The 72,089-nt window shown below is 47.5% G+C and overlaps 1 long non-coding RNA gene across 2 annotated transcripts; it reads left to right on the forward strand.

Moving 5' to 3' along the window:
- The first annotated feature begins 23,220 nt into the window (after positions 1 to 23,220).
- Positions 23,221 to 57,768, forward strand: LOC149352428 (uncharacterized). 2 transcript variants are annotated; one of them, XR_016289532.1, is made up of 4 exons: positions 23,221 to 23,380; positions 47,429 to 47,547; positions 48,176 to 48,296; positions 57,677 to 57,768. It is a non-coding gene; the product is annotated as an uncharacterized LOC149352428 (long non-coding RNA). The 2 variants fall into 2 exon arrangements; XR_016289531.1 differs by lacking the exon at positions 57,677 to 57,768 and having other exon boundaries at positions 48,176 to 49,014.
- Positions 57,769 to 72,089: the final 14,321 nt, after the last annotated feature.

Genomic DNA, 72,089 nt, shown 5'->3' on the forward strand with positions numbered 1-72,089 from the left:
TAAAGTATTGCCGATTTTCACGAAATCGGCAAACTATAGATCTGCGCGCACGGAAGAATATGTTTGCTCCGTTGCCTGTGTTTCTTCGACGCAGTCGACGTTGCTGTGAGTTTTCCTATTTAAATATTTCTAAGGAGCGCGGTTACATAGATATTTGTACGCTAATTAAACAGATGAGTAACTAAGCGTCTTTTCGTGTATTTTGCTGATGCCCGCAATACAGGGAGAGCATGGGCACAGGTATCCTTCCCGTTGTATAGTGGAACGCTTGCAGAACCACAGCGCAGTTCTTACCAGGCATTGAGCCTGTACTTCTAAAAAAAGGTTTTTTTACTGGACTAGAGCGACCTATATAATTACGAGGCGCCATTTGTTAAAAAAGTCCTCCAATTAAAGACCTCCAAGGAGCGATAAACCTACGAAAAACGCGAGAACTTCGCCCGCAGACGTTTCAGCCGCGCACGCGGCGCGCAAACCTGCTCTTCGCTCGCGACATATGCTGAATTCCAATGGCAGATCGAGACCGCTCCGTCGGATCGCGTACGGAGCGCGTCGGAGCGCGTAGATTTGCCACCTCCCAGTTTGCGATTGGAATGCCAGTGATCCCTCGGGAGCGCGACGCCAGCGCCGCAGCGGCGACCGCGGAAACTAGGCGCGCCGCCGGAGCGGACGCCCTGCCAGCTTCGTATTCGAGTGCGACAGGAGTTGCGCGAGGCGCGATCTCCGCGTTGACAGACGCCGTCTCGGCGAAACAAAAAGGAGGTAGTACGAAGGCCGTAATGAAAAAACCAAAACCAAAGCGTATGTACAGGATGGTCCACCCTCCGTGAACACGCGAGTATGCGGCCGCGGTCTTCGGAGAGCCGGTGAGCCTGTCCCTACCGTTCACGAAAGAAGTGGCGGACGACGCGCAGGCAAGTCGCTCGCTGCTCGATTTTCCAGCCTTGCGACTGCGAGACGCAAGCCGCTGAACCAATCAGCGAGACAGTCGAGCTTTCGGCAACGACGCCGCCCGCGGACACACCGAGCGACGAACTGCGCTGCCCCCCGGCCAACGTTTCTCCCTGGCTGCCGTAGTCGTCGCTAAGCCTAACTGTTTTTCATCGATGCCGCAGCTGAGGGCGCTTCGGAATTGGCCAGCGCTGTAGTAAAGGTGCTACTCGCGTCACCGTTTTACTGTGTTCCTCGTCTCATAATAAAATAAAGACATGATCGATTTCTGCGACGCCTCCAACAGCGGAGCTAGCAGACAGCAGGCCAGCCGCACTGGGCATCAGGAAGAAATTTGCTTGTATCGCAGTTATCACTTCTACCAGCAACTCGGTATTGGCCAACGATCCTCAAAAATGATTCATTTTTCACATTCCTCTACTCCAGGGCTTGTTATGAACGCGAACAAAGAATATTAGCGCATTTTTCTGACGCCGGCGGCAGGCATATACAGGCCGGCAGCTTCACACTCGCTGTCCGTTTCAGACGAATCTTCACTGCTGGACTCTGAGCTTTCAGTGCCCGAGTCGGAACTGTCACTTCCATGAAGCAAAATTAGTGCCGCACGGGTCGAAGCAAGATCATTGCCGTCCACTGTTGAGTGGAAAGTGCCCGTCTGTCCCGGCTCGCCCGGCTCACCACGTAGCGACGACAGGAACGAAGCGGCTGCTGCCGGTCGCGACAGGAAGTAGACGCGGCCGAAAAGAAAACGTCACGCGAGGTTCCGGTCAAATCCGCCGATTTCGGCAGATCAAGAATCGCTGCTCCACGGAGCGATCCGGGATTTACGCCTGATCCCGATCTGCCATTGGAACATACAACTCGCGCTCCCATTTTACCATTGGAATACGACTGATCCAAACCGAGCAGAAAAACTTGATCCCGATCTGCCATTGGAATTCACCAATAGATATAGCATGGTTACATATTTTCTCCTGGCGTACGCCTCTGGCCCGCGTGGCCGTGGACATCACTCAATCGGCGCGCAGAACTGGTTCTTGTCCCCGCCCTCCACAATAGCCTCCGCCATCGCTGCCGGCCTTCGCCCCGGTTCGAGCACAATTTTGTAAGTATTATCAAAACAAGCCTCTCATTTGGCATGAATCTTCGGGTTTTTGATGCAACATAACCAAATCGTGGGTCGATGGTAGCACACATTATTGCAGCACCTGAGGCGTCGTTTGAAAAAGCTGCCTCGCGGTGTCTCGAATCCGACAGGCGGGCAGAGGATATGAAATGAATGGAATCGAATAAAAAACATGGCCCGTAGTGGCCTTACAGTCATTACACGCCTTCCATTACTGCATACAAACTCGAGCACAAAGCGCGGTTGATTGCTCCGAGGAAACAGTGTTTGTGAAAACATGACTCCATATTTTTTTTTTGCCTCCCAGCTGTCCGCACAGGTCGAAACCTATATTGGCATTAAAAGTAGCACATTGTAAATATATTTTTTTTAAACGCAAGAGAGTGCACCTTTATAAGTTAAAACTCAAGCGACAGTGACTCGAAAGCTTTGCTAGCTTAATTTCTGCGCAAGCAGAATAAGAAAAGCTGGGCCTCGCTTACCTGCAGTACTAAATACAGAAAACTGCACTTAAAGCTCAGCTATTCACCCGTTGTACAAGATTGTTCACCGTTAATGTCACTGATTTTAAATTCTTCCAGCGCATCGACCGTGCACCGCTCCGATTTCACTCCGGCTGTTTTGAAAATCTAGACCGCGATTGCTTCCTTGTCCCTCGTCTACTCTTTTACGCCCCCGAGAAAGAAAAACCGGCTAACAACAAACAAGCGCGAGTTTTTCACGAATTTTTAGAACAAGCGTGATTCCACCGAACTTCCTATAGTAGGGGTACTCTGTAACGCCGTCATATTGAATTACTTGAGGAGACCTTTCTAGATCTTAAAAATGGCATAGGCGTGGGTGTCCCTGTTCGTCGGGAGTCTGAAGTTACGCCTGCAACGAAGGGAGATAATCGGGCGGCGATTAGGATGTCGCCTCCCTACAGTTATAGATATACTACAGATACTTAACGCGATTGGGGTTCTTGCACTCGAAGAAACTTACCGGTTGTTTCAATGTGAAATTGTGTGCGCACCGTGCAGTCTAATGCAAAAACGAAACCACAAGAAAATGCTCGATATAAACGTCTGGGTCTGGGTTGGCACTCAAGCATCTTGGCCAAGTGCCGCTGACTAACGGCCGCATGATAAACGAGTATGTCCTATCATTCCGGTTCGCTCATCGCGGGCGCAAGGGCTATAGCGTAGTTTCGCACAGCGAGGTGTCCTGTTACGTAAAATGCCATAGGCTTGCATGCCCGCCAGCGGCGTCTTTGGAGCTTGTCTATAGGCCCAGTCCAATGTGCAGCAACGCCATACTTTCTAGTTTAATCTGCACAAGCTGAGTTCTTGGTTGCGCATTAAGATTTCTTTATTGCTGTGCACGCCACTTTACCGTTTTTCACGAAAACACTACAAGCAACCAAAACTATCCGTGCCTTTTTAAACAACACGGGACCTGACTACTGCTGGTGAATTAAGTCTCGAGTTCTGTCTCAAACCAGCACACGCCCACAAACTTCATCGTCACTCATTACTACCCATTTCACTCTTATAGCCTCCCCAATTGTGCAACATTCCTCGCGTTAATTTCTTGATTTTTCTCTCTCTCTCTGACCTCGGCGTCTTCACTGGTTGAGAAGTTAAAAGTCATCACTGCCAGTATATTATACCCGTTCTCGATCCTTTCTATAGCATTCTAATCGGCCGCTGAGTCGCTTGAAATATCCTAGCGATGGCGGGTGCATGGTGTCACTTGAGCCAATAAAGAGTGGAAATAATAATCAAAATGAAGTAAAATGCCATTACAGCCTGTATACTGTTCCGGCCAAATGTTCACTGTATATGCTGCGCGTTTAAACAGGTTGGTAGCCAGTATAGCATCCGCACAAACTCTTGCAAGGAGCTGAGCCCCTGCCGCTCGCGTGAGTCGGGCGATTATGAAACCCCGCAGATCATTTTACGCCTGAGTCGCCATTCTCTCGTCTCTAAGGTTTTTCTTCTCCCCTCGACATCGCTAGCAAGCTGGCAGCTACAGCGGCACGGGCGATGCAGCGTCACCGACGTTCGGTCATTAGTGCTCGTCTTTTTATTCTCGTTTTCCACGATTCGCACTTAAAGTAACTCTCCTGTACACTTCTGCAAAGCGACTCGCAAGTGCTGGTGTTTCAGTTTCTATAACGGGACAGACACCGCTCTAATGCAATGAGGGATTGCGAGTGGCTTGAAAGAGAAAAAGAAAATGCAGTGAAGAGCTGGCAGGATTGGTCCTGGGCTGCTTAAAACCGTAAGTACTGATGTTAACCTCGCGAACTTCAAGATATGCCAAGTTCACTTCCCCACTGTGAGCCAGGTAGAGCACGTAGCACTTCGCTTATGACTTCTGAGGAAGAAAGTGAGCCTGTGAGGTCTTTTCAGGTACGACTAACACACGTGTCCTGTCGTTATATTTAACTTCTGGCTTAAAAAGAAGAAACAGGCCTGCTTGCATTCCCGCGAAACCATACCCCGACTGATCTTGTCTAAAATAATACTTCCCTGTAATAAAAGAAAATGACTGGATCTCATGGCTGCAATTTGCGGATATTTGACCTTTCGGACGTGCACAAAAGAGGACCCAAAAATGACCGTGAATCATTGTAAAAATTGTATATTTATTATCTGCTCTCCAAGTTCAGCGCTCTTGAATGTACTCCTGTTTTTATGCAGTGAACGATCATTTTCTGCCAGTGCGGAAAACATAATACAAACATTCTTAGATCTGGATGCCTGTTTCTGCGTTTGCCGTGTTTTGTTTCTCGCCCCTTCATAAGGCCATTTTTGATCTGGGGAAGCAAAAAAAAAAGAGTGTAATGAAATCAGATAGGGGTATAGTTATTATAGGGTTATTACTGTAATCGTCCACTATTTTTGTCAGGCACTTCGGAACAGACATTGCTTGGGCAAGCATGTCTTTGGGGAGAATAAATGTGGTCATATACTGCTGCGTTTTCTGCGCAAATCGTGATGCGGTATCTTTCTAATTCCAAATACAGACCTTGCTTAACAGTTGCACCGAGGGAGACCAATTCTTTCTCACTGTAGTTCTAAAAATAAAGAACATAAAAGTAAAGCTGGTTGTCATTCGTTTTCTGCACGGCTTTTGTTATGCAGTAGTTTCTGGCGGTGGTGAATGCTGTTTTCGACTGGCGGAATTCCTGTTTGGGCAAAATGAATTTAGATTATTATTTCGTAGGAAAAAAGGAGTATACACCACATGCGGCTTTTTCTGAGTGCAACAAGCAGTAAAACAATAGCCTCGTGATTGAGACGCGCAAGGAACGCACCAATTTTGCCTCAACTTGCCTCAAGCCCAAACCTTCCAGAAATCTTGACAAAAGGCCAGGGGGCCCGAATTAACTGCACAAGTTCATCAATGGTCCGACGGTCGGCCTCCAAGATAGCTTGCCAGTTGTTACACTTTTTATTCTCTTCGACTGTATCAGGTGCATAGAAGCTTTGAAATTAAAGTGACTAAAGGTTACACACCAAAAGGTTCCATCGGTGCTGTTTTCAAAGCCACAAAAGAAAACCTTCACTAACCAAGGCTTACGTGTCACTGCACGGAACAGCTTGTTAATGTTGATAAAGACATATAGACATCCAACAAGTAAAGAAGATCAGTAAATGACTTAGTTAACTTGGGTGGAAGAAGGCCAGAAAAAAAGGCGGCATCACTTCAGTAGAGATGCAGTCGTAAAAGCTCGACGATGTCCTTGTCTATAAGCAAGTCATCGAATGACGCACCTCTGCAATTCCGACCTTTTTTTTTTTTCGGGGCAGCGGCTTTAACTACAGGTTGTTTACTCAGGATGAGCATCCAGACGAAAATCTTATTGCCTCTATTGAGGAAAACAGTCCGATAACAGCGCTTCATCTCGTGACGTGTTTGACTTCCCCGTATGGCGTCATTGGCTTCACCGCACAGTTATATGAGGGGGGAGGAAGGAAAGTTTTTATATTTTCGGGCAAACCTGCTGTCCCTGTAGAGATTGCGGGAACTAATCTTGGCCACCCAATGTTGACACACGGCGAATAACGGAAAAGCACTGCGAAAATCCTTCGCACATCAGAGGCGGCACTAAAAATCAGTAAATGGGCAGCCACTAAGGAAACAGTGCTATCCGGGTGGACAACAGTTGATGTTTTGGCCTGGCTCGTTCCTTGCGGTCTGCATTGCCGACTAAAACTAGATGATTGTCAGACATCAAAATCAGGCTCATTACTTATTCATTTTATTTATTTAACAATACTGTCAACCCTCGTACGAGGGTCCTTACAGAGAGGGTATAAAAATTTCATAGAAAAACAGCACTATTCACAAGCATTGAATACATCAGCATGAAACGGTACATCATTCAGTCAAGCATCAAATGGCACTTTCAAGGAGGTGGTGATCCAGAGATCGTTCGAATTCATGCAGATCATTCTGTTCCACAACAGTTATTGGCAAGTCATTCCACATTTCAATTGCATGGGTGAAGAAGGAATGTTTGAAAGTTTCACTACGGGCGTAGTACGGCTGAATTATCCGACTATGATTTGTTCTAGAACTCCGTTTGCCTGGTACTTGTATGTATGTTTCCTTCTGAATATTTATCTGTCATTGGAGCATCTGGAATAATAGCTTCAGCCGATTTTTTTGTCTGCGTGTTTCTAATAAATCCAGGTTACAGGAAGAGAGCATATCTGCAACGGAGTCTCTCCTTCGATATCGGCAGCAAATAAAGCGTACTGCGTACCTCTGAACTTTTTCCAATTCTTTCTTTAAATAATTCTGTTTAGGACTCCATACTACTGACGCATACTCAAGGACTGGCCTCGATTACGATTAGGCCTACGATTAGCTTTCAAGAAACGTTTAAAAGGCTAAAAAAATAACATGGGGTCATTTGCAAGACGGTCCGGATGTCACGGGGGATTTCCATCCTCGTTAAGAAAAGTTGGGCACAGCGTTTCTCAGTCCAGCAGCCAAATTTACCGCTTTGTAGAAAAGTTACATATTACCTTACAACTGATGCTTGACTTTTTGGGCTGTATAACTGAGATCGTAACAAGTAAGAAAGTGCACTGATGGCTTTGAAATAGCATGCGATATCTATAAGTTACTGCTGCCACATAACACATGCTATATGGGCACAGTAAGCAAAGAGAGCAAAGGCACAGTAAGGAACTACGGAAACAATTTTATTCACTCCGTGATCCTTGTAAGCGGCTAAACATGACAACCATTTCGGTCGCATTCACTATTATGGGGAAAGAAAATTTCACTGTCGCAATTTGTAGTGCCAAATCATCAACAAAAATTGCGCATATACTTTGAGAACCTTTCCAGCAATAAGTGCCGTCTTTCTCGGCTCCAAGAGTAGGAGCCAGCATGAAATGCTTAGCAGGACAAGCGTTGCACGGGGGGGGGGGGGGGGGGGGGGGGAGATGTTTTTCCGCAGTTCCGTTTTGGCCCCTTCTTCAGCCGCCTGCGTCGGCCTGCGAACTTGTCCACTACTGTCCATGATCAGCTGAGCGCACCTCTGTTCCACCACCGAAATCGCTTAGGATTCCAGATTCCGAGAACGCTTACGGGGTGTAAAATCTTTCAGCCCCATAAACTGTCTGCCGCGTTACTCCGCTGAGCACGCGGACGGACTAAACGACCTAGCAACGCGCAAAACATGAAACGGGATGAGGGGTGACCCATGAGGGTCCCTAATTCCCTGCGGCGTAGCATTTCAAATTTCGCGAAGTGAGAACAAAGAACCTGTGATATTCCGGGGGACGTTCCCCACGCTTTAAGCCGCCGCTTCTTGCCTCGCTGCTTCGTGTTTCGTTTCGTAGTTCGCTGCCGGTTCGCCCTTTTTTTAGAGCGCAGCTCTTAAGTCCACGGCGGCAACGATTTTCTGGTTCCTAATCCCTGCCCGTCGTCTCCCACCGGTGGGACACCCTTACATTTTCTTAGGTTCGGCGTGACCACCCCGTGAGCGTTCGGCGAAGTCAACTTATTGGAAACGACAACGGATGGCAGTAGCAACCTGGCATGTGTGCTTGTGGCAGGGTCGTCGGAAAAATCTGAGCTGTCGCACGGCTTCATAGAGCTACTCAGTACATTTTAGAGCGCAGCTCTTAGGCACCCGTTTCTGCGCTTCGCGGCGTCGCCGTTGTCCGTCGTAACCAGGAGAGGGTAAAAGCGCAACCTCCTGCCCTCTTTAGCCAGAACAAAAAAAAAAAAAAAAAACAGCGTGGACGGCTCTCGTCGGCGCGCGTCGACAAACGGGGAAGAAGGAACCCTTGGAGAGCGACTAGCCTTTTGTGTGTGGCTTCCCCTCTCTCACCGCTCGCCGATGCGGCGCGCGGGGGGATTGCCGTCGATTGTTCTAGACTGTCTGAGTCGTTTCTACACGGAGAGGGCGCAGCATTGCGTGCGCTAAGAGATGCCCCCCACCTCTTCATTCGCGCGACGGTGGCAGCGCCACGACAGAAAGTTCCAGATGCTCCTCGAAGCCACTCCCGGCCTTTGATCAATGAGGACGCGCGCCCTGCGCGAGGAGACTGCACAGCCGATACTGTGTGTATGTGTACGCCTGCCTTGGCACGAAGAACAGACAGACGTGGAGCGAGCCTATACAAGAAGTGCGTTGACCGCCCGAGCCGTCGTTTAAGCTTCAGTGAACAAATTGTTTTTTGTTTGTTTGCCTCTCTCTCTTGTGGTAGTGCACTTTAAGTGCAATAATTCTTTTCTATTGTAATATCTCTCAAAAGTAATTTTACTATTAGTTGAGTATTTCTTGAAGCAAGAATATGTAAGAAAAATAGAAAGCTGTCTGTAATTGTACATACATGTCTAGCTCGCATTCTTTGCCTTAATCTATCGAAAAGCTGAAACAGATGTTGAGCTGCGCTCAAATTTCGCATTAGGAAATAACTAACCATCGCCAATTTTTTGTCGCGCAGCTGGAATACCACGCTTGCCCAACGCTCCATCTGCGTCGCGTCGACCGGCTTTGTCGCTCAGCACCCGCAGGAGAGGGCGATCGAACACATGAGGGCGAACAAGGGGCATACGTGCCGGCGTCCCTAGAGAGAGAAGTGTGGAGAGATCGTGGATGTTCAGAGAATTGTTCTCTGTCCACAGCTAACCGTACTTTTCAGCGGCAGTCGGAACCTACTGCGAGGGAATGCTGGACAATGGCGCGGGCACCGCAGCGGCACCTCTGCTTTCGCCGAAACATTCCGCGCATGTGGCGGGTACATAATGTTTTTCTCGACCAAGAACACATGCTAGACATAGAAATGTAGCAACAGGTGTTGTGTGGTTACTGGCAAGATGCATCTGAGATGGGAAACTATTTGCACAGTAAGCACTATATATATACACAATTAAAAAAAAAGGCTTTTTCAGTGGGAAGAGCGCTTTTTTTTGGCATAGCATTATCAGCGGTGTAGTACATCAGAAAACAGCGGAGACGTGCAAACTAGCAGGCTGGTTGACTAATATTGTATAGTTAACTTTTAGCTATTACTCTTACTTTCCTTAATTACTGAGCGACGTGTAGCTCACCGTAAGTAATATCCATATCAGTGTTCAGAATTTCGAAAACGCGGTCACCCTTGGAGCTGCGGCTCTACAAATTTTGGCTACATCGCGCCAAAATACATGCGCTTTCGAGAAGCTTACAGGCAAAGAAACCTATCCAGTTCACCTAACTCGTCGAAATAGCCAAAATTTGTTGGGCCTCAGCTAAGAGGGTAACCCCGTTTTGCGTTTTCGAAATTCTGGAAACTGGTATGGATATCACTTGCGGTAGGCTACACGCCTCTCAACAATTAAGAAGCCTAAGAGTAGTAGTTTAAAAGTTAACCATTCAGTATTAGTTAACCAGCCTGCTAGTTAGCACGTCTCAGCTGTTTTCTAACATACTACACCGCTGACATTTCTATGCCGAAAAAAAAGTGCTCTGCTAACTCAAAAAGCCTATTTTTAAAAATTATGTCGTCTTAGATGAAACACACTCTACATACATACCCTTACACATTCTCTTACAAAGTGTAGACTAACACACGCTTAAAACACAAGGGTGTACTGACGTTTCGACTGGGGACCAGTCTTCCTCAGAGTGCTACAAAATTATTTAAGATGGTTGCACCGTCATGCTTGCAGACTGGCTCGCGCGGGCATTGCAACCACCGTCGACATATCGGCCTGCCGTAGCAATGGGGTCGTTGCGCCATACCAGCAGCTGATTTCGTTCACTCAAGACAGGATTGAAAGCAGCACAATCGTGGCGCGCGAATGCGCTAGTCACGTGATTTTTTTTGTGTTTCACGGGCTTTCTTTGGAGCTCGGAAAAAAGATACACGTGAGGCTTGGTTTCGTTTGGTTTACGGGGTTTAACGTCCCAAAGCGACTCAGACTATCAGAGACGCCGTAGTGAAGGGTTCCGGAAATTTCGACCACCTGGGGTTCTTTAACGTGCACTGACATCGCACAGTACACGGGCCGCTAGAATTTCTTCTTAATCGCAGATAAATAGAAGGGGGTTTCTGAAGGTGCTCTACAACTTTGGTATTCACATTTATTGTCTAAAGCCAATATTTACACATTGAGAAAAATTATCCTGATTGCTAATGAATTAATTGCAGAACAAAAAATTGCCTATGATGCGCAAGCCGGTTGGTAGGTGTATGTAAGTGGTTTTCCTGGCCTACCTCAAAGATTTTCTTTTAACCCTTGGCTAAATTTAGCCTGTACACCCTGTATATAAATATAAATATATATATATATATATATATATATACAGGGTGTCCCAGCTAAAAGTAACCAAGCTTTTAAAAAAGACGAAGTGTCCTAGCCCCGTGAGACCAACTGAGGGTTGTTGCCAGTCGCGTGTCCTAGTCTGCGGTATTTTTTTTATTGTGCAAACGTAATTAATTAGCAGAGATTGATTAGCTAACTTTTTAATTATTGCCTTTAGGAAGAAAGTGTCAATGCAGGAATTGTAGATCTTATAGAAAAATAACCGGTTGCGGTGTTTCCAACCAAGTACCACTGATACAGCTTCTTTTATTTGCCTTAAAAAAAGCCCGCGAAATACAAAAAGAACCACGTGATAAAGAAGCAGTTTCAGCGCTCTCAAACGACCGGTCAAGCAACGGCATCTGCTTATGTTTGCAACGCTGCCCCGAACAGGGTTCGGCGTTTTGAGGTGGTGGCGAGATATGCGTCATGAAAAGTAAGCGGGCGCTGCTCGCATGGAGCGCTTTTTAACGCGAAACCTCGCCTCGAGTGATAGGCATGTGGCCGTGCCGCCGAACTTGCACCGTCACGCGCTGAAGGAGCGGTCGCCCTAGCGCCCAAGCGAGAGATGCTGGCGTATATATATATATATATATATATATATATATATATATATATATATATATATATATATATATATATATATATATATATATATATATATATATATATATACATATACCGGGTGTTTTTTTTTTAGAAGGTCCAAAATTTCTAAAGAAAGGTAAATTCGTTTAGATTTATTTTAACCCTGGGGCTATACTGAGGGCTGCGGCGGACACCAGGTAAGAGGCAAACTACTTTAATTAGTTAGCTGATTAACTGAATACGTTAATTAACTTTTATAATTTTTATTTTAGAGGATATGTTGTATTGGCAGAATTGGATAATTGGACAAAGTTGATAGAGAAGAAAAATGCGCATAAAAAAGAAAGATAGCGCAGGCCGCCAGTCCGGGACGCGTGACGCAAAGCGCAGGGCGGAGTGAAATACGTCAGAGGCGCTCCGGCCGCTGCGTTACGGTGTGAAGATGCCTACCAGGGTGAATTTTGCGCGCCTCGTAACATGCGTGAAAAATTTTTAATTAAAATTGTTTTTTGTCGGTTGGACTGTTTAGAGGACGATCTCCAATTCTGCGAATACAACATATCTCCTAAAACAAACATTAGAAAAGTTAATTAACTTATTTAGTCAATCAGCGAACTAATTTAAGCAGTTTTCCTTTTGCCTGGCGCCCGCCGTAGCCTCCAATATAGCTCCAGTGCTAAAATAAATCTAAAGCAATTTACCTTTTTTAAAAAATTTTGGACCTTCTAAAAAGAAACACCCGGTATATATGTATATATATATATATATACATACATACAGGGTGTCCCAGCTAACTTGGACCAAGGTTTATAAAAAAACTAAGCGTTCTTCAGAACTGAAATCACGTGGATGTTGTTGAGGTTTATTTAAAGTTACAGTACCATTTTTCGGTTATTCTATTTGAATAATTAGTCGAGATAAATAAATTAACTTTTTAAATATAGCTTGAAACGTTCAGGCGTCAAAAGGAAAGTTGTGGAGCTCCACAAATATCGTCCAACCCAGGCACTTCCAACGAGATAGACTTAGTGTGGCCGTTTTTATTCGGGAAAAACGAAAGCCCGCGGAGTTTAAAAAATACCACGTGACAGAGCGCTCCGTGCGCCCGGATGCGCCCGGATGCGCCGCGATTGCAGCGCTCTCATCCGTGCTTTGTAAGAAACATCACCCGCTTCGGGCCTTTCATGCTGCCCAAGACAGGGCTTCGCGATGCGCTTGGTTCCAAGATAAGCGCCAGTGGGTTCGGGCGAGAGTTGAAAGAAAGCGCGGCTCCCGTTTCTGCGGCAATAACTGCAGACTCACGTTAGCAGAATGCATGCGGAAGAACAACGATGACAATCTCATGAGTTTGAATTTGGGAGCAAGATCCCAACAACCAAAGACGCATATAACAAGCCTGATAACGTCGTGTGAATTACGCTGAAAAACAGGAGCCGCGCTTTCTTTCCATTGCCGCCCGTACCCACTGGCGCTTACCTTGGAACCAAGCACATCGCGAAGCCCTGTCTTGGGCAGCACGAAAGGCCCGAAGCGGGTGATGTTTCTAACGAAGCACGGATGAGAGCGCTGTAATCGCGGCGCATCCGGGCGCACAGAGCGCGCTGTCACGTGGTATATTTTAAACTCTGCGGGCTTTCGTTTTTCCCGAATAAAGATGGCCACGCTAGGTCTATCTCGTTGGAAGTGCCAGGGTTGGACGATATTTGCGGAGCTCCACAACCTTCCTATTGACGCCTGAACGTTTCAAGCTATATTTAAAAAGTTAATTTATTTATCTCGACTAATTATTTAAATAGGAGGAGCGAAAAAATGGTACTGTAACTTTAGATAAACCTCTATAACATCCACGCGATTTCAGTTCTGAAAAATGCTTAGTTTTTTCATAAATCTTGGTCCAAGTTAGCTGGGACACCCTGTATATATATATATATATATATATATATATATAGCAAACAAGGGAAGGGGATTGAGGAGCTCATTATAAATATGAGAGAAGCCAACAGCCACAGAAACCAAAGGACAGAGGGGATTTTTAATTAATTTATTTATTTTGTGCTGTTGTTCGATTTAGAATATTACTGAATATGTTATCGCTTAAAGCTAATTGATTAGAAAAGCCGAAGAAAAAAACAACCACATGCCGCCGATGGGATCCGAACCCACGACCTCCGAATTACGCGTCCGGTGCTCTACACCGCTGAGCTACGGCAACGGCTCTCAAATCTGCTTTGGGGGGTATTTATGTTTACAACTAACCTAAACTTGAGAGTGTTCATCAGCGCCACCCACGTTTTTAAGCGGCGGACGTAGCACGTCCTGAGTTACCGCTGATGTGACGTAGAACGTCATCGAACGGCGAGGGTGGAAGCTGTGTGAGAACCCTCTTATGCTTCCTATGGCGTCAAGGATGCCAGAACCGAGGCCCTCGCTAAGCAATTAAGCAAACAAGAGAAGGGGAATGAGGGGCTCGTTATAAATATGAGAGAAGCCAACAGCCACAGAAACCAAAGGACAGAGGGGATTTTTAATTTATTTATTTTGTGCTGTTGTTCGATTTAGAATATTACTGAATATGTTATCACTTAAAGCTAATTGATTACAAAAGGAGAAGAAAAAACCCCATGACGCCAATGGGATCCGAACCCACGACCTCCGAATTACGCGTCCGGTGCTCTACCGCTGAGCTACGGCGACGGCTGTCAAATCTTCTGCTTTTGGGGGTATTTATGTTTACAAATAATCTAAACTTGAGAGTGCTTTTCTGCTTTCCTCTCTCTCTCTCTCTCTATATATATATATATATATATATATATATATATATATATATATATATATATACACACACACACACTCAATGCTTCCTGCACTTTCCCGGCGGCTGTTGTCTTGGCTAAGTATCACAGTGCTTGAACAGTGTTGTGCACTCTAATGCTAACTGATGGCAAAGCAACAAGGTGAAGCTGCACTAAGGGATGAGGACAACACACCTGGAATTGCTGCCTGAGGCAGTGGAGGTGTCTGTTCTTTGCTCTCGTCCTTGTTTCATAGCTTTGTTTTAATAGCTCCAGAGGGCTGATGTTTCATCCTGCTGTTTTAAAGTGAGGTTAGGTAAAGTGGACTATTATTTTTCGCCACGAAACTTCTTTCCCATACAACGCATCATTCTAATCAGGTCGCGTAATTTGCTACTTGCGTCAAGTAGTTCAGCAACAATGCTTTGGTGCTTGTGACGTTATTAGAAGTAAAAAAATACCACATTTTCCTGTATACAGCCATACCTCGTTAATATCTACCCTGCATTATGACGACTCGAATTATGGACAGTTTTTCTGAAGATGAAACTTTCTCAAAGCATGTGCTCCTTGTCAACATGGAAACGATGTTTGTGGAATGAACGGGGTGAAAATGAACAAAGCCCATTGGGACCTGCATATTTTTGTCGCATAATATATACTGCACTGCGAACGTCTCCACTGTGGTAACCAGATACCATTACACAGCGCGAGGACTGTTTGAAGTGTTGATTTCAGTAAATAAATCATATAGAAACTGAATGACATGGCTGTTGCACCTTGAAATTACGATCACACTACTTATAGCGTCGTGTGAATTTTTTTGTTAAACAGTGAGCTGCAAGGCACTCCGAATCTCTCCGCTCACACTTTATTATTGACAAAGCATTTCTATTTCTGGTGTCAAAATCATTGGCACAGAAAGGCTCGTCCACTCATTTCCTGGAGCACATTGTTCACTGAACAAACTTAATTAAGCCGCTCGCTTGCAGTGTAGCTTTTTTGTTATAACCTCACAGATGTCTACTTGCAACACTGTTTATTTTATGGAGAGCACACGGCAAGAAGAAAAATACCGACGATTACGTTACTTCCTAATGCGAAATTTGAGCGCAGCAAATAAGCTGTTTCACCTTTTCGATAGTGAGTCAACCCCAGCTGCGGAGTTGGTTTCAGGGACAACGCCGCCGATGCCGACACAAACAATATGATACCCTCGCTTCCGCAGCGCTAAGAACCAGGTCTAGCCGTGGGAAGGTGGTCACGTATTCGTCGACGTGCCGGGGCCTACGTGAAATAACCGGCGCGTCGGCAACTGAAGAGCACCCTATCCGCCACACAAGAACAGGGGGGGGGGGGGGGGGCCTTTCCTCCTCTTTCGGCATGGCGGCGACGGTGTTCTATGCAGTCACGTTATCTTGACTCTCTAGCGGCGTCAGCGGCATCCAGCGGTATCAGTCGGTCGCTGCTAGCGCTGGGGGGATGAAAGGGGGGCGGAGCTGGTTACGAGGCCGACGACAACGCCGACGACGACGCGAAACCCAGGAACGGACGCCAAAGAGCTGCGCTCTAAAAAACTACTCGAGTTCAAAGCATGTCTGGTAGGAGAACTTACCACGTGTTTAAGAGCGTACGTTGTTGGGCTAGTCGGTCAATCATTGTGAATACAAGGGGGGGTACTGCGCACAAAAAGACAAGGACAAGAAGATAACACAACAAGCGCAGACACTCGCGACTAACTTTATTTGAAAACACGATACTCCTTTTATAGTTTCAAACTGTCACATCACACACATGTGGAAACCAAAAACCTCTCTTCATTCTGATACAGTTTGATAGACGGGTCACTTACGCAATCTTTATCCTTCTGTTTGATACAGAACGCCTCCGCCAACTCACGCGCCACCTGGTCATGGCTCCTCCTCAAAACTTTTGTATCTGTCAGCAAAGGCAGGCAAGGGTTATTGCGCGTAGCATCCGGGCATGCGCCACAATGCAGGGGTAAATTCGACCCTGTCCCTGATTTCATGGAAAGCTGGTGCTGTCTTAAGCGCTCATTCAGACATCTGCCTGTCTGGCCGATGTATACCCTACCACAGGTGAGGCAGGGTATACATCGGTTTCCACATGTGTGTGATGTGACAGTTTGAAACTATAAAAGGAGTATCGTGTTTTCAAATAAAGTTAGTCGCGAGTGTCTGCGCTTGTTGTGTTATCTTCTTGTCCTTGTCTTTTAGTGCGCAGTACCCCCCCCCCCCCCCCCCCTTGTATTCACCACAGGTGCAAAGCAGGGAATTGCAAATACATTCCCAGCAGTAAGAAACTGGGTTCAGTTTAAACGTGGCCTCAACCTCGAGATGTCGGTGGCTGCACCGACACTGCAGGAGTGTCAGAAATGGCTCAACATTTGCGTTGCAGAACCAGCCGCCGTGAAATAGCGCATAGCACGTTTTGAAAAATCAAAATAAACCTCATTAATGTGGTTTGGAAATATGCACAAAAATGGTCCTGTTGCGATCGTACAACAAATATGAACAGATCAGTGTCCCAGGAAACCTATAGCTGATCCTTGTGGAAGGTGCAAATAAGTATCTACGTCCAAGCAAACAAATTTAGGCATGCAGCAAATTCAAGGAGAACTAAGGAAATCTCGGAAGCATTCTACATTTCTAACAAATACAGTGTTCTCATATACCCACCATCGCCTTCACCCAGCAGGCAAATAATGTTCATTGCAGGCAGTCGAAGGTAAATAAGCATTGCAGATGCGCGTGTGCATGTGCATTGACGACATATGCTCCTAAAGGCTTCGAGAATGTCTCAAACCAGTTGGTGCAGCTTACCAGGGAAGTGCTGCTTAATAACTATTCGACACCAATAAAGCCGAATTGTCTAACAGCTAGGCGACAGTAGTGTAGTGAAAGCAACAACAATTTGAGATCAGATGCCGATTCAAGAAGTACAGTTTCTATCCCGCCTGTCATGGATCACGGCAACCACGATTATGCACTTAATATTGCCAAGCATTTGTCTAAGATCTCGCCTTACCCTATGCTGATAAGCAAAAAATAAATTTTAATCACAGCAGTTTACTGAAAATATTTTCCTTCGTTTTTAATCACGATTCGCTATTATGAAAAACTTGGTCCATGTACAGTTTTGATCCGGAACCAAAGCGTTCATATTAATAAAGCGCAACTGCATATGCGTTGCTTGCTTTGAGAAGCGTAAGCATCTGTTGTTGTCTTTTTTTTGGCATTGCATCAAATGAAATGCCCATGAGAAAGAGCTGTACTAGTCGGCACATATTAGAGATTTGCGCGCTGTGAAACACCCGTGAATGAGTTGCGACAATGGTTTTTGTTTGTACATAGGAGTTCCTGATCCGGTGATAACATGTCACAACCCAAACTTAATGCTACTGCTTTACTCGGCCCATGATCGCATGCAGGAGAAATTGGATTCATTTAATTTGTCCCACATATATTTATTGCAGATATAGGCCCGCATAGCCGGCAGGAAATAAAACAAATAGATGCTCCCGAAGCGACAGCTGCCATGCACACCGATCTTCTCGCACAGATTACACAGTGCCGCCGGCATAACGTCGCAACGAATGTGCGACTAGCAGCAAAGCTCATTTCATCATTCGGAAAACAATTCGTGCGTGGTGAGATTTCAAGCGTATATTTATTTGCAGGCGATTTTACTAACTTTCGATAAAGCACTCGCTGCGGCCGTAATCACTTTCACTACACTCGCACTTGTCACTGTGATGTGAAGTTTACAGTATGCACAGGAAATTCACCCTTGGGAGTTGCTTCTCGCTGCTGTTCGCGAAAGTCCTCGCGGGGATAAAAAGCGCTTGTAACAATCCAAAACGGCTCCAAATAAACACTTCGCGACACCGCCGCTGTGTACGTACTGCGTAGGTTTGAAGGCCACTCAGTCAAATCAGTGTAGACGGCGACAAAACAACTTGGGGGAAACTGTCGATCGCCGCTGTTGCACACGGCGAAGTTCGAAGTCGCTGTCAGCACTGGTAATCGCTACATGCAGTTAATATTATATGTTTCTCGGCATAGCTACTACCATCTAGGCCTGGTTTCTCACTCGCGAGCTGCCATCTTGAGCACAGGTAAAAATGAGGAGGCGTGACATGACACGTGACGGGGCAGCAGCCAATAGCTGCATGCGCTCGAGCGCCGGAAAGTTTGAAGGTGACCAACTTGGTCCGCCAGGGCGTACGCAACCATTCGCCCGATTGTTCGACCCGTGCGCACGGTCGCAAGGACGCGTTCGCATGCGGCTCAAAAACGATCGCACAGCGGCCTTTACCCACCAATATCTGTCTCCGTTAGCCTGTGCGAAAATGGCATGGGAAAACTGAAGCAGGAAACCTAATTAGCGATTCTGTAATGTACTTTCGCTAATTCTGAAGCGCTGTACGCCAGACTCATGTGAAATCTTGTTTTTAGCAGAGTCTTTCTCGCGCACATGTTTGAGTACAGTTTTAATCGAATTGTTTACGGCTTTAATTCATAAAGCACCGACTGGGAATGGCTTCTTTTTCTTTGTGTCATGTATAACATAAATATGTGAAACAGGTTTTTTTGTTGTGTCGTCCTCTTTCTGTGTTCTTCCTAATAGCGCTCACTTGAATCTGCTTACCCTGGACACGCTTTCATACTCCTGTGTCAAGAAAGGCTAGGTAAGGCTGGAAGTATATGGGTAGAGGAAATAATGACCTATCAGAACTTTTGTCACTTGTCTTCTGGAGGGGTCGTACAGGTGTTCTAAGGAAAAGCGAAGAGCCAGGAAACCGAATATATTAGCACAAAATTATCTCACGCTGGCAGCTGGCATTATCGCACGCTGGCGTCTGGCAGCTGCCAGGAGGCGGTGGTTTGTGGTTTAGAAAAATAAAAACCCTGAAATAAGTTGGCGGACAAAAAGTGAACGACAGATACGCGAGGTTCTATCATGGTAGCAAAAAATTGCCTTGGCACGAAGGCATTCTTTGATAGCATCCTAGAAAAGTCACAAAAATTATGCGTAGCGCATTTACGTTCTCTCTCGCACAATGCAGCACTCGCAACAGTGTCACAACGCAACGTTGCAAATTTGTGTCCGTTGAGACACGAAGTGCTCCAACCCATTCAAGCCTGCTTTTTTTTTATCTCTTTTCATCAGAACCAAAGATGGGGACGACATCAGCACTGGCCAAGAACTTAATTTCACACTGCACTAGCGAGAAGACACGATTAGCTCTGTTTTTAAAGATACTGAGCTATAGGGCGTCGAGATGTATAACTCGACTTACAAAATGCGATGCCGAACAGGTGATTTAAATCAAATATGTTTCGTAAGCTCTTGAGATGCATGTTGGAGGTGTTCCGCGGGGTGGTGGGGCGGGGGGGTTGACTGGCAAGTCGGTTTCGGGATGACGGAAAGGTGTCTTGTCTGTATACACCTGCTGATACAGGAAAACTTCCTCTCTCAATATTGTGCGGTAACTTAGAGGGTGCAGGCGGCGTCCCCGTAAGTAGTCTGTGTAGGAGGAATTCCCAGCTTACCTGAGTTTCAGGGCAGACCTATTACTCGAGCGACGGGGTCTACGAAACTGCTGGAACCGAAGGGTTTTGTAGATGCAAAATACACCAGCTATTCTCCTCATGTAACTCATTAGATTGATTCTATCATATATATAGCCGATTTACACTAATTTTGAGTTCATTTGATTTCGTGGCTCTTGAGGCAAATTCCTTTCTTTTTGCTGCGAAAAGTAAATTAAATTAGGTAAAGTGAAAACATCTCGCATTGAGCATATTTTTCATTTTTTTTTGTTTTATATACCAACGTCACACAGGATTGCAACCAGCATAAAAATGCTGATTCAAACTTATCTACATTCAGAATTTTATTTTGTCTGAACCCGCTTGTACCAGATCGATCCGGTCCGAACCGGTTCGAACCGGAACGGAATGTCTCTCGAGAGCCGAACCCGAGCCTGAACCCGAAAGGGGGAACCCGAATTCGCACCGGACCCTCAAAAATTCCGGTTCGGCACCCTGCCCGGAGACGGCTTGTATGTCGCCCTTTCAGCTGGTAGTACCTACCACTGTGCTCAACGCAATGTGCTGGCGCGCAAATCGCCCGATGACGCCTAGCTCGTTTGTCTGGTTTGTCTGGTCCGATGACGCCTGGTTTGTCGGAGGAAGCTCGTCAAGTGACAGGGTTGTGGATACAGCACGAAGAACACCACGACTCTTGTTGATACAACCCCCGTCCACGTGACGTTCACCTCCAACACCGATGCAAAGTGTGTGTGCGGGCAGCGTTAGACCGCCGAAGGCTTTCTGAAATTCATTTCATTTTATATGCATGATCCTCCGAGATTCTATGAGCTGCTGAGTTTTACAGAGCCTCTGATAACCTCTCTAAATCGGTCATGTTACTTCTTACCGTAAACTTTTCAAGACCATATTATAAAGGAATTGCTACGTTACGTGAGCAAATGCACTGAAAAGTTACGTTTATATGGATGTCAGCGGCTCCGGGATTTTGGAAATCGGTATGCCTACAAATATTGCAACGCTGGGCATTTAGTCCATATTGCTCAACTGTCGCACGCTATGGACACTTGGCAAAACTTTGAAGGTCAGCTTCTCTCTACAGCGATGATCCCTTGACCATGACAGCGCTGCCTGTGGTTATAGGAATTTCCGTGCAGTGCTGAAAACTAGTGGAACCAAATTAATCCCGCGCATCCTTTATGAGCACTTCTGCCGCGTTTTTGCAGTCGCGACGGTTGGATGATGCGCAGCTCTGGCCAGACACTCTTCGTTAGGTGCGTGCAGAGCCTAAGGCTTGTGATCGAAGTCTCCAGCGCTGCACCCAACTTCTGTGTAACGGCCGGCCACGCAAAGCAGTTTTTTGCTGTGCGGGAAACCTGACTTTCTGAGATTTCCAAAGGGTCGGGTATTCTTGACGAAAATCTCGCGGTTGTTTATTGTTCTCACTGTCCTCTCCGTCCTCACAATATTATTCTGACCACGTGTAACGACTGCGTTTGCTCGCACAGCAGCTTGTACGTTATTTCCAGGTGAACCACGTGCTGGACAAAGGGATAAATGGTGCAGTACAAGGAGTTTCAATATATGTTCCGGAAACATGGGAGTAAATGGCACGAATGCTCATAGCCGAGAATTAAGCCAGAAATCTGCAAGGTGTTTGCCAAAAAAACGTGTGTTCCGAGCCTGTGGTAACGACATAGGCAATGTAGAGAAGCGCACAACAAGGCAACTTTTATGCCGCCAATTTTGCTCCGTTCTTTCGGCCGCTGTTCCTGCAGAATGAGGAACGAGCCATCGAGCGTTGGCTACGAATCGTACATGCTTCTTCTCTTTTGTTTTACAGATATTCCTTACATTGAAGCCACGCATCTTTATCAGAATGCGCTGCCCGCTGGGCGCCCACAGGCACCACCCAGATTTAGCGCCAAGACTCAACTGTAACTGAGTGTGCGGCGCAGATTTGGTACGTAGTAAATTCGTGACACTAGGCGCGAAACGGTTCAGAAAATATCCGCGGGACAACACATCGTCAACTTCGGCTATCAGTAACGTCGCCAAAGATTCGTGAGGCGTGTGACTGTGTGAGGCAAAAAAAGACTTTTACCGCTTTACATCAGTTCTAAGGGCTCACTAGCACCTTGTACTATTGACACCTATTACAGAAAAAATGTAGAGGTAACATGTTGAAAAAAATACCAGCACGGTACGGAACTGACTGGGAAAGCAGCTTCGGCTAGCTGTTTCTGGCTTTCTCATGAAGAAAGAAAGAAAAAAAAAACCTGAGCTAAAGAAACATGGACAAAGTCCAAATAGTAGGAAAAATTAAGGCTAGTTAATCTTTTTGTGCCACCTGTTTGCTCAAACTATGCTTTTGGGTTGCGCTGGGAGCAAAGCACAAAATGCTGATAAAAATAGAACACACCGCCCATCGGTGAGGACTCCTTTACATTGCGAAAATAAAGAAACAGTGAGGCCTGCAGGTTGGGGAGGGTTCACTTAACCTATCACCCTAAACCCCTTGAAGGGCGCAGTACCGTTTCTCTGCAGCTCTTGCGTGGCCTGCGTTGAGCGTCAGTTTTTCTTCTCATTTGGTCAGGAACGCATGTATGAAAAATTTTTGCGCATCCTGAAGTACAAATTTTTATTCTTTTTCTTTTATTGTTTAGGATCCGGGCGCCTTCGTAAGGAACGTAATGAGCTGGAAAAATGTCTGATGAGAGGTGACCAACAAAGGCATTATAACAACAATATTGCTAATATTTTTTTCAGACAGCGTCTTTACATTCTCCATTTTTGTGTAATGCATGCTCTAAAATTAGCGAGAAATAATGAGAAGAAAAGCGGCGACTTTTATTGTGCAAGTTTTTAGCCTGCCCTCCAAGTCCTTTCTACGTGAACGTTCTAATGCACACGATGACGAAGCCTGTTAAGTATATGCAGGTCGGAGCCAAATTTTTTGCTCTTCAGATCACCTTATATCAAAATTTTCACTACTCTTTGAACGGAGACTTTGCCCGTAACACCTCTTTTTCCATATTAACAAGGTATTTTAGTTGTATTCGGCGTAAGAGATTAAGTAAGAAAGAGAAAGCACATCCTTCGTCCAATTTTTTTCGTGTCTTAATCCCCAACAATTGCCCTACCATCATCGACTAAAGCGTAAGTACCTTACGCATTAAGCCGGCCATAATCCCCCAAATCTTGGAAAATGTTTCAGTGTAAGCGGAGCTTTTCAGCTGGGCTTAGCAAAATACAACTGTTGTCGAGCAGTGCTGCCGCTTTTGCATTCTTGTGCAGGAGCGAGCGGTGAACGGAAGCGCTCAAGGCGCAGTGCCTGGCAAATTAACCGTTCTTTTTCATTACTTCTTGCAGCGGACACTGCGGTGCCCGCGGATCCAGAATGTGCGCACTACACCGGCGTCCTTCATGGAACTTCTATCTTTCCACGATTTTATTTTTCTTGACTGCGAAGGAACGTCGGCCGAAAGCGAAAGAACGATAAAAAAAGGCACAGTGCGTCAGACTGAGGACGAAGAGCACAGGTCAGAAAAGCTTGGTGCTTGCTTTCTTTCCCAGAAGGAACGAAAGCTAGCTTTGAGTGGTGTTGTGGTGGTTTGCAATACTTTGGATGATAGATTTGTGATCAGTTTGCTCCTGTAATGATCCGAGCAACGCGACGTACGCAAACATATTGCCTTGCTGTTAGGAAGAACGGAGTGCCGATGTCATGTTAACCACTAATTTGGAAAATTTTATGTACAAATCATACTTGTTTTAACTGTGTTTGCTTTCACTGGGCACTGAATTAGGCAAACTTTAATTGGGCTGTTCTGGCAATGCAAAGCAAAATGTGCATCTTTCCGATGCATCTTTCTCTCCGCCGCAGCCGGAATGATGCGGTAGTCTAATTCATCTCCAATATCATCATCACCCTGACTACGCCCAGTGCAGGGCAAAAGCCTCTCCCATTTCTATCCAATTAACCCTGTCCTTTGCCAGCTGCGGCCACCTTATTCCTACAGTATCCGTATCCCCTCTAATTCATTCCTACTAAAATTCTGATTATGCGAAACATGCGTTACATTTATAGTTATCTAGCTCAGACTAGCTGCCGTTGTCGCTGAATCTATGGCGGTATTTTGCGACCCCAAGCTACCACCAATTCACACATGTCCAACATTTTTAGAAAAAAATTCTGAATATTGGAAAATTTTAAGGTACTGTTATGAAAGTGTTCAAGGTAATGATCCATTCTTCCGATGTGTACCAAAATATTTCGTTTAAAGTTTTTCCGCCGCTCGCATGGAGCAGTTAAGACTGCCATAAAAAACCAATGGGGTACGCTTTTCACTATCGTAAAAACGTTAATAGCAATAAAATGCGAGCCTGTGGACGGGAGATCTGCGAATATATATTGATTGTTATAATGAAATCCTACGATATACGAAAAGATTGCGCTCCTAAACTCTTCCCATTCAAAAATGCCTTTGTCGAGAATTGTTGGGCATGGCGGCAGCAGTTGCTGGAAGGCTTTCCTAATATTCTTTAAAAAAGTGTTGAGGTTCAAATACCGTAAGCGAAAAGGCCGGTCTATCAGCGCGTCGCGATTTGGGGTCGTTTGTCAGGGAATTTCGTCGCAGGTGCAGGACAGCCTTGGCACCGCTTCCCATGTAAAGGAAAAATTATGCCTGCATATTGCCGGTCCCACGAGAGTTGGTTTACTTTTCATCTGTGGTGCGAGCAATAGCCATTTTTTCAGCCTTTTTTTCCGTTCGTACATGGTGTCCAAAGACGTGAGAATTATTTTCCTAAATACGTCTTTTGCTATTTCTTCCGGGCAAAATCACTTTTCTTGCCCATAATTGATGGGCACGCCCGCGAACCTGTCTGGAGCGACGAACGAGGATTTCCTTTCGAAGGTGGCGTCTGTTCAACCGGCAGCCGGATTGACTCGTCGTGGCGTATGCGGGGAAGGACTATTTTTCAACCAGGCAGTTTTTCGTGCGGACGAAATGGCTCTTCCTCACAGCTGTTAGCTGACCGCCAGGAGCACGCGTTTCGTATTGATTTCCTTTCATTCTTCCTCGAAGCACGATACATCTGCACCGTTCTCAGCGCAACGTCCCGTCGGCGTGTTTGTGATGGTAGTCAGTGGGCGCTTTTCCTCTAATCCTTGTGCCTTCGCCCGTGTGGCGAACCGTAGGGTGGTTTCCCCACGCCTGTGCATGCGCCCCAAAGGTGGGCGCAGGTGGCGATCAATGAAACTCGGCTACTTGTTTGCCGAATAGCACTGCTCAGTCACAAGCGACACAATGTTTCCTGTTTTTTGCCACATGAAGATCGAAAGACCGAAGAAGGGGCCCGACTACACGTTTGACGCTTTTCGACTACCTGAAACGCCGCCTTTCATTTATTTTCCTGTTTGCGTTCTCTTGTTCTTGTATTCAGATCTGACAGCATGAGAAATTTGGTTGGGAATTAACTCAGTGACTCGCGTCCATCACTTCGGCAAATACGAGCGCCGAACTGTGTGGTAGCGACCACGCACCATTCTAGCGAGCTAACAGCCAACAGAACTTCACTCCTGATATGGCAACGAAATGTGAGATTAAGTATAGGGAAGGTGGGCCACAGAGGAACGAGCAATTAAAAGCTAAATATCATTTTGCTTAGTAAAATAACAGATAGAATAATAGCTATTGGTCGATCCGTGGGACTTGACGAGTGGGCGAGAAGATGCCAAGGAAAGCCTTTTCCATTTATGCGAATGCTGTATGGAGATATTTGTTTATGGGTACCGGCTGTTAAATGTTTGAGAGCAGGCCGACTTCCTTCATTCGACATAATATTTGAACTTCCAAAGCACCAAAAACCTTTTTTTTTTATTTCTTTGAACAATTTTCGCCTACTATCTGTAGCATACACTTTCATTGGGAATAAAAAAACCACTACGCATTACTGTAGTTACTCAGACCTTCGAGCATAATCTGGCATTACACATTACTACTGAGACTAACCGTAATAAATGCCAAGAGCTCACACGCACCGAAAAGAGCCGATAACAATAGACACCATCAACCACCCCCCCCCCCCTCCCCCCAACACCTACCTCCTATCGTGTAGTACGCTTCACACAGTATCTGTTAATTTCTTCCTAAGAGCATTTTGCTATGACAACCCTTCTAACGTGCAATCTGTGTACAGACCCTTTTCACTATCACATTTGGCGGGCGGCAGTAGGCTTCTGCTGGAGTTCCTACATAACGCTAGCTCCTATGTGGCAACCCTGTACCCCCCCCCCCCCCCCCCCTCTTCCTCAACCACCATAGTAGGTTCTAAACTAAAAGCTCCAACTAAGGGGTGCTCGCCGGCACAAAAGACGCTGCACAAAGGGAGGTGGTGGGGAGGGGACAGCGCACCCCGCTTCTCTAATAGGCGTTTCGAGGGACGCTCGCAAGTCCGCAGGGGGTGGGAGTCTTATCGGATGCGCCGGACAACAGAGGTTTGTTCGATTCGCTTGCACTTGCTGCACTAGTTCTATATCTGCGGCGGTGTCGCGTGAGTGCAGTGCCAGTTCCGGCAGTTCAAGTGCAGCTTGGCACTGGATGCTTCAGAAACGAGTGGCCGAGTGCGAGTCTGGCAGGCTGCTAGCCTTGGCGTCACCCACAAATTGCAGCCAGCTGTGTACTGGTCACCTCAACGGACACCTACATCCCGAACCACGGTAAAAATTTTCTAACAGCCCATTGCAGTGAAGTGTTGCTATGAGCCAGCCTCGTTGCAATATCGCGGCAGCGGCCGCGAAACGCACGTGTTCTTTTAGTGCACACTACTGAAGTGCGTGCGCGCCGAGTTACATGCTACGCGGTTTCTACAAAAATGCGCATCATGCTGCATGCGCTTGTTTTCTTTGTAGTTAACATATCAGGTGGTGAGTATTGTAACATTATTGATCTAAAGTAAAGACATCGGGACGAGTCCGTCGAGAGCTGCAAGATGCCGGCGAGGGCCACCATCTCCCCCCCCCCCCCCCCCCCCCCCCTTCGTCGCCCTGTAAAGGCCCCGGTGACGTCCAGTACGAGTCGGGCCTGAGTGGTGCACCGTTATTGTCGACGAGTAGAATAACTTGAGTCTCTCACCGTTTGTCGCGACGCGCAAGCCTTCATCGCGCAAGCCATCGTCTGCTTCCATGGCGGCTGCAGCTGCACGATCTGCGCGATTTCGGCACCGATCACTGAGGAGGTGTACAAATTTCCCGAACTTTTCCTGAACTAGATCTGCACGACGTCTGCACCTTTCTGAAACGAATGGCCTCGCGCAAAGGGCTACATGTTGCACCGATGAAACGAATGGCGAAGTGCAGCACCGCGAGAACCAGTTCACGTAGTGCAGGCGAATCGAACCAACCTAGGATTGTCTCGCTCATGTGGCCACGACGCGATGCGACCGCCATCCTGTTGCGCATCATGGTTGCCAGTATAGGCGCGCTGCGGAATTAGCGTCACATGAATAAGCTCTATTGAAAGTATTCTAGGATTGTTTTGAGCAATTAGCACTGTACGCATTGCTCTGCGTACAGTACGCAACTGCTCTGCACCACTCATATTTCTGTAGTTATGCACATTGTAGTGCCCTCCCCACGAGTTACATCTTTGCTGAGGTATTGCTAACAAACAAACAAACAAACAAACAAACAAACAAACAAACAAACAAACAAACAAACAAACAAGCAAGCAAGCAAGCAAGCCAACAAACAAACAAACACTCGCACACAAAGACACAAAGAAACAAATACACAAACACACACAAATACACAAAGAAACAAATACACAAACACAAACAAACGCACAAACACACGCACACACACAAAGACACAAAGAAACAAACACAAACAAACGCACAAACACACGCGCACACATAGACACAAATAAACAAATACAAAAACACAAACGAACGCACAATTACAAAAACACAAGCACACAAACAACTACACAACACACACACGCACAACCACACAACACAAACACACACACAAGCACATGTACACAAACAGACAAACAAACAACAAATTAAAAGCGCGAAAGAATGAGTCACGAAGCGAGACAACGTGCAGCATAGGCACTGTACAAAAACTGGGTGACCTGTGCTGCTAACCATCTAGTCCAGCAACGTTTTTTATTTAACGACTTCACACGGTGATGTACTGCGAAATTAAAAATAGTGGATATACATGTCATGCTTGCTACTAAAGTGAAACAACTGGCCGCTTTGTCAAGCAGGAGCTTGGTTGCAACAAACGCATTTAGTTTTACGAATTGGAAAAACAGCGCAATCAAAGACGAGACACAAGAAGGACTGTTTCGTGCCTGTCTAATCTAGGATGACTCAATTAACTGAGGACTTCTTTTAGATGGGGTATATTGAAAGTTTATTACAGTCTGGGCTACATAGGTCGGATTAGGAGGAATACATGGCTGGGTCTGCTGCGTAGCTGTTCAAGTGGGGACGCCGTGGAATCCGAGTCGTCTGCCACTTGTATATAAGAGGGTGAGGAGGACGGCGGCCGTCGGGCCCGTGCGCTCGGCGGCTGGGCGCATCGCCTGCGGGAGTGGCTGGCTGCTTCTCCGACAGCGGAGGAAGCGGAGGGTGCGTTGCCGGTACAGCTGGCGCCATCTACAAGAGCGTCTTGTAACATCCTCCCTTTTTTGTAGCTTGCCGTCATCCAACCAGGTAATCGTGAAGTCGCTTTGGGAGCATTCTTGTTCTTTGAGGTCGTGCCGGCGTGCGAGTCACATCAGGGCGCTGCTGGGTTTCTTGCTGTTCAGTGTCATTGGTTTGGTTGTCTCCCGTTTCAGCATTTCCTTCTTCGGACTCAAGCTCTCTCTGTTCTTGTTCCTTGTTGCTGGTTGCACTCTTTGGTGGGCTTCTTATAAACACGCGGTTCCTTCTCAGAACGCTGTCTCCCACGTTGACTTCATACGATCTGTCATCAACTCTTTTTGTCACGGTTCCTTTAGACCATGGTCCGCTTCTAATCGGTCGGACAGTCACACCTTGTCCTTCTTTCAGTGTTGGCAGGTCCTTGGCATGTTTGTCATGATAAAAGATTGTTCGTTGTCTTCTTGCCTGCCTCTTGCCGGTCACGTTTATCGTTTCGGGTTCAAGCAGCTTTGCTGTGGTCGGCAGTGTCGTTCTGGTGCGGCGACCCATGAGCAGTTGTGCCGGGCTTGCGTTTAATCCTTGCAGGGGTGTATTTCGAAAATCTAGGAATGCCAATTGCGGTTCTGACTTGCTTTCTTCCGCTTTTTTCAATAGCATTTTTGCCGTTTTTACCGCTGATTAGGCCATTCCATTCGAACGTGGATAACCTGGACTTGACGTTTTGTGTTCGAAGTTCCAGCTTTTAGCAAACCTCTCGAACTCCTCGCTCGCAAACTGGGGTCCGTTGTCGCTCACCAGAATTCTTGGAATCCCGTATCTAGCAAAGTGAGCTTTAGGATCACTTGGGTTGAAGTTGTCGTCTTCAGCTGATCTACTTCCCAAAAGTTGCTGAGATAGTCGACTGTAACGAGAAAGTTTTTCCCCTTATACTCGAAGATGTCGCATCCGACTCTTTCCCACGGATAACTCGGTTCCGGATGAGGGATGAGTGTCTCTCGTTGTTGGGAATGCGCATGCTTCTGACACACTTCGCACCTTGCGATGTAATCCTTCAGTTCTGTGTTCATCCTGGGCCAGAATACACACTCGCGTGCACGCCGAAGACAGCTCTCAATTCCCATGTGCGATGCGTGAAGTTTCTCTTTGATCTCACGGCGCAGAGACAATGGGATGAGCAGTCGTAATCCCTTGTAGATGAGGTCCTCCTCCACTGTGAGTTCATCTCTGAATGGGTAGTAGACGCGCATGTCTCGCGGCACTTGGTGCTTTTCTTGTGGCCATCCTGACAATATGGTTGACTTTAGCTTTTGCAGGAAGTCATCTTTCTCCGTCGCTTTGCGAATTTTTTCCAAGGTTTCCTTGCGCACTGGCAGGTAGTTCACAACGTTGATGCTTTCTAGTTCACTTTCACTGTCGCGGTTGGGAAGGAATGCCCTCGACATTGTGTCAGCTAGAAGTAGTTCTTTCCCTGGTCTGTGCTCGATGTTGATGTTATACCTTTGCGTTTGCAGTATCATACCTTGCAGTCGTCTTGGCACTTGATCGAGTCTTTTTTTCATGATGGACTGAAGAGGTTTGTGATCACTGATGATCGTTGTAGCTGTTCCGAAGGTGTACTGATGGAATTTCTGCAATGCAAATACGATTGCTAGCATCTCCTTCTCGATCTGGGCATAGCGACTTTCTGTCGGTGTTAGTGCTCTGCTGGCGAAAGATACAGGTTTTCCTTCTTGGATGAGAGCCGCTCCAAGTCCGAGGTCGCTGGCATCACATTGGATTTCAACTGGCTTTCGCGTGTCGAAGTATGCTAGAATAGGAGCTCTTGTCACTGCATCTTTTGCCTTCTGGAACGCTTGTTCTTGTTTTTCTCCCCAGTGCCACGGTGTGTCTTTCACTGTGAGCTTCCTCAGTGGTTCCAACACTCGTGAAATTCCGGGCAGGAATCTGGACAGGTAATTGATCATTCCGCAAAACCGCTGTACGCCTTGGACATCAGTTGGTCGAGGCATTTCTTGAATTGCCTTTGTTTTCTCTGGATCCACTTTCAGTCCTTCTTTTGTCAGCACGTGTCTCATGAAGACTGTTGTGCTCATGCGAAGTTGCGTCTTGTTCTTGTTCAGACGTATTCCAGTCTGTCTGCATCTCTGCATTAGGTTTTCGAGCTTTCTGTCGTGATCTTTAAGAGCATCCTTTTCCGTTTCACCAACTCCATAGACGAGGATGCCGTCTGCTATGCACAGAACTCCGTTTAGTCCTTCAAGTGCCATTTGCAGTCTCTTCTGAAATATTTCACTGCTGACCGCTAACCCAAATGGTAGGCGCAGCCATCGATATCGGCCGTTGGGCGTTTGAAACGTGGTCTTTAGACTTGACTCTTCATCGAGGCAGCATTGCCAGTACCCTTCTCGTAGGTCTAGTTTTGAAAAGATCTTGGCTTTTGCAAGCTCTGGCAAGACGTCGTCGAGAATGGGCAATGTGTGGCGCTCTCGCTCTAACGCTTCATTTAGCGCTTGTGGGTCAATGCACAATCTCAAGTCGCCATTTTTCTTCATCGCCACGACCATTCGGCTCACCCACTCGGTTAGCTCGGTGACACTTTTGATTACTCCTCTTCTCTCCATGCTTTGCAAGGTTTCTTCAAGCTGTGGTTTTATGCTGACAGGCACTCTGCAGCTTGTTATCGCTTTCGGGACTGCATCCTGTTTTGTTACCAGATGTACTGTTCCCGGCAGCGTCCCTAGTGCTTCTCCAAAGATGTCTGGGAATTTTTCCACTATGCGCTTTGTGAAGTCTTCCTCTGGAGCGTTAACTGTAGCTACCAGATCATAATCGATTGTTATGAGACCCATCGTTTCTGCTGTCTTCCTTCCAATGAGAGGTGTGAGCTCATCAGCAACAACTACGAATTCCAGGACATGCTTCTTTCCATTTTTGGCAGTGACCTCAAGCTGGGCTTTGCCTTTGGAGTAAACTTTGCTTCCGTTCCATGTCCGCAGTGTCGTTGCGCTCGCTCTCAGCTGCTGTGGCTGGACGTATTTGGCTGTAATCACATCAACTGCCGCTCCACTGTCTACTTGAAACTTTACTTTGTTTCCGTTCACTTCCAAGAGCGTGTAGACTGAGCTGGGCTTTTCGCTCTTAACTGCCAAAATGTCCCCTTCGTCGCTATCGACCTCCAGACTAGCTACTGCCCTGCTGCCTTTGCACACTGCTGCGAAGTGGTTTCGCTTTCTGCACTTAACGCACACTTGTTTCCAAGCTGGGCAGGCTGTTCTTTTGTGTTCGTGGCCCCTTCCGCAGTACTTGCATTTCGGAAGATTCGCCATCAACGGAGGTTTCCTTTCTTCTTTTAGACTTTTACTGGCATAGTTGCGACGGTGCTGCTTTTTCACAGTGTGAACTTCGCTGTTGCTTGCAGCTGATCCCTCTTTAAATGCTTTCATTTGCTGTTCTGTAGCCTCATGAGCAAGACACACTTTGACAACTCTCTCGAGGGTTGGGTCATCGAGCTTTAGAATGTCCGCTCGCGCTCTCTCGTCGTAAATTCCACAGACGATCTGGTCGCGGATCAATTTGTCTCGTTCGTTCCCGAACCCGCAGTCGCGCGCTTTCAATTTCAGGTCGGTCAGAAAGTCATCGAACTGCTCTTCCTGTTGCTGCATTCGTGAGCGGAAGACGTATCGCGAGTACAGTTCGTTATGCTTCGGTAAGAAATGCGCGTCGAGAAGGCTTATCACATGCGTGTAGTCAAATTCTGGGTGTGGTCTTGCTCCTGTTGGTATCCCGAAGTCCAAAGTGTTATATATGTCAAGAAGCGTGGAGCCTCCGACGGTCAAAAGAAGTGCTACTTGCCGGTCGGACGGTGCTTTCGCTGTGTTGCTTGCTTTGAGGTACAGCGTGAAGCTCTGCTTGAAGGCTCTCCATTGTTCCGCTGCGTTGCCAATGGTTTCGAATTTCGCAGGTGGTGGAATCTTCTCCATCTTCTCCATGTTGAGGTGTTGGCGGTAATTTTACACTTCTGACACCATGTTTCGTGCCTGTCTAATCTAGGATGACTCAATTAACTGAGGACTTCTTTTAGATGGGGTATATTGAAAGTTTATTACAGTCTGGGCTACATAGGTCTGATTAGGAGGAATACATGGCTGGGTCTGCTGCGTAGCTGTTCAAGTGGGGACGCCGTGGAATCCGAGTCGTCTGCCACTTGTATATAAGAGGGTGAGGAGGACGGCGGCCGTCGGGCCCGTGCGCTCGGCGGCTGGGCGCATCGCCTGCGGGAGTGGCTGGCTGCTTCTCCGACAGCGGAGGAAGCGGAGGGTGCGTTGCCGTTACAGCTGGCGCCATCTACAAGAGCGTATTGTAACAAGGACAAAACACCAGCGCTGGTGTTTTGTCCTTCTTGTGTCTCGTCTTTGATTGCGCTGTTTTTCTAATTCGTAAAACATGTACCAACCAGCCCGTATTTGCCCTCTTCTGGAATGCATTTAGTTTGTCACCTAAGCATTTGGATTGCTGCCGAATGCTTCGGTGGCAGCACACTGCTGTCGTTTCACGCAACTTTGTTTATTACAAGAAACAACCTAACTGTTCGTTAGGAGAAGAAAAAGAACTCGGGAACGCTCTCAGGTCCTCCTGCAGTTTTTCGTTGCCCCTCCAGTCGGAGAAGTCCTCTGCTGGATTATACTTTTGGTTGCTATCTGTCAGGTTCCCAGAATCCCTTTGCTCGGGGGAGCCGCCGCCAGCCATTAACACGCGAGAGGTATCTACGTTACGTCTTATGAAGGAGATTAAACATATAACATGCAAAGGAACACACAGGCTAAATATGTAAGGTGACCTGGAGATTCAACACAAAGAGCAAGTTCCCGGGAGGACGGCATCATAAGAGCCTTGTAAAAGTGGAGGACGTGGAGGACAAACACAAACGCTGCTCAACTCCAGCCACTCTCATACACATGGTGTGGACTTGTACACATTACAACACAAACAACCCAAACACCCCAGAGACGTGGGAGTTTCTCCTGCGTACTTCCGAGCCGGCAGACCAACGCCGGCTTATCCAGCGCGCGGTGGAGGCCGCGACATCCCAAGGGATCCCCGCCGACCTCCTCTAAGCCAGCGCAACCGGTCCTTGGACTGGTCCCCTGTTTTTGGGAGTAATAAAAGAGATCACCACCACCACCACCCCGCTGCTCAGCTCTGCCACGTGCAAAGGGACGCGCTCGTAGGTACCGCCATCATCATCAGAACCACTATCATCATTAATGTCGCCTTCGCCTTTCTGTCGCAAGTTCAGTCCACTGCCGGATAAGAGTCTCTGCCAATTATCCATAAAATTAGAATAGAAGATTTTACATCTCGTAATTCACCCATGACCGCTCTGGATTGCGCCTTATTTTCTTTGATATCTGTTTCTTTAGTGTAATGTAGCACTGGATGTCAGGTCTGCGTACTACATGTCCTGCTCATGTCCATTTTCCCCTTTCAATTTCAGCTAAAATTTGTCAAACCTACGTTTGACATCTAATCCACGCAGTCTTGTTTTTGTCCAAAAGTGTTACTCCTATCACTTTCTTTTCCATCACTCGCTGCACTGTTCTTATATGCCCAGCTTTCCTGATGATGATGGTGATATTGGAGCTATGCCCTTTGTATCCAGTGGGTGCAAATTTGCGTTCTAGCCGTGTAACGAAACGAGAGGTATACAAAAGAAGAAATGAAAAGGCAAGTCACAGGCAAAGAAAGTGTGCGCGAGAAGAGAGAGAGAGAGTATGACTGGTGGACGCGACGTCAGTTAGAAGACCCGAGTGTTAAGAGAGTGTTTTGTCAAATTGCGCTCCACCCCTGCTGTCGCCTTTTCTTTGTGGTCGACACCGCACCTGCGCCAGCGCGGTTTCCTGCTGGGGCCTTCGCCGATGTAGTGAATTCCAGCGATTCAGGTAAAGCGGTGCCATCTGGTTGAGACGGCTGCAGTTGCGCACAGCGCAGTACGAGGTGCTCGGTGTACTCTTCGTTCTCTACGCATGCCCGGCAGTAAACTGACATTTGGGGCTAGTTGGTATGGCATTCTCGTCATGGATAGTGCGAACTTTGGCAGAATGACCTGGAACAGAGAGACGACGAACAGAGCGCCAAGCAGAACGAACTGAAATCTGCCCGGCAGAGGGCAGCTTGCACCCCCGGGCTTACACTGAAGCGTTGGTGATGCACAAGAGCCCATAGTGCGCCTGAGTCAGCCTCGAAGGGGTGTCCGCTTCCGCCGCTATTGTCGCAGAGCCTGGTCATTGTGATGATTATCTTGTGTGACCTATGCAGCTGCAACGCTGATTTAGTTCGCACTGCCCTCTGCCACTGGGTAGTCTTTTCCTCCGTTACCGGCGCATTCACAACCTTGATCCTCTTGGACCGACTCTCCTCTTGGATGTGAATGACAAAAGCAAAAGCAAATTTTCGTCGAAGGTTTTGGGCGCGTGTGCACCAGCGAGCTCGGACACCTGAGAGGCGGGTGTATAGAAGGAACAAATACAGTGTTCTAGAAGGCTCTACCATGAGTACACCTTCAAACGCCATAACGGTCATTGTTTCTAGTTGTCTTTTGGAGATGTCTGCACCATTACGTAACCGTATGCCATGCATTTTGAAAAACTGCATGCTTAGCGAAATTTACAAGGTGAACAAGGATCTCGCGAATCGGAAATGATTGATCAATAGAATATGAACTTATTTTTAAAAACATGATATGCTAAGCGCAGAAAACGCGAAGCGAACCAAAGTAAGTAAATCACGGACGTGGTAGTGTTCGCCAGCACTTAGAGTGCATGAAACAAAAAATGTGTCCATGGATTCAAGCACGCGTCTCAGCGACATGCTTCCTTCCTCACGCTTTATCATATACCATTTTCACTTTTTTTTTCAGGGAGTGGGACCTTGAACATGGATGAAATGACTCGCGATAGTTTGGAGCTCGCTTACGCGGTTAGCGAGCTGGTCTTATATGCTATTCGCATCCGATCTCTTTATGGTGGCTTGAGCCGTGAGAAAGGGCTTAGTGAAGTCAGGCAAACCCGCCTATGTTTTTTTACATTGACCGAACGAGTGAAGGTGTAAGCAATCGCAAAGCTGTTCAAAGCATCAGGTGGGAATAGGAGGCTTGGCCACCTTCACGCAAGTCGCAGCCACACGGGAACGTGAGCGCCGGCACCAAAAAACAAAAACAAACAAACACTAGCACTCACCACAAAGCGTTTACGGTGCATAGCATGCTACGAAGAAAATGATTTTCACACGCTAAAAGCATTACCTTCAGCGACATTTGTGCAGTTCCGTTCGATGAACTGCTCTTCGAAGTGGCATTCACGCTCAAGGCAGAATGTGGTATCTTCCGCAGAGCAGCATGAAATGCGATAAGAACCAGCTGTGAAGCCTTCCACAGTTTTGTTGATTTTCCTCTGAAATCGAGAACAAGAAACCCTGAGACAAGCCCAGTACCTGTCCTCTCACAAAGGCAACCTATACTGTCTAAGGGTGCCAAGGACGCAGGTTCTGCAGAGACTAAGAACAACAAAAACTGAAAAAGAAAGAGCACGCAGGTGAAGCGAGAAACGGAGAAACAGGTACTCAGAACCAAAAAAGGCAAAGCGTCCGCGTAGTTGCCTCACCTGCGTAGCGAAAGGCTGAAAGAGTCTTGTGTGCACCGGGTCCGGGCAGAAAACAGCACCCGTGTCTGTCTGGGTGCAGTGCCAGACATGCGGGGCATAAAAATATCTAAGTGGTCACGGTGGCAACTTGTTTTTTTTTTCTCGTGTTCTAGTTTTGCGGGGGCGTCTCATTTTGCCTCGTGGGTAGATGTCGGCACGTATTATTGCGTTTGCCTCTACCAAGCCTTACATTGCTTGCTGCGTGCACTCCCGGGATGGTAAACAATGCTGCTATGTAAATATTTATTCATTGGCTAAAAAAAAAGTCTCCCAGACATTTAGTCGTTCGTCAGACCGATGAAGTCGTCGCGATAGCTGTTAATTTCCCACTCCCCTTGTTTTCCTTCGTACCCTTGTTTGGGTCCGCTTGAATGCTAACACGGGCGAAGCCCACCTTGGTTGCATATAGATATACAGGCGTGTGGCTAAGTAGTGCGAAACACTAAAAACTGTCGACGCGTGCTATACGACGATTCAGCTTGTGCAAGGGGCGGTTGTACTAAACAAGTCAGAATTTTCAAAATCTTCCAGATTTTCTAATTAGCACTGATAAACTAAGCGAATCTTTAATTGCTAACTTCAGGTCAAAATTTTCAGTTTAAAAGTTACAGCGGATAATGACAAATGCCGATTTCAGTTTTTTTTTTTTCGATGTAGCTTTATCGCGGTTCCTTTCTTCAAGATTTTAAGACTGCAAGATTTGAAAATTGCAAAGTGGCTATGAGCTTCCGCGTCTCTATTATAGCACCCAGACTGAAGGAACTTTGTCAGGACAAGCCACAATGAATGTACAGGCCCCGGCTCGCATCTATGGTTTCGCGGTGAGCGCTGGGACATCGCTACGTTGGAATCATGCGGCTGCAGCAGAAGCGCGACTACGACCTCGTAATTTTACGGCATAGCACAGATGATTTCTCGGAGCCCGACGGGATCATGCTCTCATGCTCAGCGACGGGGCGCGAAATCGATCGAGTGTCAACAGACGCAGTTAACAGCACGAATTATGATTAACTAATAACAGAAACAACGGTGTTTGCTCGTTTGTAACGCGCCATCGATTATAACGTGCACCCGTTTTTCCACGGTCAGAAAAAATAAAGTGCAAAGTTTTAGATTATAACACGCACCAGACTTTCAAGTTTCCCGCACGAAGAGTGGACGGTACTTGACGAGCGCGCAGTTTTGGCCTGATGCGTGGCCTGATGTAAGATCCACGCGGATGGAAGCGAGAGAAAGGCGCTGCAGCGTCGCTATTCAGTGTCCTAAACGGCGCGCAGGTGTGTTCGGTTGGCCGGCTGATCTGCGGCCGACACCAGCGAGGCCTTCGTGCTAGCCTCATTTTTTATTAAAGAATTCACCAATCAATCAGCCTCAGTTGCGGAAGGCTGGCGCGAAACTCGGGAAAGCGAAGCCGAAGCTAAGCGGCGGACTGTTCTCCGAGGCGGAGGCCGTCTGTTCTTTGTCACGCCTCCTGTTGAGCGCACGTCATAGATGCGCGGGCAACTGTGCAGAATGGGATTCAGGTTTGAGTACGGCTATTCTGACGATCGCTTGCCATGCCAGTCGTACTTGGACGCGGCCTCCTTCCGGGTAGCTGACCGGCGCGAAACATGTATCGTTCGATTTATCGAACGTCCAACACCATGGACTTACTTGTGCGTCGGCCGGCACCGCGCCGGCTGTTCGAATTACCCGGATTTCCTAATTAGCGGAGGTCTAATTAACAAGCTTTTGCTGTATCGACGCACTAAAACTACCGAGCCGCCATATTTGTGATGCCGATGACAATAGGGTGTTGCTGCTGTAGTTTCATTTTCGTACTCAATTCTAACACGCATGCCACTTAAACAAATGTTTTTCCGGAGAAAAGGTGCGCGTTAGAATCGAGTAAATGCGTTATTTGCCCCTCTACGCGCGTGTTCAGTAAATGATGGGTGTAAAGCGGTGACTTCCTTCTAAGGTCAGGTGAACGCAGCTGTACGAGTGGAGGCTGCTGTGTTGTCATTGTAGACATATTTGCCGGAACACTTGAAAAGTTGATGCAGTCCTATGCGAACTATGACCTGCGCCCTCCACCGAACCTCCCAGCCCCCGGTGGCACAGTGGTTATGGCGCTCGGCTGCTGATCTGAAGGACGTGGGTTCGGTCCCGGTTGCCGTGGTCGTATTTCGATGGAGGTGAAATGCTAGAGGCCCGTGTGCTGTATCTGTACTGTGTACTGTGCATCCGTGCGTTTGGTGACGCTGAAGGACGTGCGTCAGTCACCTACAGTCAGTCAGACACGAACTTCTCGGTTTCGAGAGCGCAGGCCGCAATGACACTTTGTAAGTTGCTTTGTTAATACACCAAAAATCCTAAAATCAGTGCACCTGAAAAGCCATCTTTTTTTTTTACGGGGGGGGGGGGGGGGGGGGGGGACTGATGCTTTTGCCTCATGTGCTGCAGGCCTCCCGGCTTGCTCCGTAATGCGTTCTCGAAATGAGGGCTGCTGGAGGTGCTGTCAGGGCGGGCCGTTACAACTCTGAGGAGAAATCAATTAATGACAATGAAGGATGCTAGGGAATTGAGGCACCTTGTTGTGCATTACGTCGCCGGCTCTGGTGTGATTTTCTCCTCTTGCAGAAAACAGTAGTCGGCACCACTATCAGGCACCAGACTCTTGTTTCATTTTCATGTAAATAATAATCAGAAACGCACACAAATGAGTTTCCTTGTAGAATATTGGCAACCACATCGATGTTTTTCGATTTATGCAAGGTTCGTTGTGCTTTCCAAGGTATGCTTAGATACTCAACACAATAAACATAGCTGGAGAGTAGAACAAACCTTACACACATCGGAAAACATCGATAGGTAGGAAGTACAATACCCCAACCTTGTGCCACGCAGCTCCTCAGTGTCGCATTTTCACATCGGCAGAGTCCGACTGTCAGAACAGAATTCGAACATCTCACCTCTTGGCCAAGCTAGTCACTATTTTTCCATACTGTAATGCCGGCAGAATAAGGACCTCAAAAGCGCTACTCCATCCGGCTAACCAGCCAAATTACATTCACATCACAAGACAGCAATCACCATATAGCATCCGGAACATCACTGACTTCATCAAGGCCTCCTACTACTTCCTTACCTCGGCCAAACCAGGCTATGTATCTTCAGAACAACCAACCTACTTCTAATCGAAGTTCAGCACATTAACTTAACTATTTGTCGTGTGCGGTCGCTGTGTTCAATGCAGCGAAAGACACACACGGTACTTTTAAGACTTTGTTTATTTAAAGCTGATGAGAGTGCGACCAGCGTCGACCGAGGCAGGAGCCGAACTGGCCGTCCGAAGAAAGGAGGGAGCGGAGAAGCGTCCACGGGAGGGAGTGGCTTCCCAAAACAGGAGGAGGATGCGGGAGTGCACTATGGGGGGCATCTGGCGACAGCGTGCGACGAGGGGCAAGTGGTCGTTAGGACGGAGCACTGCACTGGTAACACACAAGAGGGGGGGCAAGTGGCCGTTCGGACGGGACACTGCAGGGGTAACGCACACACAAAAGCAATAAGGGGACACCACACTATTCGAATTTCTTCTACCGGCATGACGTACCTCTAAGAAGGAAAAAAATTGCTGGACACTTAACGCACTTTAATAGTTAAATGCGGTAGCATTTGGTATCCGCATTGTTGCTACTTTGGTGTTTATGTGTTATTTTTTGTGTGTTTCGGGGTTGCTCCGAGACACTGGTCAGCGCTTAACCCGTCCACTTCGATCACACATGTAAATAAGCAGATGAGGTCACAAGGTCACGTGACCTCTCAATCCGGGAGCCAGTTGCCACTTGCAACCGTAGGCAGCTTGTGATGACGTCCAAGGGAACCTGACCTCTTTCGACCAATCCGGGAATTTCGTCTCAGAAATTGGCGGGGCTTGGGTGTGATAACTCTGAAGCTATCACGATAATTACCCTTTGATACCTCGCCCAGACAACTACTCATGCATCATCTTCAAAATGAAGAACTAAGCAAGAAGAAAACGGGAAGAAGAGAAGAGGGAACGAAAAATATTTCAGTCAAAGCTCCGAGGCCAGGCCCGTACCCTTTGCTCGGGTTGGTGCTGGTGGTAGGTCCTATCCTTGGATTTCCTCTTTAACTCCTCCTCACCCAACCCCCCTTTAAACTTTTAAAAATATGATTTTCCGTAAAGCCCTTTTCGGGACTACGTCGTATTTTTTATTTTACAGTTGGCTCCCTCCTCACCCGTCATACTTTAATGGCACGGGTGAGGTCTTCTTTGTTAGACCTCACACTACTACCTGCCGTCCAGTAGGGAATCACACCCGCTACATGTGTAGATAAGACGTGCAAGCTACCAGCGGTAATGCGTTCTTTGATGCGAGATGAATCGACACAGACTCGTGTGTATGTTGTGTCTTTCACCTATTCGGAGCGCTGTTCGCGTAAGCTGTTATGTCGCCCACTGCCCTGCAAACGAGTGAGGACCATGGCTACAGAAACGGGTTAAAGCGGGACGCCGCGTTTCTCGGTCAGTACACACAGTTCGCAGGCCCGCTATAATACTACGTTCCGCCCGAAGGCAATGTTGATGTCCACTAGCTCGTGTGCGTCGTTAAACACTTGCTACTGGCGCACAAGTTGTGGGTAGGCGTTCCCCGTTTGTTCCTCTTCTATATCGCCTCTGCCGCAGGTGTATACAGTGAAGTCCACTTGTAACGGCCGCAGATATAACGATCGAACGCTCAGTTATTACGAACGTTTGCGGTGCAACCGTCAAAATATGCTTCGTCTCAGATACAACGAACAACTGTGTCCGAATAACTCGGTTATAGCGAACGAGGAGGCGTCCTAACTCAGCGCCGGAGTTGAAAAACACGCGCTTCCAGGAAGCGCGGAAACCAAGGAGCGTCTCTCAGACCCACCGACACCTTCCGAAAAGGAAATACAAAGGTGGCATTGAAACTGTAGGTAACCGCCAGCCAAGCATGCGCCGATCGCCTTCAGGATCAATCATTGCTTGCTTATGCACCGGCTGGTCAAAGCATCCGAAGTGGAAGCAGAAGATACTGCGCGTGGTTGAGAATCAAGTAACGGGAGCGATATGCGAAGTTTAATGCCAGGCTGGCCATTCTATGGTAAGCGCTTCCTGCCCAGTCGGCTCCATGTATTGTGCTGCTACTATGTACTTACATGCAACACCAAACAGCAGGCAGTGCAGCTGATACATTCTGTGCGCACATGCGCCGCGCTGCTTTTGTTGCTGCATGTGCCCAGGAATGATAGATGACTTTGTCGAAACCAGACGTGATCAGGCGCATGCAGGTTTGTGGCAACGCGTCGTTGATGCATAGCTGGCCTGCCGTTGGCGCGGATGTATACGTTCGTGCGTTCTAATGACTGAACCATAGCGGCGGGTGTTTGTGCGGAGACATTTCAAAGACATACTCTGACGGAGCCGTTGTACCCAAAGTATAACCCCCCCCCCCTGCCCTCACCGCCTCCACTACGAATCTGATTAATATGGCCAGCCTGCCACCACCTGCAGTGTACGCTTGAACCACGATTAGTTACATCCCGTCCCTAAAGCAGATACTTGGCAGCAAAGGGGTCTGCGAGGGAGAACATGCTCGCCCTGGAGAGCACGCAATGCACCTCAATAGATTCTGGCTTGAAGAAGTAGACGAGCATGAAGCAGTTTTTACAAAACTAATGCCACTTTTCACGGTATTGGTAATTTTGGCTGTAATAGGAGGAGTTCAATTACTACGAACATCGGATACAACGAATGCAATCCACGGGAACTTCAGGTTTGTTCTAAATGGGCGCGACTGTATTCTTGCTTTCTGCTACCTGTGGGATGCTCGCGCTCACGGAAACTGTGCTTGTCTTTGGTCTCTAGTCTACCACTTCCGTGTTACAGCCACTGAGTTGGCGCCTGGAGTCATCTGCTCGCTTGCCGCCCTACAGTACCGAATGCAATCAACGATTTCGAAAATTTCTAACTTCACTTTTTAGATGGGTTTGAAACTAGGATTCATTTGAATTCGTTTCTATGTTCGCGAGCTAAGGCACTCACACCACCCCAGGAAATACGCCACCTTCGATACACAGCGCCATGCAGCTTCTTATTTTGACATTTAGGATATAATAAAGATATCCGTAGTACGCTCTCGTACCCAAAATAGTTTAACTGAAAAACCGCGTTCAAGCGAATGTTTGCGGCTTGAGATAGGCATTCGCTTATAGTCTGAAGAAATTGCTCTGTCACTGCCAACAAACAAAGTTTAATGACTAACCATGGCTGGGCTAAAAGTTAGAAAAAGTATATAATTTTAAAAACTATACGAGCACACAGCATGCCGTTAGGGGGCCCTCTTAACCAAACATGCGGCGTTACATTTGTAAAAAGGCTTGAGGGGTGCACTTTGTTTCGGGCGGCCTCCGTTGTGGCTGTCACAGTTCTTTATTTCATTCTTAATTTTCTTGGTAATGTTGAAGAAACCATGCAATTGAGTCGTGAAAGGCTTCCATGAGGCGCAACTGGCTACGGAACATTGCTCTGGATCAGGCTGAGTGAGCAAGTGCAAATAATAATTTGCATGCGGGCGTATATTGGCTACATGCGTGTTTCTGAGCTGGTTCTTTACGTGCATAACTTCGTCTCCGTCCAGCGTTTTTCTCCGGTGCAATGAGGAGCGAAATTCTGAGCCTTTAGAGATGCCAGCGCGTTCAACCCTCAGCAGGAAGATAAGCTCCGTCTCTTTCTCACAGTGAACTTCGACAAGAAATATTACCAATCTCCTGAAGTCAGCGAACAAACTGTTATTTTGAAGGTTCGGACTGCCGTGCTTTCATCAAACATCACGCATCAATGCCTAAACTAAAAGCAGCGGAAACAAATCAGCGAACACACATGAACCACTTTGCGAAGTTCTAGCTCTTGCTCGCGATTGCCTCGGGTGATAAAGAAAGAACGTCTATTCTTAAGCTCTGGCTTCTCTCAAAGCGTGAAAAACGGCAGCTGTCAAAGTGGCTAGCGCGAATCCTTGGTCGGAGAAAAGCAAGATCGTCCGCTGGTATTGTGGAAAGCATCGGGTTCGTTTGCTGACAGCTCGAAAGCAGGGGAACCGGCGCCTTCACTAGATGCAATCTGCGGCAGTATTGTTTTTCGTTCCCCACGCAGGCCAGGGCAGGGGGTTCAGCCGTAGACGCCATCTGAGACTGTCCGGCGCCTGTAGCTGCGCCGTCTTACCGCAAAGTCAAGCGCACAGCGCCCAGCCGAGCGTGGTGACGACAGCGGACTTCTCATTCTGCTCCCCTTTCACATCGCCGTGTCCTCGAGCAGACACAGCCTTGCTGTGGAAGCCGTTGCTGCATTTGCACAACGTCAGCAAATGCTGTCGAACGGCGTCGACAAGGTCCGGTAATTTGCGTGCGAAGGAGACAAGCGGCTAAAGGCTGCCTGGAGCCTAAGCACTGAACGGTTCCAGCCAGGAACCGTTCGGCGGTCTCTGGCGGCCGATTAATCACAGGCGCCGGGATAAAATGGGGTGCGCCAAGCTGAAGGCTGCCCTGAAGAGGCTACCCGACTTGTAGAAAAATTTCTGAGCCACCGCTTCTCGGCGACGAAAACAAATGATTTTTTCCTCCCCGTACGATCAGTGGAAATTAATGGTTGAGCCATGATTAACGAAAAAGAAGCAACGAAATTCGATGACTGCTATGACGAGAATACTATGGCTCGCTTCGTATCGCGGTAAGCATGTCCGTGTCAAGTAGCGAGTCTTGCCAGCAGTGGTTTTGCCCCTCATCAAACGCCACTAATGTATGCCCACTCGCTCTTGTGCCTCTCCGAATGTCGTTTGTTTCCCTTTCTACAATATTTTAGCCAGCACTTCGCTATCAAAGAATATTCGGCATATTTTAAAAACTGCTTTCAACTCAAGAGAATAGGTATCAGGGCCAGGAGCTGAACTATAAAAAAAGCTTAAAAGGTGTGCGCGCTAATAACAGAGTGCAAATATTTCACCTGCGGGGCTAAAAGAAACCGCTCTTTATATAGTACGCGAAAGCCTCATAAGTTGCGACTCAAGCAACTCTTTTTTTTAAGTGCTTTTCTTATTCTTCTTCTGTACGTACCTTTTTCTTCAGTATCGCTGAAATGCGAAAAAAAAAAATAAGTAGAAGGGGCTTCGGACACATTTTATGGCGATGCACTGCTCACTAAGTGCGGCCGGCGAAACAGAATTGATGACACAAAGATTGCGTTGGCTGTGACAAACGACTACTAGCGGCTAATAAAGTCTCGAAGAGGCCATTTCGAAACTGAGGGGGTCTCGAAGGTTGGTTGCCGACGCGAACGTGGGAGTTAGTTCTTTCAGTGATGACTACATGCCCTGGCTGCCTGGTTATTTTCAATATTCTAGCACAAATTAATTTACCTTCTAGTACTACGTAAGGGCTACTGCGTAGGAAAAACAAGCAGTAGTGTTGCTGACGGCTTGAGGGTTTCTCGGTGCTCGAATACACAACCTTCAATTCACCGATCACTAAAAAATTTTCCAAATAAAAGACAATCCTATAATGCAGTATACTCATTACTCAGGATTGAATGTAGCTTTGATAATTTTGAACGCATAAATAAAATGACACAAAACTTTATAACGTTGATATCTGTTGTACTGCATAGCCGGAGAAACTCTCCGTATCACAGTTGCAATAAATCGGCGTGCTTTCTGCTTGGCTGATATAAAATTTAATATAAATTTCATGTCTTTTTCGCAAGAATTAGAGGATGATATAGAGCCTATTCAAATAACGCATTTATGAAAATAACAATAAGCTTTTATTTATCACCTATCCTTTATGCATATGCGGGACTGCCGAAGCCACAGGTGGGCTTGAAGGGCAGTGCCCAGCAGCGGAGGACATCATTCAAGTGTGACTCATAGGAAGTACACAGAAAGTATGATAGAAAGCATAAAAGAAAACTATCTGTATATATAAAAAATACTAACACTAATCTGTTGTCTGGTATGCAATGAAAATGTGGAATCTGACAGTCTGTTTGCTGTTAAAGGAACTCCCTAACCCGTTCACCACATCTGTGTGCGAGATCGCACACAGATGTGGAGATGTGTGGTACAAAATGATCGCGTGCGTGTATAAGTCATTCTGGTTGGTACTCAAAACAGTATTCTTTTTTCCATATGTATCTTAGTACAACTGTTTGGGTGAATAATATAGTAAAATCAGGCATTTGTGTAAAAGCGAAAACATGAGCAGGTCATAATTAGCGTTTCTAGATACTAGCACCGCATCATCAGCATACTGGAGAACACGTGAATAAAGGAGGCAATCACCCAAATCATTGACGCAAATATTAAATAGGAGAGGTGACAGAATCCTGTGGAACAAGGCTAGATAGGGCAAGTACAGAGCTTTCTATATTGTTAATTGTGGCAACTTGAGAACGGTCACAGAAATGATTATCAATTAAATGATTATTAGATGATTATCAATCCTCATTGTCCTGCTAGCATGACAATGCAGGGAGTGGCAGATGAAAGGGGATAGTCCCCTCCCTCCGTAGTCGGGGATAGAACCTTCTCTCCATTGTGGCACCGCTCCCTGAATTGTCACCCTAGCAGGGTCATCAGAATCGGCCGACGCCATTGGCTGGAAGGGGATCCTTTGACGGGGAAAAGCCGCTGCCTTCTTAAGTTGTATCCGACTATAGAAAGAGAGCCCAAACAGCTTCGTTACGATCATATGCATTATGTCAGATAATTCATCAAGTGCTTTTTGGGTGCCGCGGCCGGCTATGTAACCAAACTGGTTGGTCGACATTGTTTCATGACTTTCTTCGAAATTACTAATTACAAAGCATACATGTTTTCCTTACATAAGTGCAATCATTGGGAGCAAAATTTTTGTGATAGTTTTGGAGTTTGCTTCTTTCCCCGCTTTTAAAAACGCGAATCACTTTTGCTTTCTTCAGCCCGACCGGAGCAGTTTCTGTAGGAATTATATAGTTGAAAATTTTGACCAAAATCTTCTTTAATGCGTCAAAATGCTTTAAAAGAACCTCAGTCGTCCGACCATCGAAGCCATGTGCCTTTTTCTGTTAATACTTGGTAAGGTGTAATGAATGTCCCCCTCACTGCAGGGTGGAAAAAACGCTAATTCAAGAACAGAATGACCAGAGTGGCATGAGTTTCTTTGTGGCTGCGCAGGTTGTGCTGAAGAAGCAAAAAGTGTTTTAAAATCATCTGCAAGAGCCAAGGGTAAGGCACCAAAGGTTTTTGAGATTGTGTCGCTAGTACTTTCTATAATATTGCCTCGTAACTAGTCGATAATGGCACATGCTTTAGACGGGTTTGATTGCGCATCATTGATTTCCTTTTTTCGGCACAAAACAGAGCATTGGCTTTATTTCGCGCTGCCCTCTATAGCGCTCTTAAGAATCTATTCTTGGGCAAGCGGCGACACTATGCCTAAGCGAGCTTCCTCTCTGCAATCGCAGATAAGTTGTTTCTGCTTGTCCATGGACCCATGGTATATGTACACAGGCACCGTATCACGTCATGTGTATTATGCGGAAACCATATCTACATCACATGAAAATCTCAAGGAAAACTTGCGGAAAGCATACAGATGCCATTCGGTATTTCACATCATGCTGACTACATATCACAATAAATCCGTATGCGTGACTTATACGCAAAAATTTCTCGGGATTGACATTTATTTCCGAGCAATTTGAAAGATACAAAAAGAAAGCTGTAGATGCAGCTCAACAGCCTCTTGCCTCCATTTTAAGTTCTTGATTTGGCAGAGCAGTATGCCTCATGGTACGCACGGTAGGCCGCAAAAAAAAGGGAGAAGACCATTTTTGACGAGGCAAAAGCTATGTAGAAGGTAATAGATGAAAAGTTACTCGACATAATTTCAATAAGTTACTCAAAGAGCATCCAAAAATACACAAGATCAATAAAGCACAATGTATATTGCCGACACCTGTGTCCCGTGGGTGACCAACCACTGTGCTTAGGGTGTGAAGGGCTGGGCTGCAGAGAAGTGACTTTTGGTCCTAGCTCGTAGTCGACAAAGCAAAGCCTGACATGTACGAGTCGCCCAAAGGCGAGACAATTGTAGAAGCTCTTGTTTGGAGGCCTGCAGACCTGCCATGATTTTATGATGACATTCATCGCCGCTTCAACATCTCAGGTTTACGCACAAGACGATCGCTACCTCTGACGAAAGTAAGATCCGTGGTTCTGGAACATCTGAACAGCGTCTACGATGGTCGCCTACCAAGTTTACACGGATGGACTGTGTGTGAGCAGGTATGAACTATCCTTCTGATCCGCTTTTGTAGTGCCTGACCTTGAGATATCTTGGGCTCCGCGCCTGTAAAGAGTATCTTCGTTCACTTCAGCTGAATCATTGCCCACTGCAAGGTCGCTTAAACGCACATCTTTCTGCAGACCGCAGAGAGTCGTAATTCTGTCTGACTCCAAGTCTGCACTACAGCGCCTGCCACGAGGGACTCCCAATGATAAATTTAGCTTCTGTGCTCTCACGTGGCTTAGGAAGCTGCAGCTGAAAGGCTTTACAGTTTGCTTCCAGTGGCTACCATCTCACGATGGAGTCCCTGGCAACAAGGTGGCAGACAATCTTCCTGAAGGAGCCCGGTCTTATCCATTTTCAGTGGGTGCCCAAAAGTATGGTAACTTCGGTAGGCAGATAGTGGTGCAAAAATTGTTTTGTACTTCGGCCACCTTTGTTCTCCCTTGCGTTGCACGCGGCTTGTCGCACGACAGAGCTACTCTCTTGCATTGACTGCGCACGAACTCTGCCTATAGGCCGGTATGGTTGCGGAAGATTCACCGCTCCACCACATCTATGTGTGTGCACTGTGATGTTGTGGTTGATGCGAACCATTTTGTTTTAGTGTTCCGCGTTTTTGTGCAGAGCTTGAGGCATTCCTGGAAAACCTGAGGAGCCTGAACGTCCCCATGGACGACGTCGCTCGCATCATGTACCCTGAGGGCTCCTGAACTTTCGGCGATTTGCGTCACGACCACTCTTGAAGGTTTTAGAGGGCATTGGCCTTATGAAACAGTGATAGAAACGCCATTGCTTTAATCAGTGACTCAGACGGAGCAATTGCTGACAGACGTACGAGGGGGTACCCAAAAGAAACCGGACTTATATTTGCTTGAACTTATTTGTTCACATTTTAGGCACAGACCTTCAATCTCCTTCAAAGTATTCCCCACTTGCAATGATACGCTTGTCGAATCTTTCATTCCATTTTTCAAAACATTGTTTAAATTCATTTTTTGTGGTGCTTGACAGTGCCTCCGTCGTTTTTTTCTTCACCTCAGCAACATCAGTGAAACGCTTTCCATTCACCTGTTTTTTCATTCTAGGAAACAAAGAAAGTAGCACGGGGCAAGGTCGGGAGAGTATGAGGGTTGAGGAATAGGGGTCATGCCAATTTTTGGTCCAAAATTGTCGTAGAGGCAGGGCTGTGTGAGCAGGGGCATTGCCATGATGGAAAAACCAGTCACCCGACCGTCACAAATCTGGCCGCTTCCACCGCACACTGTTGCCCAATCTTTTCAAAACATCCAAGTAGAAAGCCTGGCTAACTGTCTGACCCTGCGGAACAAATTCTCAATGGACGACTCCTCTCACGTCGAAAAAACAAATCAGCATTGTTTTCAGGTTTGGTTTCACCTGACGAGCTGTCTTGAGGCGAGGTGAATTTGAAGTTTTCCATTGACATGACTGTTGCTTTGATTCAGGATTCGATTCAGGAACACTTGAGTTGTCCCCATAGCATCGTCCTTGTACGTCTTTCTTAATATTTCAAGAGTTTCCATTCAACTTTTTTCGAGCAAAAATCCGAATTTCACCGGCGCACGCTGTTCACGAAAATCAGCCATTGCAAAAACGACATTCACACAAAACAGTCGTCACTCTAAAACTCTGCCTAAACTAGTCTGACCTCCTTCAACGACGGAACTCGGCTTACTGACTCTGGAATGTTCGTTCTATGCGCTCCTAGTGGCAAAACGGGGCACCACAGAAGCTTTGCCGACCAAAAAATTTAGTCCGGTTTCTTTTGGGTACCCCCTCGTATATAAGGCTAATCCTGCCTGTACATTTACACCACCACCACCAGCACAATGTATGCTATCCTCGCAATGTGCGCTAAGAAAAATGCTATCTGCAGTGAATTATGATGAACGCGCCTCGTGTTGCCTCCATGGCAGACGTAGAAGTCGACGACGAAGTGCCGGCGCGCGGAACAACGCCTGCGAAGTCGGGCGCAGCTGTCTGGTGAAAATTTCACCAGCTACATAGAGGACGTTATGAACCTTTGCACACGCGTGGATGCCTCTATGTCTGAGTGCACCAAGATTGACAATATTATGAAAGTCGTTGACGACGATGCGTTCCAAATGCTTCTGGCACGCAATCCCACAACAATCGCCGACCTAATAACCCATTGCCAGAACTACGACAAACTTCGGAAGCGGCGCATCCTCACCCGTTCTCCGCTCTCGCAGCAGAAGTCGTTTGCTTCCCTCACGTCTGACACCGACCCGGCGCAACTGTCACCGCAGATCAAGCAGTTTGTTCGGGAGGAAGTCGCGCGTCAGCTTTCAGTGATGCCCTTCAGTCACGACGCTGCGTCTCCTCTGGTGGCGCCATTGCAGGAGGTCATCCGCCATGAATTTGCCGAGGCTCTTCCCACCACACTTCAAGTCCCTTCGGTTGCTCCATTAACCTATGCCGAGTCTCGGTATCACCAACCACCTCCGATACCCGCCCGCATGACCTACGCAGAAGTGGCGGCGCGCTCCGTGCCCGTGCCTATTCGAATCGTCAGACCATCCTGCGCCCGGCCCCGCCTCTACGACCAGCACCGGTTTCTCCACTGTCACCGCAGCGGCTTTACACCCGGTGGCGCGCTCATCATAGTTCAGGCGCATTCATCATAATTCACCACATATCCTAAAGAAATGCTGATAGACTATGAAACAATTTCAAGAAAAATATAATAAAAGTACCTACTATAACCAAGAATAACGAAAGAATAATAAGCTCATGACTACAAATTGGCTAACAACAACAGTTTTCGGGAAATTAAAGCGATTCGAACTCTGTCAGTATAATTACATATTCGTAGCATGGATTTAGAACTCTAAAAAAACTATCATTTCGCATATCAGCTATAATTTGTTCTAAAGCGACTCACCTTTCAAAACGCCGAATATCTAGTGACACCGGAAGGCACATCTTGCGAACCGGCTTAATTTCTCAGTGGTTCCTTATTTTGTCAACTTCTGAAATGCGAATTTTCGACATGTCTAATGTTGCAGGTCTCAAAACAGTGTTCAGTGTGCGCGTTGCCAAATATACTGGTGAAGACAGGCAATCTCAATTTTGCATAAATTATATTTAGTGTGCTCTTCTTGGGGCATTGATGTCCCATACAAGGTGACTATAAAGTGGGAAACAAATATGGCTGCGTACGAGCATTTCGATAGATGGAGAAAGCATGTATCGGCTGACGTGTCATACTCCGGACATGAGAGCTGTCGAAGGAGGAAGAGCACGCGGTTATTTCGTTGCAAAAAATAAGAGTAGCATATGCTTAATTCAATTTGCGCGTCATCGTGAACTATGATCAGTGACCATGACTAACTATGACCATGGTCAGTGACCAAAGAACTTCATCAGCCATGATTCCGGATGAGACTGTATGGCGTCAAACCATCGACTACATTGTAAACTATGTGACGACAAATGCAGTAAGTCCATATATCAAGGGAAAATGTTATGTCATAGATCTTACTGAACTTAATGTCAAAGAATTTTGTCGGTACCAGACATTTATCTCGGAAAGGTATCGTAAAGTAACGGCCTTTATTGACAGTTGTTAAGGCCTTTTAGAGCGAGCAAGGACAGGTCCGGACCCGGAACAGTTCACGCTCTCGTCTCGCGCCGCGCGTCGGCTCTGCTGCTTCAGCTGCCGATCGTCGTCTTCTCGTCTCGCGCCTCGCCTCGGTTCTGCTGCTCTGACTGCTGATGATCTTCCTCTTTACATTTGGCCCCGGGGGAAAAAGAGCCATCCTGGCGATTTAGGGGGTCAACACGACGCAGGGGTCGTAGTGCGGCTTCAAACGCGAAACGTGGACGGTCTCGCGCCCACGTCGTCGGAGATCGGGTGATGGCGTCACGGGCTCAACTACGTAAGTGACGGGAGAAGTGCGCTCAAGGACGCGGTAGGGTCCCTGGTAGTTCGGCAGCAACTTGCTAGAGAGACCTGGTGCAGCAGAAGGCACACGGAGCCAAACAAGGGATTGCGGCTGAAAAGTGTCGGTGCCATGGGAGTGGTCCAAGCGGTATTTCTGGCGCCCTTGGTCGTCGGACGTGAATGACCGGGCGAGCTGGCGGCACTCTTCAGCGTGTCTGGAGGCTGCAGATACGGTTGTGGTTTCTGACGAATCGGGATTATAAGGAAGAATAGTGTCGAGCGGCGAGGACGGTTCACGGCCGTACAGAAGGAAGAATGGTGAGAAACCAGTAGTGCTCTGCGTAGCGGTGTTGTAGGCATACGTGACGAAGGGGAGGACGACGTCCCAGTTAGTATGGTCGGCCGCCACGTACATTGACAACATGTCACCTAATGTTCGATTGAAACGTTCAGTCAAGCCGTTCGTCTGGGGATGATAGGCAGTAGTGGTGCGGCGAGTAATGTTGCATTGCTGCAGGAGAGATGAAACGACGTCTGACAGAAACACCCGCCCACGGTCGCTCAACAGTTCACGCGGTGCTCCGTGCCGAAGTATGAAATGGTGCAAGAGGAAGGTGGCAACATCCCGCGCTGTAGCAGCTGGAAGGGCGGCTGTTTCAGCTTACCGTGTCAGGTGGTCTACAGCGACGATAACCCAGCGGTTTCCTGCAGCAGTGTACGGAAGGGGTCCATACAGGTCAATGCCAACTCGGTCAAATGGCCTGGATGGGCAAGGCAAAGGCTGCAGAGGGCCGGTCGAATGATGGTGACCGAGCTTGCGGCGCTGGCAATCGGGGCAGGAACGGACGAATTTTCGAACGTAGTTGTACATGCCGCGCCAGTAATAGCGGAGGCGAAGCCGGTTGTAGGTCTTGAAAGCACCGCCGTGACCAGCTTGCGGGTCGCTATGAAAGGCTGCGCATATTTCTGAGCGTAAATGTCCAGGGATTACTAGGAGCCATTTGCGGCCATCAGGGAGATAATTTCGGCGGTACAAAATCCCATCATGAATAGTGAAGTGGGCAGCCTGGCGGCGGATTGCACGCGGTACCGACACGACAGAACGGTCTGAAAGATAACGTACAAGGGAAGTGATCCACGGGTCCTTGGACTGCTCGTTGGGCATATCGTCCAATGACAAGGGGGCGCAGTCGATGGCGGGAGGAGAGGCACATTCATTGGCTAGAGGTGAACGAGACAAAGCGTCGGCGTCGTTATGCTTCCTGCCAGAGCGATAGATCACACGAATATCGTACTCCTGAAGGCGTAAGGCCCATCGGGCGAGGCGGCCATTTGGGTCTTTTAGGGAGGACAGCCAACATAGGGAATGATGGTCCGTGACGACCGCGAAAGGCCGGCCGTATACGTAAGGTCGAAATTTCCCGATTGCCCAAACGATTGCCAAGCACTCTTTTTCAGTGACGGAGTAGTTTTGCTCTGACTTCGTCAGGGTGCGGCTCGCGTATGCAACAACATACTCCGCACACCCCGGTTTCCGTTGAGCAAGAACAGCACCGATACCAACGCCACTGTCATCTGTGTGGATTTCAGTTGGAGAATCAGGGTCAAAGTGGCGCAGTACGGGTGGAGAAGTAAGTAGACGGCGCAACGTGGTGAACGCTTCGTCACAGGCAGGACTCCAGCTTGATAAGTCGCTACTGCCACGAAGAAGGCCAGTCAGAGGTGCGATGATAGATGCGAAATTTCGGATAAAGCGTCGGAAGTAAGAACATAAGCCGATGAAACTGCGAAGTTCCTTCATCGTAGAGGGCTTCGGGAACTCAGAGACAGCACGAAGCTTTGCTGGGTCAGGAAGAACACCCTGTTTTGACACGACGTGGCCCAAAATCGTCAACTGGCGAGCAGCAAAGCGACATTTCTTTAAATTGAGTTGAAGCCCGGCTGCCGCGAGGCATCTCAAAACGTGCTCTAGGCGAACGAGGTGCGTCTGGAAATCTGGGGAGAAAACAACGATATCGTCCAAGTAACATAAGCAGGTTTTCCATTTCAGGCCGCGCAGTATGGTGTCCATCATTCGCTCAAAAGTGGCAGGGGCATTGCATAGTCCGAAGGGCATGACGTTGAATTCATACAGCCCGTCAGGCGTCACAAAGGCTGTCTTAGGGCGGTCATCGTCGGCCATCGGGACTTGCCAATACCCCGAACGGAGATCTAACGATGAAAAGAACTCAGCTCCCTGCAGGCAGTCAAGTGCGTCGTCAATGCGGGGCAGCGGATAGACGTCTTTTCGGGTGATTTTGTTGAGGCGCCGGTAGTCAACGCAAAAGCGGATAGAGCCGTCTTTCTTGGTGACAAGGACGACGGGGGAAGCCCAAGGACTGTGTGATGGTTGTATGACGCCACGCTGCAGCATATCATTCACCTGGGTGTCGATAACCTGGCGTTCGGTGGCCGAGACGCGATATGGGCGTTGGCGCAACGGCGAATGGGCGCCTGTGTCGATCCGATGGGTAACAGCTGAAGTGCGGCCCAAACGGTGGTGAGAGAAGTCAAACGATGACCGAAACTTATCTAGCAGGGTCGCAAGCTGGGTCTTCTCCGGTGGCAAAAGATTCGCGTCGATTGAGCCCGCGAAGACGGCCTCGGGAGCGGGATCAGGAGACGGTGGGGAAGAAGTAAGTGACGACACTTGCAGGCGGCAGGAGTCGTCCTCAGAAGGGTCCCAGGTGACGACGGAGGCGAAGGGCTGGACATATCCCAAGCATTCACCGCGAAGAAGAGTGGAGGGGCACAGGAATGGATTCGTCAGGGGCAAGGCGCTGCTGCCGGCTGAGACGGTAAGCACGGCGAATGGCAGGGGTAGGCAGTGGCGAGAAGCGAAGGAGTCGGACGGGATGAAGATGACAGGGCCGTTGGATGCAGAGTCGCAATGAACAGAGACGAGCACAGCAGAGCACGGCGGGATCATGACGTCATCAGCCACAGTCAGCTTGGAGCACAAGTTAGTGGAAGCGTTCACCGAGTCGTCGCCGAATGGAAGAAGGGCGACTTCGGAACGAGTGCAGTCGATGACAGCGTCATGTTGGGAGAGAAAGTCCCAGCCTAAGATGACGTCGTGAGACGGCGATGGGAAGACGATGAATTCAACAATATACAGAACGTCCTGAATAGTAACTCGGGCTGTACATGCCCCCAAAGGCGCGATAATTTGCGAATTAGCGGCGCGAAGCATAAAACCATATAGCGGAGTCATCACTTTTCGTAACTGGCGGCACAATTTCTCACTGAGTACAGATACAGCAGCACCGGTGTCAACAAGCGCGAAAGCATCGGTGCCCTCCACAGAAACCGCGATCAAATTTGTCGGAGAAAGTCGAGGTCTTGAGCTTGGCGACGAGCACGCAGTTCTTGCCTCCGGAACTGCGGGCACTAGTTTTCCGAAGGGGAAGAGGGACGACGGCGCATCGGGGAGACCTAGCGGCGACGCGGAGATGGAGAACGGCGGCGAATAGACGGGCTGAGATCGGAGGAAGCAGTGGTCTCAGAAGGCATAGTGCGGTGAAAAGGCTGGGGAGGGGCGTAGGCGTAACCTCGAGGGTCGGGATCGGCAGCAGGGGACAACACTCGGCGGCGGCAGTGACGCATCACGTGACCAGGAATGCCACAGGCATAACAAATGGGGAAGTTGTCCGGTGTCCGCCATGGACGGAAACGTTGCGGTGGTGGCCGGGCAGGACGAAATGGTGTCGACTGCGGTGGATGCTGGTACGAAACGAACGTTTCTGGCCGGGGACGCGTGACGGCTTCGGCGTAGGTAAGTGGCGCAGCGACGGGAGGCGAAGAGGAAACCGATGGCAGGGCTTCGGACACTTGCTCCCGAATGACGTGCTGAAGTGTCGGAGTTAGGTTAGGAGGACTCGGAACAGCAGGAAGAAGCGACAGCTGCCGCGCAACCTCCTCACGGACAAACTGCTTGATCTGGAGCAGTAGCGAGCTGTCTTCTGTCGTCATGCTGATGCTAGTAACTGTGTCTGTCTGTGGAGACGGCTGCCGAGTGAAAACGCGCTGTCGGCGAAGCTCATCGTAGCTTTGGCAGTGGTCGAATATATCGGTAACAGAGGTGACGTTCTTGCCCACAAGCATATTGAAAGCGTCGTCTTCGATTCCTTTAAGGACGTGTTTAACTTTATCGGCCTCTGCCATGGACGCATTGACACGCTTGCAGAGATTGACGACGTCTTCGATGTAGCTAGTGTATGATTCACCGCTCTGCTGTGCACGAACGCGAAGACGCTGCTCGGCGCGAAGTTTGCGTAGCGCCGGACGGCCGAAGATGTCAGAGAAGCTGGTTTTGAATTCGGTCCAAGTGGTGAAGTCCGATTCGTGGTTTTGGAACCAAAGGTGGGCAACGCCGGTCAGGTAGAAGATTACGTTGGTAAGCTTCATACTGTCGTCCCATCGGTTATGAGCGCTCACCCTGTCGTAAGATGACAGCCAGTCCTCCACGTCGTTGTCGTCCGTGCCGCTGAAGACGGCCGGGTCGCGCTGGCGGAGCGCACCATGGCAAGCAACGGGTGCCGGCGAAGAGCCGGCTGGCTGGTTGGCGTTAGCAGGCATGGGGGTAGCGATGGTCCGGTTGCGTAGCTCCAGGACGGAATCCCGCACCTCCACCAAGATGTAACGGCCTTTATTGACAGTTGTGAAGGCCTTTTAGAGCGAGCAAGGACAGGTCCGGACCCTGAACAGTTCACGCTCTCGTCTCGCGCCGCGCGTCGGCTCTGCTGCTTCAGCTGCCGATCGTCGTCTTCTCGTCTCGCGCCTCGCCTCGGTTCTGCTGCTCTGACTGCTGATGATCTTCCTCTTTACAAGTACTTCGTTGTTCATATTAATAAGGTGTATTAAAGGGGTGACATGAAATGTGTTCTGGTACTATAGGCGTAGATTACAAGTTTAGATCGCGTAGGGGTGTAATCAGCACCGTTAACTTTCATTTTAAATTTCATAAACCCGCACGTACTGCATTGCACTTCACTCCGACATTGGATATCAACGTGTTTTCTGAGACCCCGAGGTGTGTACACTTCATGCAAAATAATCATTAGAAAAAATTAATGCGCACTTATACCGAGGTACGCGATGAGTGATCAGCGCTAGCAAATTGACGAAATGATTGGCGCTATGATAACGCCGGGCACACGAAGATTTTGTTTCTTTATGCCGCGGGATGGTCACAATAGGCGTTCTATGGTCTGAGAAAGGCGTGGGCTCGTGGACTTGAGGATCTTGGCAGGCAGCGCGTTTGCGGAAAGCGTGCCCGTCTTCTGGTCCATCACCGCGTCGAAATTTCCGGAGCCCTCCACTACGGCGTTCCTCATAGCCTGAGTCACTTTGGGACGTAAAACCCCAATTAAAGAAAAAGAAAAAAATGAAAAGAAATTTGGGCTGCCACACATTACTTTTCTAATGTATTCATTGCTCGTCGTTTCGGTCTCTTTCAGGCGGACGCATAAAATCACAGCGCAATTAAGCGGCAGGGGAAAAAAAAAACACCACCTCTTTGTACAGAGGCGCTAATATTCATGTTGATGGATGCCTTAAGTCGGCACGATGCAGAGGGACAGCCGACTACAGGTGACGTGAGCAGACTCATCGATTATGCTTGCAGCTGGAAGAGGCAAATCGACGGCAGCACAGATGAACTGCTCGGCGCTGGGCACGGGAAGTTGAACGAGCCTCGAGCCAGGGGTTCCAATCTCGGGAAGAGAAAATTGGTGGAACGGGCGCATGGCCCACTCTGAAGCTTGCCCCTACGAAGAAATCATGGGCTTTTCTTGCGAACCTTGTTTTTCCAGCTCCCCGAAAGTGCAGACACGACGGCGTTATTTTGCACGCGCTGATGTATTGTCAATTTTCATGCCCCACACTGAATTCCGCACGCGTCGCATTACCTGCAGTAGGGCCGCAGAAGCGGCGGCAGGTTTCGCAGGTTTTGCAGGCGTTCACGTTCGTATTTTTGGGCAGCCCACGACACGGCCGAAGCCTTGTAGCAGGAGGGTCTGCAAAGGTTCCCGGGCTCGTCGGTTAAGGTCGAGCATGTATGCCTTGCACGCCCGGACTGGTCTTCGAAAAACGTGCTCGGACTATGTACAGGCAATGTGATCGCAGATTCTCACTTTTTCTTTTTCTTTTTTTTGCACCAGCTGCCCACCACTTGCCGGAAATTCACTCAGGAGCGCCGGTGCGATGGCCAGAGCGACAGCATGCAGAGCGCTCTGTAAAGCTCGATGCCGGCCTTATATAAGACACGGGTGCCTCGGCTTGTGTTTACGGGAAAGGGGAACGAGGAGCCACTGAGCAGTGGCGCAGGAAATCGTTTACGCATCAAATCTGTCTGCGGGTGCGCCAAGCGACGCAGTAGCTTCATAGCTGCTGATTGGTCGCAAGCTGCCATTGCACTGGCATGATTGCTATAGCGCGAGAAAGGAGAGACGTGATTGTTTATTTATCACGAACAAGGCATAAATAAAAACAGTATTAAAATACATTTTTTGAAGAAACTGGACAGCTTCAGTGACTTGTTCATGAATCATCCGCAGTTTTAAAGTCGACAAACAGCCACTGGTCACGTTCCGTGTTCGACGGTGTAATTTTGCATGCTATCCATGTCGACATAAAGCAACCTTGGTTGTTATTTGGGCCGACATTTTGATGCGCTGCTGTTGACCGAGTGACTAGGCAAAGGCGTGCATGTTTCTTAATAGAAATTTGGCAAGTAAGAAAAACTCGCCCGCGATTAAGCGCCAAAAGAGGGCATCAAAAGGTTGCGCCCACGGCACACAACTGAGCTGTAAAGACGCCGATTCACATTTGAAATCGAAGAGTAAGAAACCAGGGTTGAAGGCTTGAATGGAACGTACGCGTATTTTTAATATTTTGAACACTACGCGTGAGAGCAAATTTTATTTAGGCGGGTTAATATGAAAAGCAGAAATGTAAATCAGCGTCGACAGCTTATATCTCGACGGAGAGAGGAACTAAATATCTCCTCTGCTATCTGTAGCATGCTGGAATGAAGAAATTATTATTATTTTTTTTTGTAAATGCCCCATGGGCATCCTGGAATTCTAGATTGGAGTCTTTACTTGCTAGACGCCGAACACCGGCAAGCTGCAGAAAATTCCTTTCCGTTTAGTCATTGAGTGCATCACGGCCTGGGAAACGTGCACATCTACATTTTCCCAGACACTTGAAACACACAGCGTCACAGCCAGCGTGAATACGGCGAAAGATTTTCGCTTCATTCGGCGCCAGGAAGAACAAATATGCGGCCCGTCGCTCATTGGTCACTCGTAGTCGATGTGCTGGCTGTAGCTGCACTTCGGGTTCGGCTCGCTACTCTGCCTTGATCGACGCATATAAGAGAGAGGCTGATCCACGGCGTCGTTACGTAGCTCACAAATTCGGCATTTGTGCAGTCTCAACGCGATAGGATTCTAGCCCCCGTTCAGCGGAGAAAGCGGAGTCGTCCCGTCCATGTTGTTGAGCAGCGAAACTCACATCAGACGTGACGCCCATTTCGATCTGTTGAAGGAAAGTGATAGAAACACATCTCGTGCAGTGCGAATTAAAAGTCACCGCATGTCACACATCACCTAACTTTGCAAAGGAAATGATTCATGCGCAAAGAATAAATTGAAGCATTTTAGTCTGGATTTAAACTTGCGTCCCCTCAGGTGCAAATCAGACACGCTATTGCTAGGCCACGCTGGCACGCTTGTACGGCTTGGGTACAAGCGAGGGTTCGGGGGTTGATATGTATGTCGTGTGGACTTTCACGTGAAGTGTTATCATACGACTGTATGCTAATGAGCGCGTGTGTAATTAGAGAGGTTCTAATCGCGAAAGTAGTAATTAAGCGAGTAGCAAAGTGCATGTTGTCACGTGGCATAGTGGAGCCGGGCATGCGGCAACCACCGGAAAACCCCCGCCATCGGATGTACGCCACTGCCCCAACAGAAGGCGCGCGAGCAGTATAAAGTGCACGTCGTCTTTGTTTGATTTCTCAGTGCGGAAGCTGCGTCCGGGTGGAACGCTCTTTTGTGACTTCAGCGTTCTTCGTTCGGAGGCACCCTCCGCAGTATGAATCTCGTTTGATTTTGATTTGCGGAAGCACCCCAGTGGACCGCAGGTCGCTATAAGTTCGGTGCTACATCTCACGCACATTCGAGCGTAACCGGCCCCGTACGGGTGCGACAATTTGGTTTATGGTGGTTTAACGTCCCAAAGCCACTCAGGCTATGGGGATGCCGTAGTGAAGGGCTCCGGAAATTTCTTCCGGAGTTAGACGCGCCGTTCTTAAAGGGACAGTGAGGAGAGCTCTATTAATACTATTTTATAGCAAAATCCGATAGTTCGGCATTTCATGGCTTTGTTGCCACTTGGCCGGCAGCGAAAGATGCATTTATTTCTAAGAAATTTGGATTCGAAGTTGAAAAAGTTTTTCCCGCCGCTCTGATTCAAACTTGGGATTCTCTTATGACGACACAGGACTAAGTGACGTGAAACATGACGTGCACATAACGTATACGCAGACTCCGTGATTTCTGGAAGCCAGCAGAGCGGCCTAGCAGCCGCCGAAAAGAAAGCTACCGCCGGCCGCACGTTGAAGGCATCTATCGATAGGCTATTGCGGCAGTCGCTACCGTCGCTCGTTTACGTTTGCACCGGCGTTTTGCCATGGATTTTTGCACCGGCGTTTTGCCATGGCGTTACGATGGATCCCGTTCTCGAAGTCGTCAACGAAGTTCTCTCAAATAGACACCTTTAGCATACCGTGTACCTTGTTACCGTTAGCGGAATACCGGGAGCCCGCCTACCGCCGGTGAGCAGGCGCTGATTGGTCCCGATGCTGCAGGTGCGCGCGTAGCTGCCGGGTACGTGGCGCCATCTGGCGACGTCAAGGAGATTTGCGCATGCATTGGCTGCGCCTCAGTGATTCGTGGCTTCTCGTTTCCTAGTTTTGCTAGAAAACAACACTGTTTTGTCCTATGACGTCATCACGCTTGTACTTGCGAGTTTGGCCTGTGGCGGCGATACCTGTTTTTTGGTTCTTGCTCTTTTCTACGTTACAAGAGCTTTGCTGTCAGTATGAGTGGCGTTTTTGTAATCAGGAGCGGGTATTCTGTGGATAGAAGCCAACTTCAATTTCTCCTCAGTGTCCCTTTAACGGAGTCACGTCACTTCCGGTCTCAATTTTTGTTTCACTTCCAGTCAGGTTGACGTCACTTCCGGTCTAATGTGTGACGTGGTTGGCAGTATGGGTCAGACATTCTGCGTGCCTCTGGAAACTTCTATAATGTATTGAACAGTTTTGGTACATTATGGGAAGCGGAAAGTTCCCTCCCGCTGACGATGATCACGTGCCTGCATGCGGCGGCCACCAGAAAACCCCAGCAGGCTGACGTACGCCGCTGCCCTAACTGATGGCACGCGAGCAGTATGAAGTGCGTGTCGTCTTCGTTCAGTGTCCGTGTGTGTATGTGGAGAGCCCGCTGAAGGGATCCGTTAAAGCTATCGCGTTAAACCATTACGGCGCAGCTGCAGTGCCCTTTTAATTTTCTTGCTGCTCTTCGTTCCACGCAGCGCCTGCAGGGCTCGGTGTATGTGCAGAGCAGCACGCTTTGCTGCACGAAGCGGTGCCGGCTGGTTCACAGAGCACATTAAAACGCGGTACTAATGTTGCTAGCTCTAGTCTGCAGCGCTTCTCAATAGATTCTGAACGCGCACAAGAAGGTGCGAACATGGGCAGGGCCGGGGACAACACAAGGCTCGGGACATTGCTTAGTGCGGCTGCGTGCTTTTTACAACAGACGTGTGTGTTCGAGCGGAAGGAATGGCGTGCGTGAGAAGTGAACCACATCGACAAGGGGTTAATAGTCTAAGATACTTGCTTTAAACACGCTCGTGGAAGACGGAGGCGTTGACGCGGCCAAAAAGTATTCCTAAAGGAGAAGTGCGCCGAGAAGACGACTTCATTGCCGCATCCACTAGCTGCATGCGAGACGATATTGACGATAATGTTAGCGTCAGATGGTTAGCCTAGGATAAATGGGGGGCAAAAGAAAAGTAAGCGAAAGAGACCAGAAGAAGGATTTAAGTATGACACGCAGCAGAGAATGTTGCATGGTTGGTGAGCTACGCCAGTGTAAGTGATGCAGAAATGCTACTTTAGATACTTAAACATTTAAACCGGAGCGCGGCTGTCAGAGCAGGGAAAGAATAAATTTTGCTTCACTGAGCTGCATTTAAAGCCGCCTGGCTAAATTGGAGCTCTTTCAGAGTGTCCCACTTTAGCTAGATTAGTGGCCAGAAATAGAAATTTTACATACTGCGCCACGATCACTTTTACTATCAGGAACGATTCTACTCTCTGTCTGCAATCACGCGAAAAAAATTCTTGCCCATACGTATAAAAAGTCCCCCGTACAAAGTGCTTATGAAAAATTTATTCAAGGCAGACGCTGTCATGCCGCTGCCAGATATTTGCTTCATGGGGGCGGCGCTGTTTGGTGCGTTCATTGTTTTATGTCACCGATACTAAAACGAAAAAGAAGTTATGGGGAGGTCGAAAAAGGGTGGGAGGCTAAGGCCTTGCGTTGAAAAAAAAAACGACAAAAATCAGGTATTTGAAATTCGGCCGGAGTCTATACGGCTAACAGCCACTGAACACATAGATGATTGGTGCCGACGTAAAAAAAAAAGTCTAGCTACCAAAATAGCTCTGAGGTACGCCTGTTAATTAGGATCCAGCATTCGCGCAAGTCCAGGATTTTTGGACATCAATTTTAATTCTGAGGCAACTGTGGAACATTGTAAGACAGTGTTAGAAAATATTGAATGTTATTGAATGTTATAGTGGAATCCTACGATATACGAAAAAATTGCGTTCATAAACAACTTCCCTTTCAAAATTCGCTTGTGAAGAATTTCTGGGTGTGTTTCTTTTCTAGGCCATTTGCTTCCCGCGCACAGCCGGCCACTCGCAAACAGGGCCATTGCACGTTATTTTGCCGCCCTCGGGAAGGACCCTCTCCAGTTCCCGACTATAAAATTCATACGCTACTTAGCAAAACATACAGAATTTCGATAAATAAAAAGAATGCGAGTGAATAAAAATACAAGAAGAAGTATCATACTGAAGCACTGGAAAAAAAAGAAAGATGCACGCAGTAGTTGTCAGAAAAAAAAGTGATGGGAATCGGCAAGAGTAAACAGAGCGCTTTACGAGTTATAAAATGAGAAACTCAGCAGTGCGCAACTTACTATATGCGAGGAAGGTAAACGACAAAAGTTAAAAAACGCTGTAAAAGCTCGAAGCGAACCATTATATTGGCGGAATGACGTAAAATTTACACTGGCATAGCAAGCGCTTAAATCATTGTGATGGCGCGTTGTAGTATTAGAGTTAGGCCATAAAATTGCGTCCGACACAACGTCTGCTCAGGGGCCGGAAGAAAAAAACAAGGAACTCAAGAAACTGAGCTTCATGTGCTTTTCACTTATAAACATTGAACATTACTGAAATGTCTGTTTCAGAAGCAAATCACTGTTAAATGGGCAGTGTCTCGGTGCCCAATAATCTGTATTGCGGTGATGTGGAAGGGAAGTAGTTCTCCCTGTACAGTTATGAGCTTTGATAAGCTTCCTTCCCCAGACGCGACCATTGTTAGCACACTTGAAAGAGTGCGGAGTACGATAAGTCGTTGCTCAAAAGTGCTTCAGTGGCGGAAATATTTCCTTCCACCCTTTTATAAAGGGCTGCGAGCACGTCGCAAAGTAATGGTGTATGCTGCTCTGCTTCTTCTGTAAGCGGTAGCATATTCCCTCAGCCCGCCCAAGGCTCTGAGTAAGGCGCAGAGTCATCCTCACCCTATCAGGGTAGGCCCCTCTAGGACAGGGGAAGCCACGGTCTTCGCGTTAGAAACCCGGCACCCGGCTTAGAAATGGTTTGGTTTATTGGGGTTTAACGTCCCAAAGCAACTCGGGCTATGAGGGACGCCGTAGTGAAGGGCTCCGAAAATTTCGACCACCTGGGGTTCTTTAACGTGCACTGACATCGTACAGTACACGGACCTCTAGAATTTTGCCTTCATCGAAATTCGGCCGCCGCGGCCGGGATCGAACCCGCGTCTTTCGGGTCAGCAGCCGTGTGCCGTAACCACTGAGCCACCGCGGCGGGAGAAATGGTGTGGCGTTAAAACGAATTATAAGTTGTGCACCGTAAACAGACCAATTATTTTTTATTTATTTTATTTCATTTTTATTTCCAGAAACCCCTCAAGGCTCTCACTACTAGGGTATTACATAGGGGGGGGGGGGGGGGGGGGCAAAAATGCAAACATGAAAAACTGAACAGGTAACAGAACTAGCAACGCAGAATCGTTAAACAGACAACAAGTATGAAAATGGGGCGGAACAACAAACACGCAAATTGAGCATACTGAGAACGAATAAACAGTGCGGTACATAAAAATGAAACGCATTAGTGCGAGCTAGAAGAATGACACATCTCTCACTTTTTAAAAGTTCATGAAATACTGTCGGATTAATTTTAGTTGCGGTTGTAGAAGGCAGATGGTTCCAGTCAATAATAGTTTTGAAAATGAGAGATTTAGGAAAACTTGAGGTATGGCATGTGATGCGCTTGATTTTGAAAGGATGGTCACGGCGTGGGAAGTCTGCTGACGGTGAGTGAAAGAAATCGTCATGAAGCAAAGGATGATGGCAAATTTTGCAAAAATTGTTTAGCGAGCAAGTTTGCAACTATGGGAAAGGTATTCAGTTCCAGCAAGAGCTTTGAACACTGTGACGGTAGGGAAACCCGAGTAAGGTGAAAAAAAAAATGAAGTAGCATGGTTTTGCAGGGATTCGATGTTGTCTGTGAGATAGGCTTGGTCTGGGTCCCATGTGGCTGAAGCGTACTCAATTTTAGGTCGAATTAAGGTACTGTAGGCAGGTTTTCGCAACTGCGCAGGAGCATGTCGAAGGTTTCGTTTTAGGAGGCGAAGAAAACGATTAGCGGCTGCCAGAATTCAGTCAGTGTGATAATTCCAGGTTAAATCAGACTGTAGGTTGTCTCCTAAATACTTTTAAGTGGAATCTGTCTCCATAGTTATGTCATTAATAGTGTATGTGGTTGGGATGCGGCAAGAATTGCTTGTAAAGGAGACGAGCTTTGTCTTAGAGTGGTTTACGGACATTAGCCAGGATGAACACCAAGCGTTGATTGAATCGAGGTCATTTTGCAAAGATTGACGGTCAGTGTCGGTTTTAATGGCTCGGTACACAACACAGTCGCTAGTAAACAGTCTAATTTGTGAAGAAACGCAATTTGGTAAATCATTAATAAGTATTAGAAACAGTGATGAACCAAGCACACTCCCCTGTGGTACACCAGATGTCACTTGAGCCACTGAAGAGTTAAAACCGTTAACAGAGGGGAACTGAACGCGAGGTGCGTGGAAATCTTTAATCCATGCTAAAAGCTGAGGGTGAATATTGAGATGCGATAACTTGAGAAGTAGTCTATGATGAGGGACCCGATCAATTGATTTGGAAAAATCCTAGCTTCGAATTATTTCTCCCGAATTACCCTTTTTAAAGAGAAGGCACTTATATTGATACAATTTCAGCGCTATAGCATACAGTGCACGGGCGCGAGTTCTGAGAGAGAGCTAGGAGTACGTAGGCCTAATGCTGGAGTCATTCAACTCCATTTCCCTGCTCTGTCACAGTTTGTTGCGTTAGCTTATTAACGGTATGCATAAAAACCGAAGAACGTGATGCAAGTATACTTCAGTGTGCAACTGCCCTATGATGCAATGTAATAGTATTCATGTTACAATCTAACATCATCATGCTCAGCGTGCATCGCATTCAGTATCAAACAGGTTATCTAAGAGTAAGCAAAGTAAACATGGTGATGTGCTTCAACACTACTCTTGCTCTGTCGTGCAACGCGGCAGCGAGTAACTAATATTCGGCCCTAGGCGAGGTGTTGCGTCCTACTCTCCTTGCCGCCTCAAGCGAACAGTAAGGTTTATTCACGAGCAAGCTCGGCACTGCGTAGTCTGGCTACGTTGGGCAAGATGGCGAATTAGTGGACGTCCGCGCATAGTTCGTCGCTTATGAATGTATTGTCATGCTCTGCTTGTGCCGAAATTCGTGCTGTCTTGTGGCGGAGGTAAGGGGGGGGGGGGGTAATCGCGTCTTTGACGCTGAGCACTAAATCTGACATGCTCTAAGGGCACCAGAGACTATCAGGCGACAGACCGAAGTTGTGTCGCCAGCGTGGCTGGCAATCCTCACCAAATCGCGCTAGCCGACGAATGTCTTTATACGGAGTCTACCGTGGAGAAAGCGAAGTGTTCTTGCGTCGCTAATGCCTCTGACTAGCGGAAGCGTGTTGGTAACGCGCTTATCCGTTGCTATAGGTAAGGACCTTGCCGACTTTGGCATTATGCAGCGTGAAAGCAGCGCCGCGCTCACCTGAAGTTGCTTCTGTCGTCGCACTTTCTTATGTTCTGCGTTTGTTGCCACTAACTTTCTCGCTTTCTCGTAGCAGTCAGCAATAGAACGATCTTTCGACTCGATGGATAGTTTTGTTCTTAGTAGAGAATATGCAGCTATCTGTGGCCCTGTAGCGAGAAGGGGGAGCAGAATATGTCGGGATGTGAATGTGTTCAACGCGATAAATGTAAAATAAATATGCTTTCAAAGAGATTAGACCCTGTGCTTAGTAGATGGAGCATTTTTATTCACAATACATTTTCGCCGAAATAGTTCAAGATTTCTGCGTGATGAATCGTGTCGGTTGTCCCTCTTGGTTCGTGAGTTTGCGCGTCTAACGCCGATGTGGCAACTCTTCAGAAGAAAGCTTAGAAAGTGTAGGCGGCGGAGGTCAAACAGTCTGCAATGTGTACTTGTACGAAAAGCCGGTGTCGTCGTCGGTCGTGAGCGATAAGTTCCGATGGAAGAAAAAATTGCCAAAATTTCAGAGCAGGTCAAAGAATATTCGGATTAACGCCAATATTTCTCAGGGAGGATCCTGTAACCAAAAAAAAAGTATTGGAGCTGAAAAAAGAGTGGGTTAATTTGTTTTTGGGTGCGAATTCAACCAAGAACCTTCGCATTGAGAGACGAGCATGCTAGCCATTGGCCATAAAGGCGCAGAAAGATAGCAGGATGGCGCTAAAAATACAAGGTAGGAGACACAGCAATGAACACGATACTACGTACTGATGTACAACCTTTTTCAAAAGTTTTAGCCTAAAGAATTTTCTTGTGAGCCACACCGTGGGGCTCGTAATGCGTCCTCAGCAATCAAAATATCTTGAAAGCAAGAAGATTTCTTGTGCTGCACCCTCTGACCGGTTGGACTTCCATGAATGCTACTTGAGCCCCACAGTACGGCTTAGAAACAATACCCCTGGGTTCTAAACTTTTGGCAAAGGCTACACATACGTACTGATGCGTACATGAGCAATTATGAGTATGGTAAATATAAATTAGACAATTATGCGCAATTAAAAGTGAATGTTGTGATGGTTGATTGTACTTGAACAATTCGTTGCGCGTTAATGTGTGATATATCGATGCGCAAGATGTCATTCGAATATCGCTTAGTTAGTGTGTATGGTAATTAGTGAGAAATGTATTAAGGATGTGCCCTGCGCCTATGTAATGTGTGATGTCAATACGCGCTAAGATTCTCAAGGGATCGAAAATAATCCGGAGCTCTTCACTACAGCGTACCCATAACCCATGTCGTTTTAGGACCATACCATACCATACCATACCATACCATACCATACCATACCATACCATACCATACCATACCATACCATACCATACCATACCATAGCGTACCATACTATACCACACCGTACCACGCGATACCATACCATAGCATACCATACCATACCATACCATACCATACCATACCATACCATACCATACCACACCGTACCATACCGTACCATACCATACCACACTACACCATACCTTGCCATGCAATGCCATGCCATCTCGTGCCATATCATACCATACAAAAATTTTCTAATTTGCTTTCTGAAAAACAGCACGACAAACTCGCCATCGCTAGGTCTTGCTTACTTAGCCTTCTAGTTGTTTTCATTAGCCCGTTGTACAGCAGTATTCGCCGATCGATGTTATGATGTTTAAATTTTCCCAGAAGCGTGAGTCGACGGTATACCGCTGCGCTTTCAAGCTGGCTGCTTTCAAACGCCAGATAGCGATTTGTTTCTTGTCTCTCTAGTCTTTCATTTGCACCCTCGAAAAAAGAGATTGACTGGCTTGCCGGAGGTTTCAACCACCGAAAAATAAGCACGAGTTTGCAGTGAAATTTTAAGACAAGCGCAAATATACCTAGTCTGGCTCCGGGAGCAGTTCTCCGTATAATGCCGCCATATTAGAGCAGTTAAGACACTCCCCGTATGTAGTGAAAATCGCCAGTACACCCGAATGCGTGAAGGTAGCGTTCGCAGGACGCTTGGCTGTTGAGAGACTGAGCGTGCTTAACGAATACAACGATCTACCGCTCGTTCCTTTCTTTCCGCAGACGCAAAATTTCGTCGAGACTTCGTCGAGAAAAGCTTGGGTTCAGTACGCAGTAATTGTCATCGTCTGTAAACGAGACCCGCCGCGGTGCCTCAATGGTTATAGATGGCATTTGGATACTGAGCACCAATTCGCAGGTTAGATCCCAGCGCCGGCGGCCGCTTTTGAGCGCGTGAGGATGAAACGCAAGATGCGGATGTTTCACGAGGAAAAGGAAGGCGCAATAACGGTCTCATCCTCGGTGGATTCCTGCGTCCTAACGCAATGGAAGCAATGAAAGAAGGAATTGAAAGGCGTCAGAGAGGAGGTGCTGTAGTGCGAAATTCCGGCTTTATTTTCACCCCCTGGTGCTTTTTAACGTGTACTGACATAGGACAGTACACGCAGCAGTTTCGCATCTCGCCTCCATTGAACTGCGGCCACCCCACTGAGGATTCTCCGCCGCGACCTCGTGCTCATCGATAGAACACCGTGATTCTTACCTACCGAGGCGGCTTAAGTACCGAGAGCTCGATTCACGCGAAATAATTATTCCGGAACTCTCCAATGCGGCGCGCCTCATAGACCCCAGGGTTGGTTTGTAACGTAAAATTCAGTACCCAGCTTAATTCAGCTTCTCCATGGTTTCAGTCCGATGTGTTGGAAGTGAACCCATGGTAGGTCCACGCTTTCTAGCCATGTTCCCTCAGGAGGAGACAAAGCAAGCAGTGCGAAGGCCGATTGTTCATCAGTTAGCGCGGCTATTGTAGTTTTATACACAAAGGCAGCACAGTTTATCGAGCAACTCCATTTAGTATTCTCCATATAGAGCACTGCAAGGATTTGCCCAGCTCTTCCATATGCCGAGATCAGTGTTGTCAAATGACAGAGAGAAAAAGTAGCTAAAAAGTAGCTAGAGCAAACAAAAAGAGCTAAAAGAAAGGAAACATTTCTAAACTGATTTTTTAATGTATTTTCTGCTCATACAGCACTTATTATCAGGCTTATTATGCAGTTATTATCACTGTGCCCCGGGCATTAGGAAAGACATAACTAGTGGAAATGAGGTCACGTTTCTACTCAAATAATTTATCACAACACTAATTTGCTCGAATAGAAAAGGTACACGCACTAGCACAACAGACGACGAGCAGCGAAAGCGTCACTGCTCTATGAGCTTGGAGTCTGCGAGCATACCTTAACAAAATAGAAACTGAAACTCTTGGTGAAAAACACTGCGCTATTCAATTGCTTGAAGTGCATTTTTGAAGTAGTCGAAGTCTAATCGTCTAGATAATATTAGCCCTGGACACTGTTATCGGAAGATAAGCAACAAAGAAATTTGTGCCTATCGACGCCGAGGGCTTCTACAGAGGAAGGAAAGCTCAGCGGAGACCCCCGCTATCAAGCTGCATGACAAAAAGTGTGCCAGAAGTCGTGTGTTTTCGCAAGGATTACTGGGAGTCATTGGCCGATGGCGCAGCCAATAGAACGTTGGGCGCAGCGGCGTCGTCTGCATCATCGAGACGACTGTTGCTGCGCATGCAACTAGCCAGGGGGAGCCCTCACGTCCGGCTTCAAAAAATGTGACGTAACGGAATCTCTTAAATTCTTTTCTCCCTCTATGTTCGACAAGATTATTCCAGTTTTTGCGGCCATTCTGTTGCGCTGCCCTGCCTTGGAGCATTTCGCGTCTTTCGCCCGCTCGTGTGCACCTTGTTTGTTCTCCTCTGTCATGTGCCCTGCCCGTTCTCAATCTTGCAGATCACGTTTCGTCGCGTGCAAAATAATGTTAGTGGTCAGTGTAACGAAAATCGCCGCACGTTTAAGTAGCCAGCGCGACACGAATGAAAACGCGCCCGCTAACACTTCACAAAGTACGAGAACATCAGATAAAAAATTCACCGATGTCCGCAGAAGAGTGCGTAGCCTTGCACATGTTAGGTGTTACCCTTTCTTCGCCCGAAAGCGGTGGTGTCTGGATAGAGAAGAAACGTCTCCTGTTTTCTGGACTATTTCTCGCCGTCTGATCAAGGGCGAAGCGCTCGAAAGCGACCAAGGGGAAAAATAGGAGCAGGCTGCGACAGAGCGGGGGAGCCAGCCAGGCAAAACAAATCAGAGAGGATGGGGGAAATAAGGCGAGATTGTGTTTTCAGTGGCGATGCAGGGTGTGGGAATGAGGGAATAGGAAAACGAAAGAGAGAAAAGAAAAACAAAGAGGAATTGAAAACGCCTACCACACTGCCTTAATCTTCCTCCCTCTAACTGTTTCATTCCTTCTCTCGACGCGCACTTTCTTAGCCTGGTTTGTATAGCGCTATAACACCACTAGATGAGGCTGTGCGCTGAACATAAGCGTTATCACCAGCGGGAAGTACTTAGAGCGAAAGCTCTACTTCACGACCAAAGCTGCAAAAGCAGGTCCATCGCTGAAGCCTTGACCTTGAATAAATAAATAGATAAAATATAAAATTTCATGTAATATATTGAATGTAATATTAATTTTAATATCATTAGGATTATATAAAATATACGAAATCGTTTATTTCAATAACATTAAGTAATTAATAAAATGAAACCTAATATTAATCCTTATTTTATTTAATAAATTAAACACTGCGGCGACTGGGATTTTAACACGCGGCGGCGAGAAAAGATCAGCTTCGCTGGCGACTGCGCGAGAGCGCTATGCTATCGCCGTGTTTTTCCTTTCAGCATGGTAGTTATTACACTCGTTTATATTCCGGAAAGACCTGCATACATTATTTACAGAGTAGCCGCCGCTGTGACTCAGTGGTTATGGTGCTCGACTGCAGACCCAAAAGACGCGGGTTCGCCGCGGCCGCGGCGGCTAGAATTTCTTTGGAGGAGAAATTCTAGAGGCCCGTGTACTGTGCGATTTCAGTGCACGTTAAAGAACCCCGGGTGGTCGAAATTTCCGGAGCCCTTCACTACGGCGTTTCTCATAGCCTGAGTCGCTTTGGGACGTTAAACCCCATAAACCAAACCATTATTTACAAAGTAATCAGCCAGTAGCCGAGCAAGTTGAATGGAAACACAACACCACACAACTAAAACACGCGTCTTAACACAGCTTAACTAAAACGGTGGCAAAGAAAGACATAACATCAATAACGGGAACCAGCCCGGTTGATAGTCACTGTCTTCATAAGTGTCGCTGCCGATCACGCCTAGTGTTAAGAAGCAACACACTCTCAACCTGTGCATTGCACCTTGTTGTCTTCATCAACTACCATCTGCGGCGCAAACAGATCAAATCAGTTTAACTGCTACCACAGCTTAACCTGAATCTATTCGACGCCAGATGTGCCGCTGACCAAACAAAGCAAAACTATGTGCTAATCAGGTTAAACACATGCTTTCGCATGCCTACTTGGTTTAACTACGCTGAAACTCTACCATAGTTTTCAGAACTATTGAAGATTTGCCAGTTTTTCGATTGTTCAAATTCGCTAGATTAAAGCTGGAATTAACAAAAAGACCTAAATTTGGTTTGGTTTGGTTTATGGGGGTTTAACGTGCCAAAGCGACTCAGGCTATGAGGGACGCCGTAGTGAAGGGCTCCGGAAATTTTGACCACCTGGGGTTCTTTAACATGCACTGACATCGGGCAGTACACGGGCCATTATAATTTCGCCTCCATCGAAATTGGACCTCCGCAACCGGTATCGAATCCGCGTCTTTCGGGTCAGCAGCCGAGCACCATAACCACTGAGCCACCGCGGTGGCGTAGACCTAAATTTGGACTTAGAGTTTGTAAAAAGAGTTAAATTAGGTACTTTTTGCTAGCTAGCTGCTTGAAAAAGTTGCTGCATCTATCTGCATAATAGCTAAATTGGCAATCCTAGCCCTGATCCGGAGGGCAGTGAATAGTAGTGACTAAATTCAATTTCAGTAGAGTTTTAAACTCATAGCTTTTCAGCGCACCGGCACACGGCCAAAGAAAAGAAGCAGGAAGAGAAGAAGGACGAACAC

This window comes from Amblyomma mixtum, chromosome 3 (assembly GCF_055824585.1).
Source record: "Amblyomma mixtum isolate Tamu chromosome 3, ASM5582458v1, whole genome shotgun sequence".
In the NCBI taxonomy this organism is placed as follows: domain Eukaryota; kingdom Metazoa; phylum Arthropoda; class Arachnida; order Ixodida; family Ixodidae; genus Amblyomma; species Amblyomma mixtum.